At 43.9% G+C, this 72,089-nt stretch overlaps 1 protein-coding gene across 1 annotated transcript; it reads right to left on the reverse strand.

The window, feature by feature from the left end:
- Positions 1 to 755: 755 nt before the first annotated feature.
- On the reverse strand, positions 756 to 44,302 carry LOC140908790 (vesicular inhibitory amino acid transporter). Its single transcript, XM_073336665.1, has 2 exons — positions 43,994 to 44,302; positions 756 to 1,907 (listed from the first exon to the last, which is right to left on the reverse strand). Exons 1-2 carry the CDS (start codon positions 44,300 to 44,302, stop codon positions 756 to 758), a joined length of 1,461 nt encoding a protein of 486 aa, XP_073192766.1.
- Positions 44,303 to 72,089: the final 27,787 nt, after the last annotated feature.

Below are 72,089 nucleotides of genomic sequence, written 5' to 3' on the forward strand. Positions count from 1 at the left end.
ATTTTCTTCTTTCAAATAATTACTTTGAAAGTAATTATTTGAATAACTTAGCATAGCTTTAGTATAATAAGATATGTATTCATTAAAGTACCCTGACTAGATTGCTTCCTATCATGGTAACTTTTCACTAAAGTGAAATACATTGCGATGCTGATCTCTTTATTAAACTAATATCTTTTAAAATTAAAGACGATGGCAAGTTATACAGGATGTTAACTGTGTGTTTGTTTATTGAACTTGATTTACTTCATTTCAGCTTTTAATTTAGTCAGATAAAATAAAAAGATCAAAGAAATTTTCTGCCTAATACAGAAAGTGAACAGCATATTAACTTCTTCATTCTACTAGTAAGACGTCTTGTAATCAAACCAATAGGATAAATGCATTGCAGGAGAATGAATCTTAGAAACTGACTTCCAGGAAAACGGCACTGATTAGCTACAGTTCCTTTAAGAACATATATACGCACAAATAACTGTGAATTAAAAGTGGGAATGGTCTATTAAAAGTGCTTCTATTTTGCTTGGTATAGCACTGTTAATGTTGAACATGAGAGCAAATGAAACTTCCATTTCAATTCAATGACAAAATATTTTAATTGTAAACAAAATTGTTTTTCTTTCTTTACTCATTTTAAAAACAAGTAATAGTTCTTATATTAAAGCACATTTGTGCTGTGTCATATATTAATTTTGGAATTGCATTCACAGTGGTAATACTCAAGAGTATATCATCAGATTTTCAAGATGGCCTTTCTACCTTCCTCCAAATGCTTCAATCAGCCCTTTTATTGAGCAGACTATACCTGATAAGCTGCAAAGGAAACCCACAGTAAAAAGAGAAATGGCTGCACATTTCTCCAAGAACACTAACTTTCCCCATTTAAGTTTTAAGTGGAAAATAGAAGGAAGAAGAAAAGTCATAGCAGCACCTGTTACACTGCCTGTTAAACCCATCAGCAGAGCAAAATGTGGTATGAACATGGCCATCAGCAGAGTAAACAAGAGGGCCAAGCCTCTTAAAACTACAATAAACAGTGGGGTTCTGTAATCAGAACGATTGCTGCTAGATATGCAAGTATGCAGTATTTCTGTGACTGCAAAAAAGGGCAATGGGTAAGACAGAAGAGCCTTGGCTAAGAAGCACAAATTCACCAGGATTTTTAGGGATGATGGCAGGTTGTCAGTAATAACTTCCTTTGTCTCTTCGCCCCAAGTCAGGAATGCAGTAAGTGCAAAGGCTGTCTTGAAGAGACAAGCAAAAAAGTGAGTCCAGTTCAACATACAGCTAAATTCCTTTGGGTTTTTCATGTTCCCTTCAAGAGTAGGAAGAAATATTTGTGAAGTGTAACTGAAAATGATCACCCCCACTGAGACCAGGAAATCCTCAAACTCAATGGGGAGTCTAAATCTTGTCCAAGACCACTGATGTATTTGTGTCAGACAGTAACTCATCACTATGAAGATGATAATGAAATGGACTAAGGAGCAAAGCAGGCTGAGTTTGGAAACAATGCTGAGAGTTTTGATAAACACACAAGGCAGCAGTGTTACAAACACAATTACAGACCAAGTTTTCTCAGTCACTGGTAAATATGGAAAACTATGTGACAGCAAGTTCCCACTAACAACCAGATACAAAATGCACGTCATGATCAGTTCCATCACCTGGGTCACATTGACAACTATGCCACCTAGTTTGGGAAATCGCTTTTTACAGCAGGCATTAGCAATGTCTTCGTATGTGTCTCTCACTCTTATGAGCTGCCCGTCTTCATCTTCTTCGTACAAGCAAGCGATTAGAATTTTGCCAGTATAGCAGCAGAACATTGCAGCCAGGATAATAAGAAACAGCCCACTGTATCCACTGTGGAGAAGAGCATATGGCAATCCTAGAACAAAAATTCCCTAGAGAGAGAGACAGAGAGAGAAAAGATAGGACAAAAATCCTTGAGGCAAAATGTTTACTAGAAGCAACGTTTTCAAACCTGCATCTGTTGAGTATCATCTTTTCCATGGTGGGAGAATTGTTATAGTATTCTAAGTAAATAACAATTGCAAAAAAAAGAAGTGTTTATTTAGGATAAATGAAGTTATTGGCAAAAATACCTGCTCATCCAGACACACATGTACAGATAAGCTAAGAAAGAGAGAATGCAAGCAAATGGTAGAGACAAGTTCCTGTTTAATATTTAATGCTGATGTGATTAGAAGCATATTTTAAAAGGCTTATAGGCAGTTATTCAGTCAACATGCATATTAATGGAGCAGGTTCAATAATAAAATCAAAGAGCTGTAGCAGCTGCTGTATAAGTTTCACCCAAATATTAAAATAGTATCTTAGGCAAATCCAATAATGACACACGGTTTTGGTTTAAAGATTATACGGGGGTCATAGTTAACAGTCATCTGGAAATAAAATGACATTCGTGTTGGAATGGGTTACTTCTGCAGCAGTCTGAAACCTTATGGGTTCTTTGCTGTTGTATTCATTCCTGAATTGAGCACTCTTGTAGCTGAGAGTATAGAGAGTTTGGCCTTATTTATATGTCTAAAAATGTATGGTGGGTATACACATACTTTTCTCTGAACACTTTCTCAGAGGAATTGGATTATATTTGTTTTATCCACACTTCAGTTTCATGAAACACCGTGTTCATGGTCTTTTGCAAGTGTGTTTTTGTTGCTTTTGAATTCAGATCAATACAAAACTATCAAATTCTTGAACCCAATAGGCATGCATACAAAAGATTTAATTTAAGCTAAACAGCATCCCTGACATTTCCCTTGTTTCCCAGGTGACAAAGCTGAAGATATACAACGTACATCAGTGCTTTGTGTTCTTGGTGATAATTAAAATAAAATGGAAGGGAAGCAAAATAAAGCTAAATTCATTACATTATTTTATATTATGTCTTACAGCATTATAGGTGAATAAAATGTAGGTATTAACACATTTAGCCAGGCATGGTGACCCAAATTATGAGATCCTTGCTGAGAGTCATGTGACATCAATGGGGCTACATGCAAAGTCATCAGATTAAGTCTCTTGGCGTGCAAATGCTTAAACATATGCTTAATGTTACTCACATGTGTAGTCTCATTGTGTACAATTATAAACATGTAAGTGTTTATAATCAGGGTCTTCATTTGTGCTCAGCATGAGTAAAAGTGGCAGAATATATGCCTCATTATTTACATAGGGCCTCCTTCTGTCACTCTTACTCAGTTTGTGTGGTAGTTTACTCAGTGATTATGTTCAGAGTAAGATATTACTCAAAATGAGTAAGGGTAGTGTAATTGGGCCTTTGCACCCAGATTCTCAAAGATGTTTAGGTGCCAACTCCCTTTGGAATCAATGGGAGTTAACCATCTAAATATCTTTTGAAGATCAGGGCCGTAGTCCTTACTCAGGTCAAATCCTGTTGCTTTCAATAGGAATTTTAAAGACCTCAGGATTCGGTCCATCATGAGGTCATAGGTGGGCTGAGCACAACTTGTATGTTATTTGTAAGGGAAAAAGATAGAAAAGAGAAGGTAAGTACAGATCTAGATAAGAGGTTTGGTGGCAAAGAGAAACTAATGGTAAACTATTGAAAGTAATATATTGTGATCTCCTTTCTTGTCTCCCAGCCATAAACTAACATACATTATAAATCAATGACTGCAGGGGACAGCCAGCAAAGGAGAAAGATGGGCAGCCAACAAACTAAAACGACATCTTTACGCTAAGGGTATGTCTACACTACGAAATTAGGTCGAATTTATAGAAGTCGGTTTTTTAGAAATTGGTTTTATATATTCGAGTGTGTGTGTCCCCACAGAAAATGCTCTAAGTGCATTAAGTGCATTAACTCGGTGGAGCGCTTCCACAGTACCGAGGTAAGCGTCGACTTCCGGAGCGTTGCACTGTGGGTAGCTATCCCACAGTTCCCGCAGTCTCCGCTGCCCATTGGAATTCTGGGTTGAGATCCCAATGCCTGATGGGGCTAAAACATTGTCGCGGGTGGTTCTGGGTACATATCGTCAGGCCCCCGTTCCCTCCCTCCCCCCGTGAAAGCAAGGGCAGACAATCATTTCGCGCCTTTTTTCCTGAGTTACCTGTGCAGACGCCATACCACGGCAAGCATGGAGCCCGCTCAGGTAACCGTCACCCTATGTCTCCTGGGTGCTGGCAGACGCGGTACGGCATTGCTACACAGTAGCAGCAACCCCTTGCCTTGTGGCAGCAGACGGTACAGTACGACTGGTAGCCGTCATCGTCATGTCTGAGGTGCTCCTGGTCGCCTCTGTGAGGTCGATCAGGAGCGCCTGGGCAGACATGGGCGCAGGGACTAAATTTGGAGTGACTTGAGCAGGTCATTCTCTTTAGTCCTGCAGTCAGTCCTATTGAACCGTCTTATGGTGAGCGGGCAGGCGATACGGACTGCTAGCAGTCGTACTGTACCATCTTCTGCCGAGCAGCCATGAGATGTGGATGGCATGCAGTCCTTCTGCACCGTCTGCTGCCAGCCAAAGATGTAAAAGATAGATGGAGTGGATCAAAACAAGAAATAGACCAGATTTGTTTTATACTCATTTGCTTCCCCCCCTCCCCTGTCTAGGGGACTCATTCTTCTACATCACACTGCAGTCACTTACAGAGAAGGTGCAGCGAGGTAAATCTAGCCATGTATCAATCAGAGGCCAGGCTAACCTTCTTGTTCCAATAAGGACAATAACTTAGGTGCACCATTTCTTATTGGAACCCTCCGTGAAGTCCTGCCTGAAATACTCCTTGATGTAAAGCCACCCCCTTTGTTGATTTTAGCTCCCTGAAGCCAACCCTGTAAGCGCCCCTCCCAGCGTCAGAGCAATGGCAAACAATCGGGCATCTGAGAGTGCTGTCCAGAGCACTCACAATGGAGCACGCTGATGGGGCTAAAACATTGTCGCGGGTGGTTCTGGGTACGTGTCGTCAGGCCCCCGTTCCCTCCCTCCCTCCCTCCGTGAAAGCAAGGGCAGACAATCATTTCGCGCCTTTTTTCATGAGTTACCTGTGCAGACGCCATACCACGGCAAGCATGGAGCCCGCTCAGGTAACCGTCACCCTATGTCTCCTGGGTGCTGGCAGACGCGGTACGGCATTGCTACACAGTAGCAGCAACCCCTTGCCTTGTGGCAGCAGACGGTACAGTACGACTGGTAGCCGTCATTGTCATGTCTGAGGTGCTCCTGGTCGCCTCTGTGAGGTCGATCAGGAGCGCCTGGGCAGACATGGGCGCAGGGACTAAATTTGGAGTGACTTGAGCAGGTCATTCTCTTTAGTCCTGCAGTCAGTCCTATTGAACCGTCTTATGGTGAGCGGGCAGGCGATACGGACTGCTAGCAGTCATACTGTACCATCTTCTGCCGAGCAGCCATGAGATGTGGATGGCATGCAGTCCTTCTGCACCGTCTGCTGCCAGCCAAAGATGTAAAAGATAGATGGAGTGGTCAGAACAAGAAATAGACCAGATTTGTTTTGTACTCATTTGCCTCCTCCCCTGTCTAGATCACACTGCAGTCACTCACAGAGAAGGTGCAGCGAGGTAAATCTAGCCATGTATCAATCAGAGGCCAGGCTAACCTCCTTGTTCCAATAACAACGATAACTTAGGTGCACCATTTCTTATTGGAACCCTCCGTGCAGTCCTGCCTGAAATACTCCTTGATGTACAGGCACACCCTTTGTTGATTTTAGCTCCCTGAAGCCAACCCTGTAAGCCGTGTCATCAGTCGCCCCTCCCTCCGTCAGAGCAACGGCAGACAATCGTTCCGCACCTTTTTTCTGTGCGGACGCCATACTAAGGCAAGCATGGAGGCCTCTGAGCTCACTTTGGCAATTAGGAGCACATTAACCACCACACACATTATCCAGCAGTATATGCAGCACCAGAACATGGCAACGCGATACCGGGCGAGGAGGCGACGTCAGCGCGGTCCCGTGAGTGATCAGGACATGGACACAGATTTCTCTGAAAGCATGGGCCCTGACAATGCATGCATCATGGTGCTAATGGGTCAGGTTCATGCTGTGGAATGCCGATTCTGGGCTCAGGAAACAAGCACAGACTGGTGGGACCGCATAGTGTTGCAGGTCTGGGACGATTCCCAGTGGCTGCGAAACTTTCGCATGCGTAGGGGCACTTTCATGGAACTTTGTGACTTGCTTTCCCCTGCCCTGAAGCGCATGAATACCAAGATGAGAGCAGCCCTCACAGTTGAGAAGCGAGTGGCGATAGCCCTGTGGAAGCTTGCAACGCCAGACAGCTACCGGTCAGTTGGGAATCAATTTGGAGTGGGCAAATCTACTGTGGGGGCTGCTGTTATGCAAGTAGCTCACGCAATCAAAGATCTGCTGATATCAAAGGTAGTGACCCTGGGAAATGTGCAGGTCATAGTGGATGGCTTTGCTGCAATGGGATTCCCTAACTGTGGTGGGGCTATAGACGGAACCCATATCCCTATCTTGGCACTGGAGCACCAAGCCGCCGAGTACATAAACCGCAAGGGGTACTTTTCGATAGTGCTGCAAGCTCTGGTGGATCACAAGGGACGTTTCACCAACATCAACGTGGGATGGCCGGGAAAGGTGCATGATGCTCGCATCTTCAGGAACTCTGGTCTGTTTCAAAAGCTGCAGGAAGGGACTTTATTCCCAGACCAGAAAATAACTGTTGGGGATGTTGAAATGCCTATATGTATCCTTGGGGACCCAGCCTACCCCTTAATGCCATGGCTCATGAAGCCGTACACAGGCAGCCAGGACAGGAGTCAGGAGCTGTTCAACTACAGGCTGAGCAAGTGCAGAATGGTGGTAGAATGTGCATTTGGACGTTTAAAGGCGCGCTGGCGCAGTTTACTGACTCGCTTAGACCTCAGCAAAACCAATATTCCCACTGTTATTACTGCTTGCTGTGTGCTCCACAATATCTGTGAGAGTAAGGGGGAGACGTTTATGGCGGGGTGGGAGGTTGAGGCAAATCGCCTAGCTGCTGGTTACGCGCAGCCAGACACCAGGGCGGTTAGAAGAGCACAGGAGGGCGCGGTACGCATCAGAGAAGCTTTGAAAACCAGTTTCATGACTGGCCAGGCTACGGTGTGAAAGTTCTGTTTGTTTCTCCTTGATGAAACCCCCCGCCCCTTGGTTCACTCTACTTCCCTGTAAGCTAACCACCCTCCCCTCCTCCCTTTAATCATTGCTTGCAGAGGCAATAAAGTCATTGTTGCTTCACAGTCATGCATTCGTTATTCATTCATCACACAAATAGGGAGATGACTACCAAGGTATCCCAGGAGGGGTGGTGGAGGAGGGAAGGAAAATGCCACACAGCACTTTAAGCACAGCACTTTAAAAGTTTACAACTTTAAAATTTATTGAATGACAGCCTTCTTTTTTTTGGGCAATCCTCTGTGGTGGAGTGGCTGGTTGGCCAGAGGCCCCCCCACCGCGTTCTTGGGCGTCTGGGTGTGGAGGCTATGGAACTTGGGGAGGAGGGCGGTTGGTTACAGAGGGGCAGCAGTGGCAGTCTGTGCTCCAGCTGCCTTTGCTGCAGCTCAACCATACACTGGAGCATACTGGTTTGGTCCTGCAGCAGCCTCAGCATTGAATCCTGCCTCCTCTCATCACGCTGCTGCCACATTTGAGCTTCAGCCCTGTCTTCAGCCCGCCACTTACTCTCTTCAGCCCGCCACTTACTCTCTTCAGCCCGCCACCTCTCCTCCCGGTCATTTTGTGCTTTCCTGCACTCTGACATTATTTGCCTCCACGCATTCGTCTGTGCTCTGTCAGTGTGGGAGGACAGCATGAGCTCGGAGAACATTTCATCGCGAGTGCGTTTTTTTTTCTTTCTAAGCTTCACTAGCCTCTGGGAAGGAGAAGATCCTGTGATCATTGAAACACATGCAGCTGGTGGAGAAAAAAAAGGGACAGCGGTATTTAAAAAGACACATTTTATAAAACAGTCGCTACACTCTTTCAGGGTAAACCTTGCTGTTAACATTACATACATAGCACATGTGCTTTCATTACAAGGTCGCATTTTGCCTCCTCCCACCGCGTGACTACCCCCTCAACCTTCTCCCCTCCCTGTGGCTAACAGCGGGGAACATTTCTGTTTAGCCACAGGCAAACAGCCCAGCAGGAATGGGCTCCTCTGAGTGTCCCCTGAAGAAAAGCACTCTATTTCAACCAGGTGACCATGAATTATATCTCACTCTCCTGAGGATAACACAGAGAGATAAAGAACGGATTTTGGTTGAATGCCAGCAAACATACACTGCAATGCTTTGTTCTACAGTGATTCCCGAATACGTGTTACTGGCCTGGAGTGGTAAAGTGTCCTACCATGAAGGACGAAATAAGGCTGCCCTCCCCAGAAACCTTTTGCAAAGGCTTTAGGACTACATCTAGGAGAACCGCAAATGCCAGGGCAAAGTAATCCTTTCACATGCTTGCTTTTAAACCATGTATAGCATTTTAAAAGGTACACTCACCAGAGGTCCCTTCTCCGCCTGCTGGGTCCAGGAGGCAGCCTTGGGTGGGTTCAGGGGGTACTGGCTCCAGGTCTAGGGTGAGAAACAGTTCCTGGCTGTCGGGAAAACCGGTTTCTCCGCTTGCTTGCTGTGAGCTATCTACAACCTCCTCCTCCTCATCATCTTCTTCGTCCCCAAAACCTACTTCCGTATTGCCTCCATCTCCATTGAAGGAGTCAAACAACACGGCTGGGGTAGTGGTGGCTGAACCCCCTAAAATGGCATGCAGCTCATCATAGAAGCGGCATGTTTGGGGCTCTGACCCGGAGCGGCTGTTCGCCTCTCTGGTTTTCTGGTAGGCTTGCCTCAGCTCCTTCAGTTTCACGCGGCACTGCTTCGGGTCCCTGTTATGGCCTCTGTCCTTCATGCCCTGGGAGATTTTGACAAAGGTTTTGGCATTTCGAAAACTGGAACAGAGTTCTGATAGCACGGATTCCTCTCCCCAAACAGCGATCAGATCCCGTACCTCCCGTTCGGTCCATGCTGGAGCTCTTTTGCGATTCTGGGACTCCATCATGGTCACCTGTGCTGATGAGCTCTGCATGGTCACCTGCAGCTTGCCACGCTGGCCAAACAGGAAATGAGATTCAAAAGTTCACGGTTCTTTTCCTGTCTACCTGGCCAGTGCATCTGAGTTGAGAGTGCTGTCCAGAGCGGTCAGAATGGAGCACTCTGGGATAGCTCCCGGAGGCCAATACCATCGAATTGTGTCCACAGTACCCCAAATTCGAGCCGGCAACGTCGATTTAAGCGCTAATCCACTTGTCAGGGGTGGAGTAAGGAAATTGATTTTAAGAGCCCTTTAAGTCGAAATAAAGGGCTTCACTGTGTGGACGGGTGCAGGTTTAAATCGATTTAACGCTGCTAAATTCGACCTAAAGTCCTAGTGTAGACCAGGGCTAAGTTACTAGGCAAGTTAGATCACCCATCGTGTGCACCAGTGGTATCTATTTTACTTTACTTTACTTTACTTTACTGGAGGTATAGATATCTCTAAAATACAGTTGGATTAAGACTGCAGGATTACTCTTAAAACATGGGTACAATTAAGGATGTATTTAAGTGTGTATGCATTACATCTCTTATTATCGCTCAGACTGTTAATGACACTTTACTTTACTCGGGGTGGGGTAGAGTGTTTTTAAATTTTTGGGAGAGCCCTTTTATTGAGGTATTGTAATGTTTGATCACCTGTTCATCCCACTCTTCACAGTCACCAGGACTTTCCAAAGCCAGACAGTGACTGCAGTCAGTGTCTTAATTCAGTTCTATGCAGGTTCTTATACAGTCCCCATTACCATAGTACTTGAGCAACTTCTGGAAGTACATTAAGCAACACGATTAGAATCCCTTGTGCATATTTAACACACATTCTTTGGAAGTATCCAAAGCTTCCCCCATTTCTGGTCACTACTCATCTTTATGGAAAAGACTACAAATCTGCCTATCCACAGAATGCAAACGGTGCATGTGCAACGGCATCTTTTGAGAGCATGCACCTTTCTGGCCCATGCTTTTTATTGAGTGCTGCAGGTAAGGCACTTCCCCAAAGAACAATTTTCCTTTACTATAAAAACAATGTACAGGGATTGCTGCAATACCAGAATGGGTCTGATAGCATCTTAAAGAAACCATGTTTATATGAAAATCTGTGGAAGAATCTAGACATGAAGGCTTCTTTTGTATCAGCATGTGGACAGTACTGTTTACTCAGTTCATCAGTGTGTAGTAAGCTTATCTCTTTTCTTCTGCTTTCATAGTATTTTTTTAAATTATGTAATCCCAAAGTGCAGCTGGGAGTTTCAAGAGTATCTGCTGACCCAAAAAGATGACAATATAATTAAGCCACAGGTGGGTGTCAGAACAGGCCTTCCCCAGACAATAGCTCCTCCCCTGCTGAATTTAGTCCATTAACATTTATATAACTATCCTCATCCCAGAGTAAAGCAGAAGTCTTTCAGACAACATTATCACATCCCACAGCCACTGACAGGTCTCCCCATAGGTATCTGTTTTCTCTTATTTAACTGTTACTTTAATCAGACCATGGCATAACTAACTTTTAAGATCCCCTTGCTATTTACTTATATCCAATTATTTTTCTTTGGTTGCTAACTCAGGACACAGTTGTAACCAAGGCCACATTTTTCTGTCTTCTGAACTCAGGCCTAATTACTCTTTGGAAAAGCTGGCAGAACAGTTACACAGAAATAACCTCAGGATTTGGATAAACTGTCTGCTCCTTCTTAAAATAATCCACAAAGGGTTGCCAATTTCAGTGTACCTGGAAGCTACATTGGAGTTGACAAATGGAAGTTTAGACTGAACATTTCCACAGTAAGCCAAGTTTTCTCCCCTATTGATAGTGTCTGGAGTCCCTCTTTTGCTTTTTTTTTTTATTTTTTAAATGTATGATTATGGAGGATGATGCTAAGAGACTCAGGGACTTACTGTTTCTGCTTCCTTCAGCATCTTCTTGATAACGGAGAACAGCAAGCCTCTAGCCTCCTGGCCATAACTGGCTGTGTAGTCTTTTCAGTACAGATGATGATTAGTAGCCAGAAATGAGAGTTTGGGACACTTCCATAACGTATGTGTTAAAATAAAAAGTGACACTGCCTCCATTGTCTCTCCAGAATCTGTTTTATTACTGCCATTTCTTTTAAAAAACATTTTCACCAGGGTCCTTTGGCAGCACGTTGTCAGTTTTTTTATATACATCCAAAAGTTAATGATGAAAAGTGAGAGTCCAAATAAAGCAGGATCTCTTGCCAGACTTCAGAATCCTACTCATCCTCAATCTCCAGTTCCTAACTCACTACAAGTGATAATTTCTGCAAGGACACTTTCTACATGTCATCAAGTTTAAAAATAGGAGTTTCAAAGGAAAAGATACCTCTCTTAAGCACTTTTTCAATGACAATGTCACATAACTGCATAGATAAGGGCCAGATTCTCTGATTTGTTAAGGCTGTTTCATTGTGAAGCAACCTGAAAAAGCTTAACTAGTCCATGGAGGATTCCTCCCACATAAATAAAACCTCATGTGATGTAAGGGTGCTGTAACAGCTCCTATGCTACTTTACTTCCCAGACACCCATATAGGGGTTGAGTCTAATGGAAGGGAGTGGGGTTAGTGTATCTCGAAACCCTGGTGATGATTGTAATGGGGCCACAGGCAGACAGGCATAAAGTGGAATACACACTGGGGTCTAGATTGGTGATTAGACAGCCTTTGCAACAAGGACCAGCAAAAGTTGACAAAAGCTAGGGAGAATGGGACAAGCCACACCCAGAACTCAGCCCTCGGCTAGGGGCTATCAGCTCAGCCAGAGCATCCCCATCGGGAAGCAGACAGATCTCCTAGCCAACCCCAGAGGCATCAACCCAGCCACAGGTCCCTGCCAAGTCCAGGACAAGTAGTAGCCAGGGTCCGGGTTACCTGGATGCCAGTCCAAAGAGATGACAGAGTCAGGCAGAAGCATGGCAATCCTACATCTTATTCAATGCTTCAAACTTGTCAGGCCTTAGTTCTGCTCATTAGTTTTCCCTAGTCAGTTATGTAAATAAGGTGATACATATTCACCAAATATACATTTAAAGAAACTCTCCAGATTTCTGAACTTCCAGCCTTAACAGGGCTTTGTCATGTATGTCATACTGACTCCTTAATTTTACAAGCCATTTCAGCCTATAATGTATCACACCCCTGTAAAAACAAAGCAGTATCCCTCACAGGGAAAATAACCTGGCAGAAAGAGAATAGACCAAATCATGCTAGGAAGGGAATGAAGTGATAAAGGAACAAAAAGAATGATGTAAAAAATTTGTTCAACCTTAGGGCTAAATTAAATGAAAAAATAAAGAAGGAAGTGAAGTAAGTACAAATAAATGGATAAATTAGTTAGTAACAGGAGCCCAGAATATCATATGTATTGGCTTAATATCAGAACAGATGGAAAAAAGGCCAGAATGCTATAAAGGTGCTAGGTGCTCATAAACCTTCCAAGCCATTTGCAAATATTATGCAGAAGCAGCATAATAGGGTAATCCTAATATTTATGCAACCATATACTTGGGTGTCTATGTGAATCTGGGTTAGGCATCTCCTTGGAAGGGCATGGGGATGAACCTATGAACACAGGAAAAAAATATACTGTCATACAATGCTAGATTAAGTTGTTTTGGGAAATCACCTCACCTATGTTGTTTTTCCTGTATTTACAGAAACATACACTTCCACACTATTTATATGAAAATACAGATAAGCGCTTATTTGAACCAGAGCTAGATTTAGAAATACAGCAAATCCCTTAATCTTGTGCAATTAGAACAGAGCCATTTGCAGTAGTACCTGGGTTTGTTTTGTTTTCTTAGCCTCTTCAACAACCTATTTGGACATATCAGTGGCTTTCACATCCCCATGGTTGTTTTCTATTTTATTTTTATTTTTAAACAGTAACTTCAACAGTATCAGATAGCACAGCTTGAATTTAGCCTTCCTGTTCCTTAGTTTATTTTAAATAGGGATGAAGGCTGCCCTGCAACTCTGGGTCTCCAAAATGATGTCTGAGAAAAGAAACTCAGGGCCTTAGTAATTTTAAAGTTAGTTCTGTAAAGAAAAAAATAAGTATACATTTTCTACGCTGGTATTTCAAGAATTTAACTCTTGTCCAAGCTTGCATTATTTGTGACTCAGAAACCTGCATGAGTGAAAACTATGCCCACTGGAAATAATAGCAGAAAGAGAATGTTTATCTAGTCCTTACCTTTCTCAAGCTTCCAGAGATTCATTTTCCCCCAATAGCTTTTAAGGCCAGAGGGACCCATTATATCATTTAGTCTAGTGGTTTTCAACATTTTTTTCATTTGCAGACCCCTAAAAATGTCAAATGGAGGTGCAGACCCCTTTGTAAATCTTAGACCTAGTCTGTGAAACTCACAAGGGTCAGCAGACCACAAGTTGAAAACCACTGATCTAGTCTGATTCCTCTTGTAACAAAGGCTATAGAACCTAGTTACTCTTGTAGTGAGCCCAATAACTTGTATTGACTAAAATATACTTCCAGAAAGGCATCCATGCTTGATGGGAAGACAGCCAGAGATAGAGAATCCACCACTTTCTTAATAGTTTGTCCCAATAGTTAATCACTCTCACTATTAAAAATGTCTGCCTTATTTCCAACATGAATTCTTCTGGCTTTAACTTCTAGCCATTAGTTCTTCCTAAATTATGGAGCCCGCTAATGTCCTCTGTTTTCTCCCCATAAACATATTGATACACCATAATCAAGTCACCTCTCCATTTTCTTTCTGATAAGCTAAACAGACTGAGCTTTTTTACTCTTCTCTCCAGCCTTCATATCATGAGTGTGTCTCTTCTCTTCATCTTCTCCAATTTTTCAACATCCTTTTTGAAATGTGGACACCAGAACTATAGACAGTATTCTAGTATCAGTCTTACCAATGGCCATATATGGAAGTAAAATTACCTCTGTAGTCTTCTCTTTATACATCCATGCTTTGCATTAGCTCTTTTTGCCACAGCATCACAATGGGAGTTCGTATTGAGGTGTTTGTCCACTATGACACCTAAACCCTTTTTAAAATCACTGAATCACAGGATACAATCTCCCATTCTGTAGGTATGGCCTGCATTCTTGGTTCCTAGATCCATAACTTTGCATATGGCTGTATCAAAACACATTTTGTTTGAAAGGGCCCAGTATACCAAGAAATCCAGATCATTCTGTATTGCCCTGTCCTCATCATTATTACTATTCTGCTAATCTTTGTCAGCAGTCATTTTATATTTACTTCTAAGTCATTGGTAAAATATTGAATGGCATTGGGCCTGGTACTGATCCTTGCATAACCCCACTAGAAACACCCCATTCAATGATGAATCCCCATTGATGACTACTTTTAGAGATCTGTCAGTTAGCCAGTTCTTAATCCATTGATCATGTGCTTTATTGGTATTATACAGTGCTAATCTTTTAATCAGAATGTTGTGCATTACCAAGTCAAAAGCCTTACAAAAGTCAAAGTATATTACATCTACACAATTATCTTTATCAGCTCAACCTATCATTGCATCGAAAAATGAAAGCAGGTTTGTCTGATGAGCTGTTTTCCATGTATCTATGCTTTAATTCTTTATTGATTGAATACTATAGCAGCTTTTCCATTATTTTGCCTAGGATCATTCCATACCATTTACGCTTTTTGAATATGGGCAGGACATTAGCAGTCTTCCAGCCTTTTGAAATTTCCCAGTATGCCAAGATTTATTACATTTATTATTGTTTTTTATTTATTTATATTACCTTTGTGCTTAGGGTCCCTATCATGAACCAGGAATGTGCTAGGGGTTCTACAAACACAGGACAAAATAATGAACCCTTCCCTAAGGAAAATACAATCTTTACTCATCAGCTGGCCACAGGTTTCCTCAGCCAACTGCCCCTTCACTTTCTTGCTGAACAAGGATGGACTTTTAGTTATTTTCTTGTGTGGGGAATTGTGGCTTTCTAGCCATCTAATAAAGCCTTCTTAAACAACTCCCACTTTTAATTCACATTTTTCTGTCTACATTTTCCTTCCCAATCATTTTTGCTCATAATTTTCTTCAGCTTTGGGGAATTAGCCCTTTGGAAACATCAGAAATATACATTTGATTGGTTGAGACTGTCCTCTGTTTGCCCATAATGAATGTAATCAGAGCCAATGATCAATTCATTTTCATGTATCATAATGAATTACCTCCCACTGGGTGCTACACCCTTTGTGTTAGAAAATTACCAAATGTAATTTTTATAAACTCTAATGCTGTTCTACTACTGGTTACATGAGATCTCTGGAATATGTCCTTCAAACTGAAATCCCTCATAACAGCACAGGCTTCTTTAAACACTTTACAGAAAAGCTCTTAAGGAGCAACTCATCCTGTTCTCTGGTTTGATTCGGTGGTCTACAACAGTCCCCTCAGTATCCTTTCTCGGCTTAGTTACTGGGAATATTGATCCATAAGCATTATTCTGATTTATCAATAACTCTGAAACAGGTAATGGTATCTTTAATGTAGAGCACCATCCCTCCACATAAACACACCCACCAATTCTTTTACCCACACCATCCTTCCAAAACTGGCTGTAATCAGTGATTTTAAAATTCCAATCATGTGACTCAGTAATGCCAATTATATCAAATTTCTTCTCATCAGTGAGAATTTCCAATTGCTCTTGCTTGTTACCAGACTCCTAGCACTGGTATTTAAGCAGTTGAAAAACATGTCTTCACATTCTTTGCCACCTCAGTTCAATTTATCCATGACACACTTGTGACGTGCCCCACATAAGGCTTTTTGGAAATATGCTTATGAATGTATATATGACATAACTGGAATATGTTTTATGTTACATATGCCATGTAGCATATCTCTGTAAAGGTTATGATCTACTGAATCTATTCATCCTATTTATATGCATGTGTCATTATTGTATTTGAAGTTATGAATATTGGCTGTATACGTGTTTGATTTTAAATAACCTTAGTAAGGCATTTGGTCAGCTTCTTTAGAAAGGAATTTGCAAGTTAAGTGCCCAATCAAGAAGCACTTAATGCACAATGGATCTTGGAAGGCTCCAATCCACACAAGAAGTCTGCCTGAGGATGTTCAAGGTAGCATGTGGACAATGGCTGCTGCCTGTAAAAACTGAGTCATGCATGGACATGTGACTTGCCCATGTGACTCCAAAACGCCATCTTGGAGCTGGACTTTACATAGGAGAGAGGAGGGGGTATCCACACACAAAAGAAAGTCTATTTAAGCCCCTGGAAGACCCCTCCATTTTGTCTTCAGCTGGCTAAAGAGATAACCTCTTCACCCCCAAAGATACCTGAAAGAAACTGAAACAGAGGACAGTAACTACAGGGGGTGTGAGTGACTGCTGGACCCAGACTAGAAGGAGACTAGTCTGTAAAAGGAAGCTTACTGGAATTCCTCTGAGGGTGAGGTTTTTAATCTGTATTCAGTTTTCTCACTGTATTAGACATAGACTTGCGTGTTCGATTTTATTTTGTTTGGTAATTCACTTTGTTCTGTATGCTATTACTTGGAACCACTTAAATCCTTTCTGTATTTAATAAAATCACTTTTTACTTATTAATTAACCCAGAGTATGTATTAATACCTGGGAGGGGGGAGGGGAAAGCTGTGCATAGCTCTTTATCAATGTTATAGAGGGTGAACAATTTGAGTTTACCCTGTATGAGCTTTATACAGGGTAAAATGGATTTATTTGGGGTTTGGACCCCATTGGGAGTTGGGCAGCTGAGTGTTAAAGACAGGAACACTTCTTAAGCTACTTTCAGTTTAAGCCTGCAGCTGTTAGGGGATGTGGTTCAGACCTGGGTCTGTGTTTGCAGCAGGCTAGAGGGTCTGGCTCAAACCAGGCAGGGCACTGAAGTCCCAAGCTGGGAGGGCAGGGAAAGCAGGGGCAGAAGTAGTCTTGGCACATCAGTTGGCAGCCCCTAGGGGGTTACTGTGATCCAACCCATCACAACACTGAGTTTGAGTTTGAAAACACAAGGAGCAGTTTTCCACAAGCTCTAGCTTGTTCCTGGCTGGTATAATCTTATGGATGGATCCAGCTCCTTTTAATAATAATTGAAAGACTTCAGTGGGAGTTTAATTAGGCCCTTAATCCCCAGCAATATTCCTTTTTCCCCTGATATTCCTGCTCTCAGCCAGTGCAAGCCTGCTTCCAGCTTCAGGGAGGAAAGTGACACAGGTGTTTATTCTGTGATTAATGCCTGCACTTATGTCATGTACTGAGAGAACTTTGTTCAGAACTGTTGGTGTGTCAATCCTTCAGCTCATGTAAACAGGCACAGATTGTGATGAGGCAGATAGACTGCTTGGGATGGTATTGGAGGATATTGAGGGAAAGAAGTTGCTTGGTCTGCATTCATTGTAAAATGTGTATGTCCATTTGGTTGACAAAATAATCACTGAGTTCGCTCTTACTTCCATGAATAGCCAGGATTATTTGTGAGAGTCTCCACTAAGATTAAAAGGGGGAGTGGGGGAAAAGGAAATGTCTCAACAAGAAGTATTTGCTGCTGTTAAACACTGGTTTTAAATATTTGTTCCAAAATTGAAATAATATGCTTGTGGCTTAATGCTGAATGATTTCATGGAAAATGCTAGTGTTGCAAAAGTTCCTGGTTTTCTGTCAGAATATACTGAATCCCACAAAACATAACCTGCAAGCAAATTACTTGTTAAGGAGAAAGAAAAGGAGTACTTGTGGCACCTTAGAGACTAACCAATTTATTTGAGCATAAGCTTTTGTGAGCTACAGCTCACTTCATCGATGAAGTGAGCTGTAGCTCACGAAAGCTTATGATCAAATAAATTGGTTAGTCTCTAAGGTGCCACAAGTACTCCTTTTCTTTTTTGCGAATACAGCTAACACGGCTGCTACTCTGAAACTTGTTAAGGAGAATACATTGTTTCCCTTAGTCCCAGAGGAGAAGGCAGGCACAGTAGATACTGTAGCTAAAGGAATTTGAGAAATGGGATTATGCATTACATATGGAAGCAGGGAAAAGAGAATAAAGAGGAAGGTCAGTTACACCCATAACAGCCATCACTTTTGAAAGTGAGTTGTACCTAGCAAGCTGGAATCACTGTCCACTCATCTGATTCAAGTTCATCAGGTCATAAGATACTTATATAATAATTAATAGGAACAATATAACATTACAGTTATATGCCTTTCATCCAGAAGGTTCCCAAAATACTTCATAGACTGAACCAAATCCTCTCTAGCCACTGCTGTGAGGAGGAAGATGGATATTGCCAGGTATATCCCCCACTCTAGGTACCATGCTGGCCTGGACAGGAATCAGCATGGGCTATTGAGTGCAGCATAAATGTTAGCTGGCTGGACAGAGTGCATAGCTACAGTTCATGCTGCTCTATTTCCTAGCACAGCCCCCCCACCCCCAAAGGCACCCCTCAATAGAAACCTGTCCTGGCCAGCATGATCCCTAGAGCAGAGGATATACTGGCAGCATCCCTCTTCCTCCTCACAGCACCAGCTAGAGAGAGTTTGGTCCAGTCAGTAAAGTACTTTGGGAATCAATTGTATGAAAAACATATAGCTGTAAAGTTATTTTGTTCCCATTAATTATTATAAAAGTGTTTTGTAAATTGATAAGTCAGTATGCACTGCCATGGTTGCTACATCTCTTCTGGAATGCTAGGGAAAGATCCGGTTGTGCAATTTGAATAGGGAAGGGCAGAAGCTCTCTATTCCTTCTTCCTCTCCCTGCTCAGACCTCAAAGGGCAGGAGCTCACCCACCACTAAATACAGCCACCTCTGGACTAAAACACAGCAGCTGTTCTTACTCTACACAGTTTTAGGATAAGAAATTATGGAGTGAGAGCAGCTACTCTAAACTGAGTTTGCAAATGAGTTATAGGCCCAGTGTTGGGCCTCTTCCTTCAACAAGCAACAAAAATGTCATATTGGCATCAAAATTGCTGGGTTAGATCTGGGGCCAAAGTTGAATATTTTAACAAAATGGACATCCTAAAATAAAGAGGGGGAAAATAATCAGAAAACAGGAAAGAAATACAACTTAGTTTAATGGACTCCCTAGCTGAGATCTAACACTCAGTGCCAAATTAGAGGATTTTTTTTTAATTTTTTTAAAACTAATTTCAGGGGACAACAAATGATCAAACAGGAATGGGAGTGAGAGTTACAGGGCATAAGCAGGGATACTTGGTTGCTGAGCATCTACTTTATAAAAGTTATTACCTTTTGAATTCGGAATGTTATGTATTGTCAGCTCTGGCATATGGTACATCAAATGTCTGCTGAAGACTTAGGCTGTCTTCAAAAAATAAAAAAGTCTCAAGTCAAAGTACACTGAGAATGTAGGTCTTTCAGGCAGGAACTGTCTTTTCATCTTTGGTGTAGAGCACCAGGGGTAACATAGCCCTGATCCCTGGTTGGGGTCTGTAGGTAATACTATAATACAAATCCTACTACTTCTAAAACAATCACTGTGGAGGTGTGTCAATTAAAAAAGAGAATTAAGCACATAAGAATGGGCATACTCAGTCAGAGCAATGGTCCATCCAGCCCAGTATTCTGCCTTCTGACAGTGGCTAGTGCCAGATGTTTCAGAGGAACTGAACAGAACAGGTTTCAGAGTAGCAGCCGTGTTAGTCTGTATCCGCAAAAAGAACAGGAGTACTTGTGGCACCTTAGGGACTAACAAATTTATTAGAGCATAAGTTTTTGTGGGCTACAGCCCACTTCATCGGATGCATAGAATGGAACATATGGTAAGTGTGACGGGGCAAGGCCAGATGGCTATAGAAAAGTAGTGGGAGATAGATATATTAGCTCCAAGCTAAACAAATCCCTGGTACCAGGATAAGTGAAATGGCAGCTGTTCCAGGTCAATTAAGATACCTGGGGCCAATTAAGAACTTTCCAGAAGGCAGGGAGAAGGCTAGGTTGATGGGGACACCTGAAGCCAATCAGGGGCTGGCTGAAACTAGTTAAAAGCCTCCCAGCCAGTCAGGTGGGTGTGCATGTCAGGAGCTGTGGGAGGAAGTTGTGCTGTGGGAGAGGCTGAGTAGTACACACCATATCGGTCACAAGGAAGGAGGCTCTGAGGTAAGGGTGAAGTGGAGCTTGAGGAAGTGAGGGCTGCTGTGGAGGAAGTAGCTCAGGGAATTGTACATGTAATGTTTCTAAAAGGTCAGTTACCATAGCTGATACTATTAGGGTCCCTCGGCTGGATCCCGGAGTAGAGGGTGGGCCCGGGCTCCTCCCCCACACCTTTGCCCCCAGATTAATCACTGAGACTGGGAGACAACAGAGACTATACAAGGAAGGATAACTTCTCCTCACCTACCTTGCTGGTTTATGATGAAAATGGCTCAGTAGACTGTGACCCTTGTCTCTAGAGAGAGAAGGGTTACGTGCAGAGTCACAGTGAGCCTCTGAGGTTAGCGAAATCCGCTAGGAAACGTGGGACCCACAGAGGCAAGGACAGAGCTTTGTCACATAATATATATATATATATATATATATATATATATATATACACACATACAGATAAGTTGGAAGTTACCAAACTAATTACCCTCTCACAGTTTGTATGGTAACTTCCAACTTATCTGTATGTATCTATCTATATTTATATCTATATCTTATTATATGTTCCATTCATTTTTGTTGTCCTTCTCTATACTTTTTCCAATCCCAGTATATCTTTTTTGCGATGGGGTGACCAGAATTGCATGCAGTATTCCATGTGTGGGTGTACCATGGATTTATGTAGTGGCATTATGATATTTTCTGTCATATTATCTATCCTTTTCCTAATCATTCTAACTTTGTTACATTTTTTTGATTGACACTGAACATTGATCAGATGTATTCAGAGAACTATCCACTGTGATTCCAAGATCTCTTTCTTGAGTGATAACAGCTAATTTAGACCCCATCATTTTATGTGTAGAGTTGGTATTGTTTTCTAATGTGTATTACTTTGCATTAATCAACATTGAATTTCATCTGCCATTTTGTTGCCCAGTCATCCAGTTTTGTGAGATCCTTTTGTAACTCTTCATAGTCAGCTTTGGACTTAACTGTCTTGGGTAACTTTGTATCATCTACAATCTGTGCTACCTCACTGTTTACCCCTTTTTCCAGATAATTTATGAATATGTTGAACAGCACTAGTCCTGGTACAGATCCTTGGTGGACCCCACTATTTACCTCTCACCCTTGTCCCCATGGTTGTTGACCCCCTTCAAAGAATGCTAATAGATTGGTGAGGCATGATTTCTTTTAACAAAAGCTGTGTTGACTCTTCCCTAAGATATTGTGTTGATCTATGTGTTTGGTAATTCTGTTCTTTACTATAGTTTCAACCAATTTGCTTGGTACTGAAGTTAGGCTTACTGACCTGTAATTACAAGGATCGCTTCTGGAGCCTTTTAAAAAAAGGGATGTTAATGTAGCTATCCTCCAGTCATCTGGTGCAGAGGCTGATTTAAGTGAGAGATTACATACCACAGTTAGTAGTTCTTCAGTTTCATACTGGAGTTCCTTCAGATCTCTTGGGTGAACACTATCTGGTCCTGGTGACTTATTACTGTTTAATTAATCAATTTGTTCCAAAACCGCCTCTACTGACACCTCAGTGTGGGGCAGTTCCTCAGATTTTTCACCTAAAAAGAATGGTTCAAGTTTGGGAATCTCCCTCATATCCTCTGCAGTGAAGGCTCATGTAAAGAATTCATTTAGCTTCTCTGAAATGGCCTTGTGTTCCTTGAGAGCTCCTCTACCACCTTGATTGTCCAGTGGCCCCACTGATTGTTTAGCAGGCTTCCTGAATCTGATAGTATTTGTATCTTTGCTAGTTGCTCTTCAAATTCTTTTTTGCCCTGCCTAATTATACTTTTACACTTGACTTGCCAGAGTTTATGTTCCTTGCAATTCATCTCAGTAGGGGGGATTTGACTTGCAATTTTTAAAAGATGTCTTTTTTTGTCTTTAGCTGTCTTTTGTACTCTGTTTAGCCATGATAGTATTTTTGATCCCCTTGCTATTTTTTAAAAATCTGGGGTATACATACAGTTTGAGCCTCTATTCTGATGTTTTTAAAAATGTTCATGCAGCTTGCAGGCATTTCACTCTTGTGACTATTTCTTTTAATTTCCATAATTTAATAACTAGCCTCCTCTTTTTTGTGTAGTTCCACTTTTTGAACTTAAATGCTATGGTGGGGGGTTTCACTGGTATTTTTCCCCCTGTGATGGGGTGTTTACCCCACACAAGGCCTGAAGGGGTTAAGATGGCCAGGAGGGCCTAATAACCATCTAGGCTTCTCCTGGAGGATGAGACAGGGAGTAATGAGTGAGATCAGCTAGATAGGAACAGGAGGGCCTATATAAAGTTCAGTAGCTGAGAGTAGAAGGGGGCTGCAGAAAGAGAGGCTCTCAGTCACTGTCAGGGTGAGAAGGCAAAGTAGAAAGTAACCCAGGGACACAGCATTAAGGGATAGGATTGTACTGACCTTGACTGCTATTTGTAGGGTCCCTGAGCTGGAACCCAGTGGCATGGTTAAGGTTGCAATGAAAGAGAAGACTTAGATACATGCAATATTCCTGGAGGGCCAAGCCACAAAGCGGGAACAGTTGAGTCCTGAGAGAGTGAGACTGAGAGAGTGATGGGGTGCAACTGCAGGAAGGGGTGTTGACCTAGCAGAGGTAATCCCCAGGTGCAGCCAGAAGGAGGTGCTCCAGTAATGCGTGAAATGCCCAGTGACACCCCCCCTACAAGGATAGTAAATTTAATTACATTATGGCCACTATTATGAGCTGTTCAGCCATGTTCACTACTTGGACTAGATTCTGTGTGCCTGTGACGGGGTGTACCAACCCCACATTGGTCAGGCAGGGGTTACCCAATTACTTTGGGCTCAAGTGGCCACTCCCCCTTGCCCCTGCTGTGCATGCTCCCAGTGGAGGGAGCATATAAAAGGAAGCAGTTCATCTTGGCTCAGTCTGGTCTGGATGAGGAGAAGACGTATGCTCCAGGCTCCTACAGAAGAACCACCAGATGGCTGAGGCCAAGGATCCTGTCTATGCTGCAGAGAACCAGTTGACCGTAGGGACAGAAGGGGAGGCTGAGCTGCTGGTAGCTGAGGAGATGCCCGAGGTGGGCTTAAGGGTAAGAAGCAAGCCAAGGGATGTGTCAGGAGTCATGGAGACCTGAACCTTCCTTTGGGGTGATTGGTTTCATAGAGCCCTGGGTAAGAACCCAGTGGAGCAGGGTTGGCCTGGGTTCCCCTACCCTCCCTGCACTTGACATTGGGCACTGCTGTCTAGGACTCTTGGTACTAGAGGCTAATGCCTTGGACTATTGATACTGGGTATTACTGCCCTGAGAGAAAGGGTGGCCCATGTGGACACTTGCTCCTAGGCATTGCTGCCCTGAGAGAAAGGGGCAGTCCCTCCTGGCACCCCCTGGACAGTGCCACTTAGGACTAAATCAAGAATTGCCATCTCCCCTTGTGGGTTCCAGGACTAGCTGCTCCAAGAAGCAATTATTAATGGCATCTAGAAATTTTATCTCTGCCAGCCATTCTGAGGTAGCTGAAATCCCCCATTGCTATTGAGTTTTCTGTTTTTGTAGCCTCTCTAATCACAATCACCATCACCATCACCATCCTGGTCAGGTGGTCAGTAGTAGATTCCTGCTGCTATATTCTTATTATTCAAGAATGGAATTTCTATCCATAGAGATTCTAGGGTATTTTTGGATTCATTTAAGATTTTTACTATATTTGACTCTATGCTTTCTTTCACATATAGTGCCTCTCTCTGCCCCCACCACCAGTGTGACCTGCTATGTCATTCCTATATATTTAGTACCCTGATATCACTGTGTTCCATTGATTATCATCATTCCACCAAATTTCTGTAATGCCTATTATATCAATATCCTCATTTAATACAAGGCTTTCAAATTCACCCATTTTAGTATTTAAACTTCTTGCATTTGTACACTAGGGCTTATAAAAATCGTCAGTATTTATTTGTCTGCCTTCATGTGACGTAAAATTGAATGGGGCTCTTTTTTGTTTGATTGCTTCTCTTTGATACCTACTTGTACCATATCAACTTCTATCCTGTCCTCTTTACTGGGATATAGAGTATCCCCTTTAATAAGTCCTCCCCAAGGGATGCGTCTGAACTGTGTGATCCTCCACACTTGTCGACTTTCTTCCAGCCCTTAGTTTAAACCTTATGACCTTTTAAATTTTACATGCCAGCAGCCTGGTTCCATTTTGATTTAGGTAGTGCCCATCCTTCTTGTATAGCCTCCTCCTTTCCCAAAAGGTTCCCCAGTTCCTAATAAACCTCAATCCTCCCTCTGAACACCATTGTCTCATTCACCCATTGAAACCCCGCAATTCTGCCTGTGTTACTGGCCCTGCACATGGAACTGGAAGCATTTCAGACAACACTGCCATGAAGGTCTTGGACTTTAATCCCTCACCCAACAGCCTAGATTTGGCCTCCAGGACCTCTCTCGTACCTTTCCATATATCATTGGTACCTACATGTACCATGACCAGCAGCTCCTCCCCAGCACTGCATATAACTCTGTCTAGATGTCTTAAGAGGTCCACAAGCTTCGCACCTGGTAGGCAGTTCACCATGCAGTTTTCCCGGCCAACACAAATCCAACTAGCATTCTAATTTTTCATGCAAAGGTTTGCAAGTGGATGCAGATGAATCCTCCAAGTCTTGCTGGGAGATCTGCCCCTTTGTAGATGTCCGTGTGGCCAGCTCTCATGATTTTATTGCCAGTCTTGCAATGGTTAGGCTTTGTAGGGGTTCGCATTAGTGTCTAATGTCTGCTTTGAATCTTGTGAAGTTTCGCCTTTCTCCAGAATGGCTGTCATCTCTCATTATTGTCTTTGGGACTGAATCCTCAGCATGCTGGCTGCTATGTCTCTTTAATGTTTGTAGGTGGAGGTGAGACTGCCCGCAGCAAAGTTGGCTTCCCTCTCCCATTGTTTCCAAAGGGGCTGAAGCCAGGCTGGACTCAGGAAAGATGGTAGCCTGGTAGTCAGTATTATGAGATCCAGGCATGGGACAAGAGACTTTGAAAGTGCCAGGAAACAGACTGTGTGTGGGCGGGGTGAGGAGGGGGGCAGTAACTGGGAATGGAGAGGCACAAGACAGGAAATTATGAGGAGTCAAAGGAAAGTGGATGGAGCAGGAGTCAGAGTGAGGTGAGTGGAGGGGGTTATGGGTGGTAGTTGGGAAACTGATGGATGCAGGGGAATGTGAGGGTAAGAGGCAGACTGGGGGGAGCAGGGGAATGTGGCATAGCAGAAACAGAGAATGTGACGGGTAGGAAACTGAGGGAAATATGGGAAGTAAGTGAATATAGGGATAGATGGGAGACAGGAGGCTGTGTGGGGCCATGGAGAGAGAATACAAATGGTGCAACAGATTATCCTGCCTAGTTAGTGTGTGTGTGTGTGTGGGGGGCAGCTCCCCATAGCCCAGGGGATAGTAGAGGGGAGGTAAAATCCCCCCCCCCGAGCAGCAAAGAGGGATGCCTGCATTTTGTGCACATATTTTAGGTTGAATTTTAAATCTGAGATGATCACCAACAGATTGGGGCTGGGTGGCTGCCCATGGGGGTGGAAAAATCAGAAGGCAAGCAAAAACAAGAAGAATGGGAATGGAAAGCCCTAATGAAACACCCCATGAAAAGTAACTTTTCAGGCTTTAGACTCGGGATCCCAATTAGACTCTTAAGTCTCACAAGAAGAGCACTGAGCTGCAGGGTCATGAAGAGAGATTGAGGAGATGTCACGTGCAGTTGAGGAAATCATGCAGGTAAAAAGGATTATTTTAAAACAAATAGAGAGGGAATACCTGCTCAGTGCCAAAACCCAAATGTGGGGCAAAGACTGAAAATGAGAGGCATGCTGACTATTAGTAAAGAAAAGTTAAAAGGATGTTGGAGTCATCCTTCGTTTTATCCATATAAATTTTTTTCTCACTTCAGTTGAATTATTCATGGTTTCTGAGATCCATATATATAGATTACAGTAATCTAAGAGGGAGACAGCTGGTCCATGTGGAACACGGGCACATTTGGCTATCAAAATAGGGGATGTACTTCATATAAGGGACTGTTGAGTAGTATGGAAGGGTGGACCCAGTTTGAGCAAAACATGTTTCTGGAGGGGAAAACAGAATGATTAAAAAAAGTGTTTGTCACGAAGGGCAGCTCTCTTGTAAAAGAAAGGGCTGCAGCTCTTGTAGCAGTTGGCACCATACAGCAAACAAAATGCTAGCTGAGGGGGCTGACAAAAACATCCTTTTGTACTATCATTTGTTTCAACAGAGGAAATGGCCTGAAAGAAAATGAATGTACAGATAATGTGGATATGAGCTAATATTTGTTGTTTCATCCACTTGGATTCATATATTTATATTTTTGTGAAGTAAATATTAGATTCAGGGATGATTTTTAGTTGGTTGTTTGGTAAAAGCTATATTTTCCATATGGCAAAACTGGTGCTACTGGCCAAGCAGACAGGGATATGTTTCTGCCAAGTAAGAAACATTATCGTGAAAAAAAGGTTTGACTTTTTCCATTTAGCTTTAGGTGCATTTCATACAGCTTACTATTGCTGAGGCTAGGGTACAATTTGTCATCCTCAATAAAGTGTGTAATCAGTGTTTGGGGCTTTTTCTTATTTTCCTGAATAGCTCCATTTGCTCATTGAGGCAGAGCTTGTGCCTTTTCCAGTGAATCTGCTGCTGCTAGAGTCACACACCCATGGGTGAATTGTAGATTAACAATGTATGCATGGTGGGGAAGAAGTTTTGCCATTTGGAAATTCTTCTAATAATAGCACTAATACTAATTCTACTAATAATATATAATGTAGTCGTTTAGGTGCACATCACTTACAGCACTGAATTCTTCAACTCGAACTTCTGTAGTGGGAAAGATTGTTTGTTTGAATCAATCTTTATTTCTAGAGAAACACTAGGGGTCACCCTTCTTTATTTTAAGACTTTGTTCACTGCCCAGTTCCTACTGGCAATTTGTTAATTGTAGGGGAAAGTGTTACTATAGAGTAGGAAAAGATTCTTGGCTGCAAAAGTACTAGCCTTTCTGCTGTCTATCACTGCGTTCTGGCATCTACATTCTTTAGCTTTACTCTCTTAAGAGGAATGAATTGTGTGTCTAAAAGTTGTTCGTTAAAACAGATTAGTTCTCTGAGATTTCACATAGGATAAAGTTCAGAGAGTAAGAAGATTTATGGTTTCAATCAATTGTAGCTGTGTACCAATGTGGTTTTTGTCCTGCAGAAGTACATGTGTGCACACATACATATCTGAGCTGTTTTTATAGCATACCTGGAGGACTGCGTATGAGGAACAAGTAAATGTAATTTGTAATTTTGGCTTTCATCTGAAAGAAAACTAGATGGGCAACAACATTCTTAAAAGGAGGGGAGTTTCCTGAATATCACAACTGTAAAAGTAAGCAGGTAAAATAAATATCAAGTACAGAAATCCAAACTTGCCTGTTATAGTACTTTAAAAAGCCTGGAGCCAGCTGTGAATAAGAAGGAGAAAAAGTGCCAATTCATTTTTATGCAGCTTCCTACAAAGGTTACAAGGGACTGACTGATCAGCCAGAAATGTAGGTATTAAAGTGACTTTTGTTTTTCTGCAGAGGAAATGTGGATCAGCTTTTTCCTTGGTTTGAGGGAGTGAAGGATCTCTTTTCTGCACCAAAACCTAGTGTTTCTAATGTTGGGAAACCCTTTGGAATGAAGTGAGGGTCTCTTTAAGGTTTGGGGCTTTGATAGAGTGATCTATTCAATCCAAGCTTACTCTGTCTATCGGTCACGGCTTTCATTTGGATGCACATTTATCATCTGTGCAAAACCTTAGTCATGGCACGTGAGCACTAGTTTGTCCTGTTTATGATTTTTACAGTTTTAAATGGTGTAATGCCTATAGAAGAAGATGTCTATTACTGCAATATTCTTCACCCCATTTGATGAAATTCTATTTTAGACATTACTTACCTTAACTATTTTGGACTAAATCTGCCACCCTCTTCTCATGTTGACTATGTGGTCATATAAAGAAGGAATCCCCATCCTGGCAGCAAGGTAGTCTAAAGACTGTTCTATCAGTAGCATGCTCTTTACATAAGTTCCTTTCATTTCTCATCACAAGCAGCTCTGAACTGCAATGGGTCACAGTAGCAATGTGAATCTACCCTGTGTAGCAAAAAGGAAAAGAAACCACTGAGGATCAAATGGCAGGGCTGATTTGTCCCTGGGGCACATTTAAACAATAGTCTTTGCTCTGTGAAGAGCCTCTGTAAAAACAAACAGAAAAGGCCTTGAGACTGAGATTATTATTATTTATTTGTCATAAGTTGGTATAGCCTAGAAGCCCCAGTCATGGACCGGGATTCCATTGTGAGACCTGCTGTACAAACATCGAACATAAAGACAGTCACTGCCCAAATGATCTTATAACTGAAGTGTAAGACAAGAGACAACAGATGGATATTGACAGGCCAAAGGGGGAGTACAAGGAAACAATGAGACAATATTGGCAGCTGTTGTCAAGTTTGTTGTAAGCATCACAGCAAAGGAGCGTTTTGAAGAGGGATTTCAAGGAGGATAAGCTTCTTTGTGGATGTTTGCTGGGAGCTTCTCCCATGTGTGAGGGGCAGCACTGGAAAAAGTATAAAGGTGCTTTATTAAAAAATGGGCAATGAAGGCTGGCATTGTTTGCTGAGTCAAGATGGGAGTCAACATCTAGATAGTGTATGCAAGATGGTAGATAGCAGGGAGATAGGCTCTCAAGGGCCTTGAAAGTGAAGACAAGAAGCTTATGCTTGATCCAATGAAGAAAGGGGATCCAGTGGAGGGATGCAAAGAGAGTGTCATGTTCTAAGGTGGCAAGTATCAGGGGGTAGCTGTGTTAGTCTGTATCCACAAAAACAATGAGGAGTCCGGTGGCACCTTAAAGCCTAACAGATTTATTTGGGCATAAGCTTTTGTGGGTAAAAAGCCATGTCTTCAGAAGTATTAACAAAACTACAATCTTATTCAAGGTAAGGTTCTTACCGCACCACCTTCTAGCAAGATGACTGACCACCCCTCTGGTCAGGATCTCCCACAGAGTTCATAGTGCTTGGTTCCTTTGTCTCCTTAGGTGAAAAATAATTCCTGGTTCTTTGCCCCTCTCTTTTATAGTTCAGTGCACCTTTGAAAGGTATTCTTCTGAAGGTTACCTCTCAAAATAAAGTTCATTCAAGCTGTGAGGAAGGGGACATGGAATCTGGTGGTGAAGGAAGTTCCATGCTGGTTTCTTCTTCTGTGGGTGTTTGCTATAATGCAGATTGGTCTATTCCTGCTCTCTCTGATGCAAATGAATGGCTACTTGCCATGTGATTACCAATCAACTCTGATCACACCTGCCTGGAGGCATCTGTCCTTCGTCTGGAGAAACCTGTTTACTCACTCCCCAGACTTGTCTGGTAAACACATTTTACTTCCACATTTCCTTCATATTTGTAGGGTCCCTTGGGCATTTACTGTGCACGCTTGAAGCAAGAATATTAATGATCAGTGTGTTATTATTATTTCCAATGATGCCTCACATAACACATACCAGATACAGTTTATGACATTAATGAATTGGGGACACTAAACTGGTCAGGCCAGCTGAAAGTCACCACTAGAGACCAGTGAGCCCTTTATCCTCTTGTTTTGGGATGCTGTTAGGGTCACACATAGGCAAAGCAATGAGATTGGAAAATGATCCTTACAGCAGTATTTTGAATGGTTGTAAGCAGGGCAAGTTTGCATTTGTCAAGGCCAGAGAAAAGGATGTTGCAATAGTTGAGATGGGAGATGATGAAAGCTGGGACAACAGTCTTAGTTGTGTGAACGGATAGGAAAGACCATAACTTAGAGATGCTGTGAAGAAAGGATCAGCAAGATTTAGACAGCCTGGATATGAGGACCTAAAGAGAGGTCCTAATTAAAGACAATGCCAAAACTATGGGCCTAAGTGCCAGGGAGGATGGTGGTATCATCCACAGTGATCAGAAAAGGACATATGGGAGATGACTTGAGGGTGGGGGTGAGATTAGAAACTGTTTTATCTATGTTGATCTTAAATTGATGGCATGAGGAGATATCAGTGAGATTGGCCAGAAAGAGACAAAGCTGAACAGGGAAATTAATTTGAACTCTACCGCACTAAGAAAAGGAAGTGTTGCCAACACTTGCAATGCTATTGTGAATGTCATAATTTCAGACTTAATTTTGGCAGTGCTTATGATCTCAAGAATGTTGAGTGAGCCACTTGCAAAAGCCAGCTTGCTTTTCAGGAGTACTGAGTAGCAGAAGCTTCAGGTGAAGTTGATGGGAACTGTGGATATTCAGTACCTCTAAACTCAGATTCTTAATTTTAAAGATAATGTGGGGGATATGGATCAGTATTCATGTTGCACTTCCTGTCCGTACCCAGCCCAGGCAAGGAAAGCTAATGATCCAACCAGCGGACTAAATTTGGTGATGAATCCTGGGCATGTGCCACCTGAGGCACATTGCACATACACTAAGAAGAAAGAATGTTATTAAGATGGTATTTCTGCTGGAAACACCAACAGGCCCCTCGTCATGACACTGCTTCCAGTTACTGCTATCAAAAAGATATAACATTAGATAGTTTTACTCACATAAAAATATATTAAAAATAAAGGCTCCGTCTTAAATCAACAATAATCAAGATATTCAAATTTAAGACTGAGCCTGCATTTTAAATTCAATGTATTTGTATTCAATACTTCTCAGACCTCTGATAACTGACTTAAACTAAAAAGAAAAGGAGTACTTGTGGCACCTTAGAGACTAACCCATTTATTTGAACATGAGCTTTCGTGAGCTACAGCTCACTTCATCGGATGCATACCGTGGAAACTGCAGCAGACTTTATATACACACAGAGAATATGAAACAATACCTCCTCCCACCCCACTGTCCTGCTGGTAATAGCTTATCTAAAGTGATCATCAAGTTGGGCCATTTCCAGCACAAATCCAGGTTTTCTCACCCTCCACCCCCCCACACACAAATTCACTCTCCTGCTGGTAATAGCCCATCCAAAGTGACAACTCTCTACACAATGTGCATGATAATCAAGTTGGGCCATTTCCTGCACAAATCCAGGTACTCTCACCCCCTCACCCCCCTCCAAAAAACACACACACAAACTCACTATCCTGCTGGTAATAGCTCATCCAAAGTGACCACTCTCCCTACAATGTGCATGATAATCAAGGTGGGCCATTTCCAGCACAAATCCAGGCTCTCACCTCCCCTCCCTTTTTTTTTCTTCCCAGGGACACACACACACACACACAAACTCACTCTCCTGCTGGCAATAGCTCATCCAAACTGACCACTCTCCAAGTTTAAATCCAAGTTAAACCAGAACGTCTGGGAAGGGATAGGAAAAAACAAGGGGAAATAGGCTACCTTGCATAATGACTTAGCCACTCCCAGTCTCTATTTAAGCCTAAATTAATAGTATCCAATTTGCAAATGAATTCCAATTCAGCAGTTTCTCGCTGGAGTCTGGATTTGAAGTTTTTTTGTTGTAAGATAGCGACCTTCATGTCTGTGATTGCGTGACCAGAGAGATTGAAGTGTTCTCCGACTGGTTTATGAATGTTATAATTCTTGACATCTGATTTGTGTCCATTTATTCTTTTACGTAGAGACTGTCCAGTTTGACCAATGTAAATGGCAGAGGGGCATTGCTGGCACATGATGGCATATATCACATTGGTGGATGTGCAGGTGAACGAGCCTCTGATAGTGTGGCTGATGTGATTAGGCCCTGTGATGGTGTCCCCTGAATAGATATGTGGGCACAATTGGCAACGGGCTTTGTTGCAAGGATAAGTTCCTGGGTTAGTGGTTCTGTTGTGTGGTATGTGGTTGTTGGTGAGTATTTGCTTCAGGTTGCAGGGCTGTCTGTAGGCAAGGACTGGCCTGTCTCCCAAGATTTGTGAGAGTGTTGGGTCATCCTTTAGGATAGGTTGTAGATCCTTAATAATGCGTTGGAGGGATTTTAGTTGGGGGCTGAAGGTGACGGCTAGTGGCGTTCTGTTATTTTCTTTGTTAGGCCTGTTCTGTAGTAGGTAACTTCTGGGAACTCTTCTGGCTCTATCAATCTGTTTCTTTACTTCCGCAGGTGGGTATTGTAGTTGTAAGAAAGCTTGACAGAGATCTTGTAGGTGTTTGTCTCTGTCTGAGGGGTTGGAGCAAATGCGGTTGTATCGCAGAGCTTGGCTGTAGACAATGGATCGTGTGGTGCGGTCAGGGTGAAAGCTGGAGGCATGTAGGTAGGAATAGCGTTCAGTAGGTTTCCGGTATAGGGTGGTGTTTATGTGACCATTGTTTATTAGCACTGTAGTGTCCAGGAAGTGGATCTCTTGTGTGGACTGGACCAGGCTGAGGTTGATGGTGGGATGGAAGTTGTTGAAATCATGGTGGAATTCCTCAAGGGCTTCTTTTCCATGGGTCCAGATGATGAAAATGTCATCAATATAGCGCAAGTAGAGTAGGGGCTTTAGGGGACGAGAGCTGAGGAAGCAAGGATCAGCCATAAATCAGCCATAAAAATGTTGGCATACTGTGGGGCCATGCGGGTACCCATAGCAGTGCCGCTGATCTGAAGGTATACATTGTCCCCAAATGTAAAATAGTTATGGGTAAGGACAAAGTCACAAAGTTCAGCCACCAGGTTAGCCGTGACGTTATCGGGGATAGTGTTCTTGACGGCTTGTAGTCCATCTTTGTGTGGAATGTTGGTGTAGAGGGCTTCTACATCCATAGTGGCCAGGATGGTGTTATCAGGAAGATCACCGATGGATTGAAGTTTCCTCAGGAAGTCAGTGGTGTCTCGAAGGTAGCTGGGAGTGCTGGTAGCGTAGGGCCTGAGGAGGGAGTCTACATAGCCAGACAATCCTGCTGTCACGGTGCCAATGCCTGAGATGATGGGGCGCCCAGGATTTCCAGGTTTATGGATCTTGGGTAGTAGATAGAATATCCCAGGTCGGGGTTCCAGGGGTGTGTCTGTGTGGATTTGATCTTGTGCTTTTTCAGGAAGTTTCTTGAGCAAATGCTGTAGTTGCTTTTGGTAACTCTCAGTGGGATCATAGGGTAATGGCTTGTAGAAACTCGTGTTGGAGAGCTGCCGAGCAGCCTCTTGTTCATATTCCGACCTATTCATGATGACAACAGCACCTCCTTTGTCAGCCTTTTTGATTATGATGTCAGAGTTGTTTCTGAGGCTGTGGATGGCATTGCGTTCCGCATGGCTGAGGTTATGGGGCAAGTGATGCTGCTTTTCCACAATTTCAGCCCGTGCACGTCGGCGGAAGCACTCTATGTAGAAGTCCAGTCTGCTGTGCGGGGGTGAGAGAACCTGGATTTGTGCAGGAAATGGCCCAACTTGATTATCATGCACATTGTGTAGAGAGTTGTCACTTTGGATGGGCTATTACCAGCAGGAGAGTGAATTTGTGTGTGGGGGGTGGAGGGTGAGAAAACCTGGATTTGTGCTGGAAATGGCCCAACTTGATGATCACTTTAGATAAGCTATTACCAGCAAGACAGTGGGGTGGGAGGAGGTATTGTTTCATATTCTCTGTGTGTATATAAAGTCTGCTGCAGTTTCCATGGTATGCATCTGATGAAGTGAGCTGTAGCTCACGAAAGCTCATGCTCAAATAAATTGGTTAGTCTCTAAGGTGCCACAAGTACTCCTTTTCTTTTTGCGAATACAGACTAACACGGCTGTTACTCTGAAACCTGACTTAAACTACATAGCCAAAACAATTTGAGTTACCCATGGAATGGTTAGGTTTAAGCCAAACCCTGGACATAATTGGAGTTTCTGTGTGGGGAGGGATTATGTAACTTTCCTATTTGCATATTAGAATATAGTGGAGTTGGCCTATGGTACAGGGTAGCACAATCCTGAGGACTGCATTGTGGCTTTTATGGGTGATTCTAGTGGCTGGAAATAGCCATAGCATTGGAATACCCTGGCAAAACTCCTTCCCCTAACAATACTCATGCCCCTCGAACTGGTGGCATCTGTAGAGTGGCATAGAGCTATCTAAACCCACCTCAGTTACCAGGAACTGCCTCTATGTTGGGGGAATTATTTGTGGAATACTTACAGCTTACTTTATGATGCCTTTATGTTGGCAAAACTGATAGGAGCTGCAGAGCACTGATGTGTCACATCCTAAAGGTTCTGTACTTCTAACAGTTACACCAGCTAATACAATTGCTTTCTTTCTCTGCCTCAATCATCCAGATCCCTGATGTGATGGGCAGCTGAAAAACAGTCACACAGTCTTCCACACAGGGTATGTGTAGGCAGCAATGCAGTGCACAGCCCTGCAGGTCTGAGCCTAGGCTCAAGCCAAACCCGCCTTGCATCCACACTGCAAATTTGCTAATCTAGGGCTCAGACCCAAGGTCCCAGGATCCTGCAGGGTTCGAGGATATGAACTCGTTTTAAACTGGGACCTCGGTTATTGGTTTCCTGTGTGTGTGGCCCCGGCTTGACTCTGGTCCCAGAATTCCGCCAGATGTATCCCAGAGTTCCGGGTGGCAGAGAAGCAGTGCAGCAGGCATCCATCACCATGGCTAGAAGTGCCATTACTGTCTGGCCAAGTGCCCTCCCTCTGCCTGCTCCTGTTCCACTAGTGGCTTCGGCTCTACTTTGCTGATGCATGGAGCTTGCCCAGAGCAAGAAGCAAAGTTGCCAGGTGGGAGGCTGCATGCACTCGCCACCCTCGCAGTGCATGCAGCCCGGACACCCCTGCACAGGCAGCCCCAAGGAGAGTAAGTGGGGCCTGGGAGCAAGGGACAGGGAGGGGCAGTGGCAGAGTTCCCAGCTCAGCACGTCCAGGGGTCTCTGGGTGGTTCTTACTACTGCCTGGCTCCGGCTTCTGGCCTGGCCAGGGACAGGCCTTGGGGGGAAGAAGAAAGAAGGGCGTAGGGTCTCATGGTGAGGGGGGCTAAGGCCCATCTCAGCCCCTCCCAACGGGAAGAGGCTGGCGCTGCCCCTGAGCCTCGGACAGGTGTGGAGCAGCGCCAGAGGGAAATTGGGACAAATGTTGTCCCAGAGTCATTCAGCCCAGGACCAGGACTTGAAATGTTCCACCCTATTAGGGATGGTTGGTCACCCTTGGGGAGTGGGAGGGAGCTAGGCATTTTGGGATATATTTACTTTGACTTAGATCTGCACACTGCAGTGTGGATGCCAGAGCCCTAGGTTTGAGCATGGGTCAGAAAATTCTTAACTGATGATTAAAATGAAATGTAGACACTCATGCTCAGGGTTTTCTGGCACAGATGAGCTGACTTGAGTCCCACTAACTCTCGGCTTACATTCCTGTGTAGACATAGCCATAGCCAATGTTTGTTGATTGGCTGCTTCTGGATCAGACTCTAGGAAAGCTGGTTGTTTCTATCAGCAGCAGGCCTCTACATTTGAATTCTCAAAACTAGCCCATGGTGGGAAATGCTGTTGTATCTTTGTTGCCCAGGCTTCTATAAATTCTTTCAGAGTATGACTTACTCTAACTTCAGTGTGCAGCCCAAAACACTGAAGTGGCTTAACTTACTGCTCTGGTCAGAAATACTGGAGTGGGCCCTTGTTCTTGAACTTTGAATATAGAAAATGAATAATTTGGGCCAAGCTCTAAGGTGGCATTCTAAGTGGTATAAATTAAACCCAGGTGTGTAAGCTACTTGAATTTAAGGGTGAAAATCCATGTTGGGATTCTGTGGTGCAATTAAGGACCTGGGGACAGATTTAAAAGGCAGCTAAAAATGCAGATGGGCACCCAGTGGGCTTTAGGGGTGCCAACTTTCTTAATTGCAGAAAACTGAACACCCTTGCCCCGCCCCCTCCCGGAGGCCTCGCCCCTTCCCCATTTCTTCCCTGCTCTCCACTGACTCCATCCGCCCTCTCTCCGTCACTTGCTCCTCCCCACCCTCACTCACTTGCTCATTTTCACCGGGCTGGGGCAGGGGGTAGAGGTGTGGGAGGGGGTGAGGGCTCTGGTTGGAGGTGGGCCTGGGGTGGGGCTGGGGATGAGGGGTTTGGAGTGTGGGAGGGGGCTCTGGGCTGAGGCAAGGGGTTGGGGTGTGGGAGGGGGTACAGGTTCTGGGTTGGAGGTGCAGGCTCCTGGGTGGGGCCAGAAATGAGGTGTTCAGGGTGGGGAGGGGGCTCAGGACTGGTGCAGGGGATTAGGGCATGGGGGGTGAGGGCTCCGGATTGAGGGTGCGGGCTCTGGGGTGGGGCTAGGAATGAGGGTTTTGGGATGCAGGAGGGGGCTCAGGAATGGGTCAGGGGGTTGGAGTGCAGGAGGGGGTGAGTGGCGCAGGCTCTGGGTGGTGCTTACTGGGCGTAGTTCCTGGCCAATGGGAGTTGCAGAGCCGGCGCTTGGGGTGGGGGCAGTGCATAGAGCCCCCTATGCCTACGAGCAGGAGGGACATGATGGCTGCTTCCCAGGAGCCGCGCAGCGCTGGGTAGGGAGCCTGCCAGCCCCGCGCCAATTGGACTTTTAACACCCCGGTCACTGGTACTGACTGGAGCTGCCAGGGTTACTTTTTGACTAGCTGTTCCAGTTGAAAACTGGACACCTGGCAACCCTAGTGAGCCTGCATGTCTGTGCAAACCTGATCCCTGGTCCTTGGAGGTGCAGGTCCCTTACATATTCCATTTGTGGAGTTCAGTGTCTCTAAGGATTTATCCTTATCGCTAGTGTGATGAAGGCAGCTGAAACCATGGAAGAAAGAGAAATATCAACGATCATATCTACTCAGGTGAACACCATAAAGGGTCACAGATAAAAATTTATCATCATAGACCCCTATATGGAAACTATATTCTCATCAATGAAAACATTAAATATTAAAATTGGATACCTGGATTCCTTTTGTGATGTATAAAATATAGTATGCCAGATATGTTGTAACTGTATGAATCATATATAGCAGCAGTTCTCAAACTTTTGTACTGGTGACCCCTTTCAGACAAAAAGCACCTGAGTGCAACCCCCCATATAAATTAAAAACACCTTTTTATATTTAACACTATTATAAATGCTGGAGGCAAAGTGAGGTTTGGGGTGGAGGCTGACAGCTTATGACCCCCCATATAATAACCTCACAACCCTCTGAGGGGTCATGCCCCCCAATTTGAGAACCCCTGATTTATAGCCACAAGTTCAAATGCGTACATAAACCAGATATAAAAATATAAAATTGATACTCTGACTATGGTATCATTATTCACAAATGTAATAAAATCTAATAATGGAACTATTGGAATGTATTGGTATATGAGACAAGTATATAATATAATCAATACATTTTACAAAACATATAGAATAAAGTCCTCAGCTGCTGTCAATCAGCATAGATCCATTGAAGTCAATGAAGTTATGCTAATTTTGAAAGTAGTAAGGCTCTGGCTATGAATATATGATTAATATATTTTCAGTAATTTAATATTTATACATTACACTATTGTGACACACAGGCACCCCAATAGTCACCACTCTCATGTAATTAGGATATGTTTTGTACGAAGTATGCCTTGTGAGATATCATTCTAAAAGTCTTTTTCTGCTAGACAGTAATAACTTGTTAGATTGTATGTGCTATCATCGTATGTGAAGTTATTAAGTTTGGCTATGTATGTGTTACTGATACATGTTGTGAGGTTGAAAATACCCACAAGCAGCCTTTCAGGTACAACAGTAAAAAGACCAAACAATGTTAATGGCTTACTGAGGAAATGCACACAAGCCAAGGATTATGCCAGGAACTGTATACAACAGAAACCTCTCAGAGATAGCACTACACAATGGGAACTGTTTGACCCAGGTCACAGCAAAAGAGCTTTCCAGCAACTGGGAAGAAAATATAAAAGGAGGAAAAGGGCAGCATAAGGGGACCTCATTCTCCCTACAACAACACACCTGGAAACACCTGAGGAATAAAGACTGAACAGGGGGAAGTGATGGTCCCAGGCCAAAGGGACCTGTGTATGGAAAACCTGGGAAACCCAAGCTGCAAAGCCAAGGTGGCTTCTGCCTTAAGAATCTGCCAGACTGTTTATCACTCAGGGTGAGATTTGCTAATTCACATCCTACCTATCTAGTAAGTTACGCTCAGTTTGCGGTTTTGTTTATTTACTAGGTAATCTGCTTTGATCTGTTTGCTATTACTTATAATCACTTAATCTATCTGTTTGTAGTTAATAAATTTATTTTGTTTTAATCCAAACCACTGTGCGTTTGATTAAGATGTCTAGGGAAAATCTCAGCTTGGTTACCACTAGTGTGCGTGGTCCTCTTCACATTGAGGGAGAGGCAGACTGGGTTTAAACCCATATACTGGCCAGATTTGACCAGGGCAGGATGGTACTGCTCTGGGTTCCTAGGCTAAATTCCCTCTAAGCTGCATGACTGCGCAGCTGCCTATAAAGCACCATGCAGGTGTTCAGGGCTCTGGAGGGAAGAGGTGCCTCTCCGCAAGCCCTGAACCTGCCATAGCTCCCCTCCCCCAGCCCCAAACCTGTCGCAGCCCCAAACCTTCCATGGCTTGGGGACAGGTGCCCTTCCCCTGCAGCCCAGGTGCTGCTGTGAGGAGAGAGATCTGGGGGGAGTCCTCTCTTCCCACCATAGCCCAGGGAGCCCCACTGTACCCCAAGCCCCTCAGCCCCACCCCAGAGCCCACACCTCCAGATGGTGCCCGAACCCCCCCCCCCTAACCCCAACCCTCTGCCCCAGCCCTGAGTCCCTCATCCCCAGCCCCACCCCAGAGCCAGCACCCCCTGCTGGAGACCTCACCCCCCGGAACCCCAACCCTCTGCCCCAGCCCTGAGCCCCCTCCCACACTCCAAACCCCTCAGCCCCACCTCACCACATGAATTTTGTTATGTCCACCAATACGGAGGTGAAGTGTCACACATCACCTCCGTATTGGTGCACATAACAAAATTCATTCTGTGCATGGGTGGGAAAAATTAGAGGAAACATTGGTCCTAGGCTGGGAGGCAGGTGGTTAGAGAGCCTGCATGTGACTTCAGCTGGGTGTGTCCCTACCTGTGTGAATGCTGGTGAAAGTGCAGGCTTGGAGGGCTTTGCAACTTGTACGGCAACACCGTGTGAGAGGGAGCCCAGGCTGGTGGGTCAGATGGCTCAGTGATACCCCAGTTCTAGGTGGCCCCCGAGGGGGAACCCCTCCCAACTATATTTTAAATGTAAAAGGTAGTGAGGTTCATACTATTGAAAGCACTTTGAAACTGTTTGGTAGGACAGATGAGTTTTCTGCAGCCCTGAGCTTTGTGTTTGCTGCTGAGAGTTCTGGGGAAGTCCATCTCAGTCGGGTTATAAGTTAAAGTAGTGATGGAATACTTTATTTTAGGTTTCAGAGTAACAGCCGTGTTAGTCTGTATTCGCAAAAAGAAAAGGAGTACTTGTGGCACCTTAGAGACTAACTAATTTATTAGAGCATAAGCTTTCGTGAGCTACAGCTCACTTCCTCAGATGCATATCGTGGAAACTGCAGCAGGCTTTATATATACACAGAGAATATGAAACAATACCTCCTCCCACCCCACTGTCCTGCTGGTAATAGCTTATCTAAAGTGATCATCAGGTGGGCCATTTCCAGCACAAATCCAGGTTTTCTCACCCTCCACCCCCCCACACAAATTCACTCTCCTGCTGGTGATAGCCCATCCAAAGTGACAACTCTTTACACAATGTGCATGACAATCAAGTTGGGCTATTTCCTGCACAAATCCAGGTTTTCTCACATCCCCCCCACCCCCATACACACACAAACTCACTCTCCTGCTGGTAATAGCTCATCCAAACTGACCACTCTTCAAGTTTAAATCCAAGTTAAACCAGAACATCTGGGGGGGGGGGGGGGGTAGGAAAAAACAAGAGGAAACAGGCTACCTTGCATAATGACTTAGCCACTCCCAGTCTCTATTTAAGCCTAAATTAATAGTATCCAATTTGCAAATGAATTCCAATAAAATTGCAATAATTCCATAAACCAGTCGGAGAACACTTCAATCTCTCTGGTCACGCAATCACAGACATGAAGGTCGCTATCTTAAAACAAAAAAACTTCAAATCCAGACTCCAGCGAGAAACTGCTGAATTGGAATTCATTTGCAAATTGGATACTATTAATTTAGGCTTAAATAGAGACTGGGAGTGGCTAAGTCATTATGCAAGGTAGCCTGTTTCCTCTTGTTTTTTCCTACCCCCCCCCCCCAGATGTTCTGGTTTAACTTGGATTTAAACTTGAAGAGTGGTCAGTTTGGATGAGCTATTACCAGCAGGAGAGTGAGTTTGTGTGTGTATGGGGGGGGGATGTGAGAAAACCTGGATTTGTGCAGGAAATAGCCCAACTTGATTGTCATGCACATTGTGTAAAGAGTTGTCACTTTGGATGGGCTATCACCAGCAGGAGAGTGAATTTGTGTGGGGGGGTGGAGGGTGAGAAAACCTGGATTTGTGCTGGAAATGGCCCACCTGATGATCACTTTAGATAAGCTATTACCAGCAGGACAGTGGGGTGGGAGGAGGTATTGTTTCATATTCTCTGTGTATATATAAAGCCTGCTGCAGTTTCCACGATATGCATCTGAGGAAGTGAGCTGTAGCTCACGAAAGCTTATGCTCTAATAAATTAGTTAGTCTCTAAGGTGCCACAAGTACTCCTTTTCTTTTTACTTTATTTTACATCTTCCTAATAGCTGTTTTCTGGCCACTTGCACTTCAGGACACAGTAGGCTTAGTGGGATTTTTATTTTGACATTCTTTTTCTTTGGCTGGCCATGTCATCTCATCTGACTACACTCCTCTTCCATGCGGTTGATATGTAAAGACTCCTTTGGCACTACGATATTGTTAGAATCTAGACTACTGTGAAAACCAGTGTAACATTTTGCCCCTTTATTGCTAACTAGAAGGGTAACTTGAACCAATCTGCCAGAGTATACTTTTCTTCATCCCTTTATCTTGTAATTTTGGGTTATGTCTCTTCTTAAAGGTAGTTTTAACTGCACACAGGTTTTCATTTGCATGTTCAGTGGAAGAATATGAAACATGTTTCCTTGGAAACTTTAAATGTCTGAAACAACCATTTACATAAACAATGCTGTCATCAAAATTTCACATTCTTCAGTTGAAGGAAAAAAACTTAAACATTTCCAATGCAAATAAGTACTACTTAATAAGCAGACAATCTAAAAAAGGCCTCTTTACTGAATGTCATAATGACCAAAAAGTTACCTACTCTTAAAATATTTCCAGATTATAAGATAATTTCATTTGTGGATTAATTGTGTGCACTGAAATAACTGTTTAGAGTGTTTTCAAATTCAACTTAAACATTTATCTCTAATTGCCATGCAAAACACTGTTGCCCTTTCCTCTGGGTAAGGCAAAAACAACTGTCATTCCCATTTTAACAGAGCTTGTTTCCACCTGTCAAGAGCATTCTGGTTGCTTTAATCATTCTGTTCATAACTCCTGATTTTTCTCTTCAGGTTTGCATAGAAATTCCCTCAAATTCTTATATGTTCAGTGACCTGTGTCAACTCAAGATTTTTTTTTTCTGCCTTAGATACCTATTTTATAGAATTTCCCGAACCAAACATAAAGGTTTTTTTTCCCCATACTTCAGAGAAGTTCAAGAACAGAAAACACAAAATGTATTGCACACCTGCTCTGCTGCACTTACCCACATACAATATATCCATTAGAAAAGTCCAACTGTATTAGTAAATAAATCATAATTTCCCACTTTGCAACCTTCATGCTCCCCCATAAACAAAACACAGCAAAACCGTTGCTTGCCCCCTGTTGCTGTTGTGTTCTGTTTTAAAATACTGGACCAAGCAAGACTAAGTAGCAGGGTTCAAAGCTGTAGACACTAAGGGTATGTGTACACTGCAACAAAACACCCACAGCTCACCTGGGTCAGCTGACTCGGACTTGTGGAGCTTGGGCCATGGGGTTATAAAATTGCAATATAGATGTTCAGACTTCTGCTGGAACCCGGATCTGGGACTTTCCTGCCTCATGGGGTCTCAGAGCTGGGCACCAGCCCAAGCCTCAATGTCTACACTGCAATTTTATCGCCTTGCAGCCCAAACCGCCCTCCTACCCCAGCCCACCATCCGCCAGCCTGAATGAGTTGACCTGGGCCAGCCACAGGTAATTTTACTGCAGTGTAGACAGACTGCGAATGAAGCCCTTCTTCCTGAACTGATTAGCTACTTTGTCCTTTTTAAAAAATCTTTTAATTGTCTGCCATGTGTAAGTAGTATTGCTACTGTATTGCTAAATACCTAGTTCTATATTGGAATCTATAATAATAAGTAATAATAAGTAATATAATATTGTATTTAAATAGATCCAGGAGTCATAAACAACTTTGAGCGACTGGTATTATTACCTATATTTTTCAGATGGCGAAACAATGGCAAAGAGAGGTTAAGTGACTTGCCAAAGGTCACACAACAAGGCATTGATAAAACTGGGTCTAGAAACAAAGTCCCTTGCTCTCCAAAGTGAAATGATTTCATTAAAGTCAATGGCAAAACTCCCATTGACTGTTCTGGGGCCAGGATTTCACCCCCAGCCCATTGTGCTGATAGACCATGCTGAGAGGCTGCAGAACTGACTTGTCACTAAAATGTATTTCCATTGTTGTATTATGTTTGTATGTCTATGTTCATAGTTAAACACATTTAGAGTATGATACGTAACTGACTTAAATTTTATTGTATTTTTATTCATTTTACATTAGATATAGCTTGGAAACTTTGAGACATAGACAATGTTTAGGGTTTTTTTCCCCCCAACAAGATTGGGGGGTTAGAAGAAGATGAACAAGCAAATGTCCATTAAAGTTATCAAAGTCTCAAACAACAGTGGAAGAACTTTTTTTTCATATTTAGGGTGTCATGAAAATTTCCAAGTGAGCTACTGATTAGTATATAAACAATGCTAAATGTGAAGTATGTCTTTAGACATTTGTTTCTTCTTACTGTGTGATGTCTCAAATGAAAAGGAGGGGGAGGGAAAAATCAGTTTTAAAAACAATGTTAAGCTAAATTTATGTATATGAAAAAAAACACTTTTTCCATCAAGAAAATTATGGAACCAAGTTTAAATTTGATGTCTAATAAAAAGTGTTATTTTATTATTACTCTCTTTGGTCCAAATTCATAGTCATCAGTTAAATTAGACCTGGCATGAAACTGGTCTTAAATACGTTGTCTCTGGTTTTGTGAGATGTTTACATATTGTATTTCAGATTTATCTCCACCTTCTTTAACTTGGTGATTTTCTCAGAATACAAATATACACATGGAAAGGCAATTCCAAACCTAAAGAGGCAGTTAGCATCTCTTTATTTTCACTTTGTTTAATTATTTTCAGAATCTTTCTCTCTTTTGAGAATGTCCCTACCTCTCCCGGGACTCCCTTCTGACTTTTGTTCCCTGTTTTTAAAGTGTAAGTTTCATGTAAAAACGTTGAAATATGTCAGTAATAAATTAATCCACCATCTGAGATGAAATCAAAAACCTTCCGAGTAAAATGTGAAATGATATAGTTAAAACAAAACAGAGTAAGTGTTTAAAATGATGATTAATGTAAATAGGTAAGCATTTTACCTGTATGGCATTGGTAACATTCCATCCAGCTTCCCAAGTGGTGATCAGTTTGATCTGGGCACCTTGCATGTGAGCCTTGGATTGATATCCTGGATCCTGGTGGGAGACATTAAACTCAAGGGTCTTGGTAGCATCTTGTTCCTCTTTTTCCTCGCTGTGGGTCCGGTTAAGCTCATCCCTTCTGGCAAAATTCACATTTTCTTCTTCAGCATCTAGGCAACCATCCCATTTCACCAGCCTGAAAAATAGGGACTGTGTACCCCTAAAGCGATGGGGAAGAGATGAAAGAGTCTGCTTCAGGTAAGCCATCCTGAATACCAGCTATTAAAATAAAATCTTTTCCTGGCTGTCCTTATTTTTTGCAGTAGTTGTGTGTTGTTAGTCCCTTTGTTAATTAGCATTGACACTGTAGCTATGATTTATGAGGTCTGTTGGCCTTCAGTCTTTTATTTGTGTCAGTTTCAAATGGCAAACTAAAGGAACATCCCCAGGGTCTTCAAGGTGCTGCTCAGAGTCAATGAGGTTTAGTAGCCTGCAAGCTGAAATTTACAATTCAAATCCTTTTACTTATGGTAAGTACATAGATCAGTCACTCGTGAAGAAGCTACAAGTGGTTGCAAGAATCTGTTCCTGGAAATTATGCAAACATGTTTTTCAATACAAGTAAATATTCCTCAAAAAAAAAATTACTGCATTAAAAAGCAGCATTGACTGACTGATATAAACCAAATGAATGTAATATATATATAGAAGTTAATAGAGCAGGCTATTGTTGGGTTAAATTAAGGTTTATTACATTGTCCATGAGCTAAGTAGTCCCATCATATTTAGACCAAATTATATCATTCATGTGTAGAGTTATAACATTACAACAACTTTAAAAAGAATAATTTATTCAAAATTAACTAGAGAATGGGGGCAAATATAAATATAAATAACTATCTACTTCTCCAGATGTGAGAATTTCCTGCTCTTATTTATTGTCTACAGAGGTCAGTAGAACTTTAAAAATGTTTTAAAAACATAAGCTCAAAGTTTAAAACTTCTAGCATATTTATAACCATTTCTATTTCATAGTATTTTTCTGAGGAGAGAGAGGAGCATTTTTTAATGCTGTTTAGCTCTGTCTGTTCATTCCAGGGCTATAAATAAAGATACATTAGTCTTTACACACCATAAGACCATAGAAACAGTATCTATTTTGTTTTCCTTATTTTCATGGAGAGGCACCTGGGATTTGTGCAAGGAAGGAAAAGAGAGGGAGTGTAGTTTCAGGATTCACTAGTTTTTAGTGTCATCTCTGCCCCTTTTCTGCATAGAAAAGCAATCTTCTCCTGAGAGTCTGGTGTTAAGGGAATCTGCCAGTATCCCTTTGTTAAATCCAGAGTGGTGATATATTGGGCTTCTCCCAGCCAGTCTGAATTCATCCACCCAAGGCAGGGGGTAGATATCATTTCTGAAACTGTTCACCTTTCTGAAGTCTATACAGAAATGTAGTGAGTTATCTGACTTTGGAACCAGCAGAGCAGGACTTCTCCAGTCACTTTGGGATATCCCGAGTTCTGACATGACCTTGAGCTCTTTCTTGATAACCCTCCTCAGTTTTGGGGGGATTGGTTGGAGCTCTTCTGTATTACTTTACTGGGTTCCATATTAATGTGATTGTGGCCCATGGATATGTTCTCATGATGGGCTGAGAATATCTTTGTAAAAGTGATTGGAGTGCCTGTTTTGTTTGCTTCTGGTTTAGGTTCTCTCTGAGGGGCACTGAGCTTTCTTTCAGGCAATCTCTAATTTGGGATCCCAGTTCCTCAGCATATGGCATGATGAAGTGGCTTTCCCTGGCTTCAGCAAATTTACATGGTCAATTTGTGATTCATTCCCCCCATTTGTCTAATTAAATAGTTTGCAGTTCCATCTCATTTACCACCTCATAAGGGTCTTGCCACTTGACCATAAGCTTTGATTCAGAGATTGTTGCTTGACTGGAAGACACATAGTCTTGCCCCTTTATTATAATGTAATTGTTGTTGTGCCTGTGCTCCTTCCTCTAGCATAGCATTCCATAGCTTCCAGTCTCTCATGTAACTTTAAGACATATTGTACAAGGTTTTTGGTTCTTGGAGCCTGGCTTTCCCATGTCTCTCACACCATGTCTAGTATGCCTCTTGGTGGTTGCCCATATAGCACTTGCAGTGGTGAAAACCCTTTCAAGGCTTGTGATACTTCCTTAATGGAGAAAGTAGGGCCAGGAGTAGTTGATCCCAATATTAAGAGTCTTGGATAATGAATTTCTTGAGCATTCTCTTTACCATCTGATTAAGTCTTTCCACTGGACATCTGTCTATGGATGGTACACAGATGAGCAGGGCCCTACCAAATTAACGGACATGAAAAATGCGTCATGGACCATGAAATCTGGTCTCCCGCCGTGAAATCTGATCTTGTGTGTGCTTTCACCCTATACTATACAGATTTCACAAGGGAAACCAACGTTTCTCAGATTGGAGGTCCTGACCCAAAAGGAAGTTGCAGAGGGTCACAAGGCTATTTTAGAGGGGGGTGGTAATATTGCCACCCTTACTTCTGCACTGCCTTCAGCGCTCAGCAGCCAGAGAGCAGTGGCTATTGGCTGGGTGCCCAGCTCTGAAGGCAGTGCCCTGCCAGCAGCAACACAGAAGTAAGGGCACTAGTACCACACTCCTCCATACAATAACCTTGCGACACCCCCCCCGCCCCCCCACAACTCCTTTTTGGGTCAGGACCCCTACAATTACACCACCATGAAATTTCAGATTTAAATAGCTGAAATCATGAAATTTATGATTTTAAAAATCCTATGACTGTGAAAATGAACAAAGTGGACTGTGAAATTGATAGGGCCCTACAGATGTGTATAATGCTTTGACTTTTAGTAGGCCACAGAACTCTCTTATCAGATTGTAAAACCTGTTCCCTGGTCCATCATGATCTCTTTGGGAGTCTCTACCCAGGCAAAGGCCTTCAGCAGCTCATTAGCAATAGTCTTGTCATTCATTGTCTGGAATGGTATGACTTCCGGCTACTGGGTGACCAAGTCCATGATAACAAGAATATGCTGGTGTCCAGAGGCACTCTTCTCTAGGAGACTGTGGTGGGGCGGTCGTCCCACCCCCTGAGAACAGGGCTGCAATAGGCCTTTTGAGGCTGCGCAGGCCAGCAGCCAATCAGAGAAAGCCTGGGGATAGCCAATCAGGGCCAGGCTAGGTCCTATATAAAGGCTGCCTAGCAGTTGAGAAGGCAGTCTCTCCCTGACTAGCAAGACAGAGCAGTGCTGGGCAGGCTCGGGGGAGCAGGAGAGAGCTCCAACCCCGTTACCTGCCAGGCTGCTGATCCTGCTACAAAGGGCCTAGAAGGTGCACAGGGCCAAAGAGGAAGTGGCCCAGGGAAGAATAGACGGATGAGAGGGTAATGAAGGAGGTCAGAAAGAGGCTGCTGCTAGAGGGTCCCTGGGTCGGGACCCAGAGTAGCAGGCAGGCCTGGCTTACACTACATCTGGCCATGGAAGACAGGGGCCAATACAGACGGCAACTTGCCCCTGAGCTAAGGGGCTAGGCTTTGGGTTGTGGTTGGCCACTGAGGCAGGTGCGAGTCCCAAAGACTGATGTTAACTGTGCCCCCTCCCCCCACGCTCCCCCCGGAAGGGGCTGAGTCTGGAGTAGTGGGCACTGCCGGAGGACAGTGTCCTGAAGTGGATGCTGCCGAGCGGGGAGCAACGTGGGTCCCAGGGCAGCAGAATGGACAACGGGCAAGACACCACGTGCTGAGGACACTCTGCAGTAGACAGAGCTAATTCCCGGAACAACCAGTGGGAGATGCCAGCGGTCTTGACCCGGTCACATGGGCATATAAGAATGATTATTATTGATTCAAAGAGGATCTCCATCAAGGGAAAGGGTACTAGTAGAGTCCTTTGGTGACCACTAGTTAGCATTTAGGGCATGACACACACAAATTCTCAACTTCTTTAAGGACCCCGGGCAAAAGTATTGGGTCAGGATCCTAGACTGTGTCTTATCCAGGGCCGGCCCACAACATTTTGGCACCTGAGGCAGGGAGCTCAAATGGTACCCACCCATTCCTCCTCGCTTGGGCCAAAACTTTGAAAGGTCTCAATTCTGCCTTCTTCCTGTTCTACTCCTCTCATAGTACTGCTCTGCTACCTACCCCAATAAAGGAGAACTAACAACTTAAAATGCCTTGCTCAAAAATTAAGTAACACTTAACTTTCAAACACCTGAACAGCAAATGTAATTTTTCTTGTCTGCATAGTAAACACTGGCATTTTTATCTGTTTGAATAATCAAAGAGGTGCTTTCTGTGTCTTCTTGGTTGCAAAGATTTGAACTGCTTCCTGCTGAAGGTCCACACTCTGGACCAGCTCATGCTCTATTGCAGGGACATTTTCACTAGGTTCTGTTGTTACACAATGCACCATTAAAGCCATTTGTTCCGTAAGGCTGATGTCAGGTGTGCAGTCAAGAATAACAGAATAATATCTTGCTGACTTCAGATCCACCACAATTTTCTGTTTGACTTTTGTTGCCAGTAACTGTATGATCTCATTCTGAATTGTTTTTCCAAGGTAGTGGTGTGTGTACATTTCTTGGGTGGTGATTCTTCTTAGATGCTCCTGGAGTACAGCATCAGACTCAGCCATCAGCTCCACAATTTTAAGGAAGTTTCCATAGTTTGGCACATACAGCTGATCTGAAGTTCCACACAGTGCTAGGTTTTGGGTAGCAAGCATTCTCACAATGGCAATGAGCCTTTTCAGAACATTTTGCCCGTAAAAAGACTCTGATGCAATCTTCTCTTGATGCTGATCATCTATGGTAGCCTTTAACCTTAGTCTCATCTCAAGCTCTTTTCAGCTATGGAATGCTCTCTGGTGATTTGCTGCCTTCTCAAAGCATGCCGGATTTCTAGCCAGATTTTTCTAGCCCTTTGTTCCTGTAGAACCCAATGTGGCTGGAACATTAGATTGGAAGAGTTTGTAACAAAAACAGTATCCAGCATTCTGGGTTTTTGAGTACATAAGCCATGGCCTCTCCAGTTTGTCACCATTGGGGATTTCACGCCATAATGTGTTGGATGGAAACTTCTATTTTCATTGTCTTTGTGGAACATGAAGTTTTTCACTTGCTGTGGCCCATGCAGTACAAGGAAGTCCCTCAGGCTACTGCTCAAGTGGGTCCACAGTCCTGGATCATCTAGACTTAAGGAACTAAACTCAGCAGCAGCTGTTTCTTGCACCTCCACCACTCTCTTCCCTGATCTACACTTTTTTTTAGGAATGTGCATGGTTACATCCATTTGAGATGGAGATACAGATACTGCAGTAGCTGCCAGGTCACCTGCACTCTGCCTAACTGGAAGATCAGGCATCTCCTCACTGGGGCTGGAAGGCTCGCCGTGAACATTTGTGTCTATGTATCTCAGGACAGCTCCTTCCTCCTTGGATAGAAAAGCTTCCTTTGCTTTTGCTTTTTCTGAATGCTGCCCCAGAAGGGCGTTTTCTTCTTTCACTCATGACTGCTGTTTTGTGTCAGCTATAGTGGCTCTCAACACTCAGTTGAAGGGGACAAATAAGCAGGCTGGTAGCAGGGCCTGAGCAAGGGAAGATATCAGCATCTTAAGGGCCTAACTGGCTCCTACTACTTCAGTTGACTGCCTGTTCTCCTCAAGTGGGTTCAGGGAAGCAGCGGGAAACAGGAAGCTCCCTGAGAAGCTGGTGTTAATCAGTCCAGGCTCCTGGGGGTGCTAGAGAGGTACATAAGAGGCTCCTCCTCCTCTCTCTCCCTGCAGCTCCTGCTGTTTCTGTTATTCCCTCTCACCTTTTCTCCTGCCTGTTGTCTCTTGTGCCCTCCTTCCTCCAGCACAGCACTCCACCATCTCTGCATCTAGAGCAGAGAGAATACATACGCACCAGCAGCAGACACAATTTTCTACAGTCTGGGTCCTAGTGGCACCCCCCGCCCCCCCCACAGTCTGGCAGTCTGCCTCAGTTCGCCTCATGATAAGGCCAGCCCTGGTCTTATTGTTCCCATAGTGTCCTGCACATAGGATTACGTGCGCTGAATGTCGAGCTCAAGATGATATAACCAGGGCACAAGTAATTGCATCCATATCTCATGCCTCTGCTTGTCCTGGTCTAGATGTAGTGTTCTGCATTTTCAGTTTTTGATTGTAAAAAAAAAAAAAATTCTGGGAATTTGTCAGTGTTCATTTTCCAAACATTAAAACCAGGATGAAATCAGGCAAAAACAAGACTTAAAAAAATCGGGGTGGAGGTGAGGGGGAGAGATGGGGACTTTCATAATATACACATTTTACTACAGTATAACTGAAACCTTTTTTTATGTACAAAAGTATTTTTTGTCTCTCTGAGCTAGTAGTTTTTCCAGAAATCCTGGTTTGTACACTCTTACTCTGAGGAGAATTATGCATCCTCACTATTGAGCCTCTTGCTGTCTTGGAGGTAGTCCAACTTTGAAAATAAGTGCTCTGTATCAATAGATCCAGGGGGTACACCCAAAGCTCACCTTGCCAATTTGCTGGAGTTGGGAAGTGTGTTTTGACGACTGGTCCAAAAACCCAGCACATCTAGTTTCATATTATCAGGGTTAGGCATGTTCAGATTTGAGATTTCATCTATATTGGCAAATGGTTGAAACATTCTGGAATAACAGTCATAGTGTGCTGAAAATACCTTGAGGAAGGGGTGCAACACCTGGATGACATTCCAAAGAGAATCTTTGGCCCCAAACATTTTGGGGGTCAGTTTATGAGCTACAGTCATCTCCCATTTCTTGGGAGCATTGTATTGAAGGTTTTGAATGCTTTTTTGGTTTTCTCGTGTTCTCTGGTCATAAGGATTTCCAGAAACAGCTGGGTTTTCTCACCGTATGTTTCTCCTGAAGCTTTTGTGCTCATTTCAGCTGAGATTTTGGTTGTTGGGATCCGGAAAACATCTGAATTGGCAAACATGTTGGGAGTAGTCAGAGAAAACTCCAATATTTTGTGTGTGTCACACAGTGATTCCAAGTTTTCAACAATGAACGTTACCTTGGTGCGTAGAATCTGGTGGTCATTTTGGTTATTTGCCAGTCTCTTCAGAGTTTCTGCTTTAGAACCAACAAACTCAGGATGCTCTAGGAGATGCATTAGCGCAGTCCATGCATTATTTACAAGATAGGCAGGGAAGTACAAGCTCATTCACCTATGTGGTACACCAGGGGTAGATAATCGGCAGTTGGCTTTGCATTCATCTCACACTGTGTAAAACAAAGCCTTAAACTTGTTTGCATGCTTGAAAATGGCTCCAAATCCAATGATGCAAGATTTCACGTCTTTCATTTCTTCTGTACCAGTAGCTACTGACAGTAAAACACTAATTAGGTGAGCAGGGCAGGTAGTACATAGCAATTCCAGTTTCTGATTGAGTTTAATCTCCTGTGCAAACTTAGCCATGTAGGAAGCAGAATCTGTGTTTAGTTGTAGCCACATTTTCCCAAGCTAGTTGGTACATAGCAAACATGTCAGTTATTGCTGCATTGACAAAATGTTTACCAGCAGAGGGGATGAATGTCACATCAGCACAAAACAATGCAGGTTTATTCACTTTGAAATCAAAAACAAAAGGCCAAGAATTGGACAGTCCAAAGCATCAGGAGACTCATCAAAAATCAGACTAGACACCACATTTCCATCAGCCTAGATACTAAAATATCATTTTATTTCAGATACTTACGAGTGAGGTTGTCTGCATTTGGAAGGGTTTTTGCTGCTGCACAGTATTATCTTTCAAAGTCACCAATAGGCCCCTCTACAATTAACAGTGATTGTCTGGCAAAACAAAGAGCATGCACAAATTCATTGACACAATCATGCTGTGTCTTCTCTTTCATTAAAGTCACGGTGAAAGCCATGGTGACTGTTTGTCCCAAAATTCACTTTCTTTAAGCTTCTTGTGTCTCTTGCTTTCAACACGCTCCTTTATTCTGTCAGCACGAGCACTGACCTCAATGCTGTAGTCCTTGCAGCGCAATGCATCATCCTCATTCCAGCTTTACTTTTCTTGACACTTACTAAGCACTGATTTTCTTGTTGGTATTCAGGCATAGATTTGCATTTTCACCCCATCTTTATCTTTTTACCTTATCTTTATCTGCAGAGGATTGATTTAAATTCAGCACCACACTAAATGAACTCAAAGAAATAGATGGGCAACATCTCCTTGTGAGTCAATCATAGTGCGATATTAATGTTAGATTTTTCTAATCTCCACAATATGTGTGTTCTGTGTTTTACACTGTAGAACTGCTTCAGTCTCAGAGCTCCAGGACACAATAATCACATAAAGCATTGGGGTTTTTTTTTTTAAAAGTAGCCCCCCAAAATATTGAGTGGATTGATAAATTGGTATAAATCAGTAAATACCAAACTCCTTTAATAAAAAACCTTGTAAATTTTTTGGTGAAAACTGAAAATGCAAAACACTATCTACATGATATAACAAGTCGGTCTTAATGACAAAAATGAGGGTATGGTCATGCCCTCAGGAGGTCCACCTCCGCATTGTCTATCACTGCTACTTTGTTCAATGGCCCAGCTCAAAGTATCATCATTTCTTTGCTCCATGCAGAAATCCAAGAAGCCCGTTCGCCTCTTTGGGTCCAGTTGCAGAGGGGCTGTCTCATTTTGGCCTATGGAATGCTGTTCTGTTGCATCTTCTGGATTGACTATAGAGTCTGTGGTCTTCATTATGCCTATGAAAGGGATCGTCTGTATCACCTCTCTCTGGGACTTCTTCCTTCTAGGCCATGAGATAAGTAGGTTAGGGTCCTTAATGGGGAACAAAACTCCTAATGTTTCTTCTGGAGTGTCTTCTTTAGGCTCCTGCACTAAGGGAAGCTTCTGTAAAAGTTCAAGGAAAAATGTCCAGTCTCAATAAACATCACTGGGTAGGGGATATCCAGAGGCACACACATCGTCCTCTGATTCCCATGAATGGCCAATTTTACTGTCATCTGTAGAACATCTCCATGGATGCATTTAATGGTGATTTTTCCCTTTTCAAGCTTCCCTCCTGTTTCCACTTTCTGCTCTTGGAAAAATGTCTGGTTATATCCTGAGTCAACATGGGCCAGTGGTTCTTGGCCATTCACTTCTACTGGAATTGAGAGTTTCCCTGGGCTTTTCCCCCAAGCCCTATTCCGTCCTGTCCACACCTGCCTGAAATTACACTCCATTGTATGGGCAGTCATGAAACCTGTGTCCCTGTTGTCCACAGGAGTAACAGGCTACTGAATCTGTCCCTTGTCTTCTATGGTCTTGTCCTCTTTCTGAGTTTCACTTGGCCCTTGTTCCTTTGTTGTGGGGCATTTAAATTATGGGCCTGCTGTCCTAGAGAAATCTTACATCCTGCCAGATGACCAGGCAGGTGTCTGGGTTTTCTTGTAGTTTACCCAATATGGGCCACCTCCATCCTGGAATACTCAGTCCATTTCCTTCTCCAGTGTATATGAATTCTGCAGCAGAAGGCCCTTGGCTGGCTTGAATTGCCGTATAGTTCTCCATAAGCTGGGCGATGTCTGCTAGGATTACCAGGGGGTGTCTGCAAACCAGTCTCAGTCTGAAGACAGAATAATCTGTACCAACAGTTCCGTAACTGAGTTGTACTCTCTGGGATCCCATTTGAGACTCTGGCTTAAATCAACACCAGCAGAAGTCCTCTAGCCTTTGTACGATTGCCCATGACCATGGTACAGCAAGTAGCGCTTGTGTTGGAAATGGTGGCTATAGGTTTGTTCCTCTAGACCTAGCTAGTCCCATATGGCTACCTTCACCTATTAACAGTCCTGGGCTGCTGCATCTTCAAGTACCTAGTATATTATTTGGGTTTCCCCAGTGATGGAGCAAGCCAGATTGCCCACAGAGCTGGGGGCCATTGAGAGGCCATTGTCAGTCTTGCTAAAGGTACCAAGAATGAATGGTTCCCTGAAGTGTAGGGGACACATTCCACTTAGTGGTGGGACCCTGAGAAGTTGCAGCTGGTACAATGGATGGTAGACCTGGTAACAACTGTTGCTGGTGCAATGCCATCTGTTTGAACAGTTGTTGATGCTTCTGTTGTTGCTGTGCTCAAGTCGGACAGCCATTGCAGGAACTGATTCACCTCCAGAGCTTCCCTTTTCTGCTGAGACAATTAAACTCAGCCCCATTTCTGGCACCACATTGCCCCTGGAGCACTTGACAATCTCTCTAGAAGTCCCAGTTTTCTCGTAACTGGTTTCCCTGTATTCATCTCAAATTAGCCCTGACCATCAACTTAACCTGACATGAGTCAGTCAGCCTGTGATGGGGTGGACTAGGTCCGGAGGGCCCCTTCTGGTGGCAGCACGGCCCTACCTCACTCAGCCCCAGAAAGAGAAGAGAAGTCCTCCAAGCAGCCAATCAGGGTCCATAAGGACCATATAAAAGGAAGCAGCAGAGGCCAAGCTGTAAGTTACTGCCTGGAGCTTGAAGAGGGAGAATTAGGTGCCTGGAAGAGCAACAGGACCATGGATAGCTCACTGCAGGCAGGACTGAGCTTGGGGCAGGCTGCCAAAGACTGGGTACCTAGCTAGCTGGAAGAGCAGCAGGACTATAGACAGGTCAGTGTGGGCAGACTTAGCCCAGGACCTAGCCAGATTGGTGAGGGTACTGTGATTGGCCCTATTGGTCTGGTTGAAGACTGAGCAGGGAGGGCTGCCAAAGGACATGAACTGAAGGTACTGAGATGGCCCCTGTTGGGCTGTTAAAGAAGGCAGTGCCACTGGGGAGGAAGCCTTGGTACCATGGCCCAATACCAGGGCCATGTGAAAGAACTAGAGACTGTATGCCCTGAAAGGGGTGTGTGTGACTCAGCCAGAGGACTGAGTCATCAAAGACCTGGTGTATAACCATCAGCGAGGGGGATGCTTGTGAGAGGTAGGTGCTATCCTGTTGTAAGAACTGTATGAAAACCTGGCTCACACTGATCAGAAAGAGGGTACCTGTAAGAGGTGGATTCTGATGTTGTTACACAGCCCTTAAACTCCAGGGCTTGCAGTCTTCCTTTGTCTCCTAGACAGCTTCTTAGAAGCAGTCTGGCATAGGAGCTGTTGCCTTCTGCTATCCTTCTGGCCTTTCTACCTCCCCAATGCTCTTTCAATCTGTTCTTTCCTTTATAGCTGGGCTTGTTTTCCTTATTGGTCCCAGCTGTGAGTGCATGCCTCCACGATTGGCACTACTGGCAGCTGTGCTGGGGTGTGCCCAGCCTGGTTGCCTGTAAATAGGGAAGACTCTCTCCTCTCCGCTCCCTTCTGTCTGTGCTCAGTATGGGGTTTGTAAACCCAATATAGTGTCCTATATCTTCCCTGCCTGAAGGATTTACAGCAGCAGATCTGGATTTTAACAGCTCCACTGTATGTATGGGGTCAGATTAAGGTCTTGTTTAAGTGAGTGCAACTGCTGATTTCACTAAGGAGTTTACCTACCTATACTAGCTCTGAATTTAACTTCATGAGGTCACATTTTGCCCTTATTTGCACCAATGTAACCAAACTGGTCTACCAGTTAGCTGTAAAATCTGTCCTGGACACAGATTGTATTATCTCCCTGGCAGATGGTTTTTGACCTGGGAGTTCCTCAGGATCTGCCAGCTTTCCCAATTCCTAGCTTAAATACACCCCTCCCTCCAAAAAAAAACTTGATCCATTTTCTATGCCAGTCATGTGTTTCCATTTACGTTAATGTGGAGCCCATCTCTTCTGAATAGGCTCTTCCTTCTCCAAAAAGCATTCCTCGGGCTCATAAATTGAAACCGCTCATGTTTACACCATCTTATCATTTCACTGAAACTCTGAAGAACCTCCGCACACCATTTGGTTGGCCTAGTGAATGAAACTGGAAGCATTTTTTAAAAAGGTACCATAGAGGAATTGGACCAAAGTCTTTTCCTTGGCAACCTAGATTTAACTTCCAGGACTTCTCTCCTACACTTCCCTATGTCAGTGGTCTCTCTCTCTCCCCCTCTCCATACACACAGCTCCATTGGCTCTTTTCCACCATTTATTGAAAATTAATCTAGAGCTATGTCTACATTATACCATCTTTCAGTGGTATAGAGCATGTCTGCGGGTAGCCTCTCAGCATGAGTTTAAGTAGCAATGTAGATGGTGAGGCATAGCTTAAGCCAGTAGAGTACAGACAAGCCTGAAGGGTCTGGGTATGTTTCCAAGTAAATACCCTACACAGATCTCTAATCATCCAAGATGTGCCTCCCCGTTTACACTGATACTTTTATCCATGTAGTGGCCTGCTGCCTCACAGCTGCTGCAGCTGTTCCCCAGAAATAGTCCAGCAGCAGAGAAATGCTCTGGTTGCAAGGAGGCAATGGAGAGAGGCTCTGGCAGCTTCCCACTGCTGGAGCCTTCCCCCACCACAGGAAAAGACTCTGGCAGCAGGGAAAAGGCTCTGGCAGGGGGACGCTGCTGAAGCCTTTCATGCTGCCTCTCCATGCCAGAGCCTGTCACTGGCATGTGAAAACTACACACTGGTGTGGACACAGCCAGCTTTTTTTACTGCACTGTGTAGCTACGTACCATAGGCATAGCCAAAAGGGGTGTATAGTGTAGACCTAGTCTAGATGTCTGGTGAAATTCACCAGTTTTGCACCTGATTTGGCAAACAGTTCTCGTCACAATATATTCATCTGTTGATATTTCTAATGACTAAGTCAATATTGCCATAGCCTGTCTGCACCTCTCAAACATTTCAGCATTTCCTGGAGTAATCTCTGGGGTGCAGGGAAAAATAGAAATCAAAAGGTTGGTCATCTGTCAACTAAAGGAGTTTGTTCCTCTGTTCACCTTGGATCATGAGACCACCTTCCTCAAATGAAGGCTCCAGGCTGCCACTTTTGAAGTGAGTTACTCTACAGTGTCCCTCTATGCTTCTTATGTTCAACAACTCTCTCTTAAGATCTGAGAAGTGAAGATAAGCATTATCTTCCTCACTGGGTTGAATTTATTAATGTTTGTAGAGTGCTTTGGGATACTTAAATGGAAGATATGATGTACCATTTAATGAATTCTTTTTAGCTAAGCATTGTTGATGTAGATGTTTACATTTCTGGGCAGAAAACATTTGGTTGATTCAATGACTAAGCCTTATGTGGAAGGTATAATCTGGTGAGACATGTGATTAGCATTTTAAAAGCCTTTTTTTATTTGATTAAATATGGATAAGAACTACTTTACCACCCTTCACTGAGAATCTGAATTACATCAAATGCAGCACTCCTATTCATTTTACATTTGATATATTACATGGAAAAATTGTAGATTTATGTGCTTTCTTTAAAAAAAAGTCATAAAGATAGCAATCAATCTACAACAGCAGGCAAAGTGCTGTTTTGGTCACCACCTCCTCCCCCTTTGCAATATGTTCAATATTTAGTACTGTTATTTTAATTGGGGAAAGGGCAAATGGGATCAGGAATGGTCAGATGCTTCTGAACACAGAGCTACTGTATTTGCCTATCTGTGGTTAGGCCAGGTGACTAGGGCCTGACTCAATCCACTGAAGTCAATGAAAAGAGTCCCATTAACATCACTGGGTTTTGGATTAGGCACCTTGATTACTTGCTAGCCAGTAACATACTACTAGGTCTGGTAAGGCAGAATACTTTAATGAGTATTTAAAAATGTTTTCACTTTTTCATGAAAACATTTAAAACCTATTTTAATAGAGACATTCTGGTGGGTTTATGCACATTATGTGAAACTTTTCCAAAGGCTCCTGCCCACTGGCTACCAAATAGATTGAAGGACAGAATAAAAGGATACATGCTTAAACTTTTAATAATGTAGTTATTTCAGAGTTTCTGAGATTTTTGGACTAATCTCTTAATGAACTAACTTCATTAATCTGTCAGTGAAGAGCACATCCCAGTATAGCACAGGACAATATAGCCCAGCATAGTTCAGTGATTTTATTTTTATTATTATTACAGAACTGCCCAGAGGCCCCATCTGAAATGAGGACTCTGTTAGGTGCCTTAAAATCAAATAGTAGTAGACCATTCCTGCCCTAAAGAGTTTACAATCTAAATAGACAAGACAAAGGCTTGTCCTTAGTCTCTGACTACTGGACATGGGTTTTCCATTTTATACATCATTCACAACTTTGGTTTCAAAATCAGTGGCCGAAATTTGCTCCCAGTTACACCAGTGCAACTCCACTGGCTGTTTCATTGACCCAAATAATGGGTGGTGGAAGGAAGACCAAACCCTCTTCTGTTTTGAAAGTCCTGTGTCTGTAATCTTGGGCAAATTTCATATTTATTGTGCTACATTTACATAAAAGCTTATACTCTTAAACAAAGAAATAGTAAATTCATATAATTCCTGAACTGGGGCCAATCACTCCTAGAGATGGCCCCAGCCTAACCCCCTTTTGAGAGGAGGTAGGTAATCAGCATGTGCAATTCATTGCTGCAAGAGGTCACAGACAAATATTTTGGCTGTAAAACTGGACAATTTTATAACCATTGACATCTGGAGCTACAAAAACAAAGATTATGTGACTAATTAAACCTCATACTTTGTCTTGGCACAAGTTTCTTGATCTATGGGAGCCAGAAAATACAGCTGTTATCATCCTCTTTGGCTACAACTAATCCACCTCCGCCCTTGTCTATTTTGCCACCTACACTCTTCCCAAGATTTTAAATCTGAGCTAGTTACAAGTCAGGTTGCCTTCCTCGAATGGCCTGCTAGCCCCTTTATTCACAAGCTAGCCAGCTGAGTTGTCTTCTCCCCATTTAAATCCTGGCCTTGTTTCTTCTTTCTCTGTTCCATTTGCTCAATTGTCCTTATTCTATCTCCATGTGTATTCTTACACTTTTTTTTCTAACCCTTTCCACAGCTCCCTTTTCTCTCCTCCTCTTTCTCCTCTTCTCCAGTTTCCTCCACCTTTTCTCCTGGTCCTCCACCACAGAAGCTCCTCCTCTTATCCCCATTTACAGTGGAGCCACTGAGACACCTCCTGATCCTTTCTCAGCTCTTGGTGAACAGAGTACCTTCCCAGAAAGAGCTGAGCTCAATTGAATCATCCAACCTGGTCTCTGTTAGAGAAGCATAGGTAAAGTCTCTTCCACAGGACTGTGCTTTATCCTCTTTTAGGGTATGTCTACACTACGAAATTAGGTCAAATTTATAGAAGTTGATTTTGTAGAAAGTGTTTTTATACAGTTGATTGTGTGTGTCCCCACACAAATGCTCTAAGTGCATGTAGTCGGCGGAGTGCTTCCACAGTACCGAGGCAACCGTTGAGTTCCGGAGCGTTGCACTGTGGGTGCCTATCCCACAGTTCCCGCAGTCTCCGCCACCCATTTGAATTCTGGGTAGAAATCCCAGTGCCTGATGGGGCTAAAACATTGTCGGGGGTGGTTCTGGGTACATATCGTCAGGCCCCCGTTCCCTCCCTCCCTCTGTGAAAGCAAGGGCAGACAATCATTTTGCGCCTTTTTTCTTGAGTTACCTGTGCAGATGCCATACCACGGCAAGCATGGAGCCCGCTCAGCTCACCGTCACCGTATGTCTCCTGGGTGCTGGCATTGCTACACAGCAGCAGTTTATTGCCTTTTGGCAGCAGACAGTGCAGTATGACTGGTAGCCATCATTGACGTAGTCCTGGGTGCTCTTTTAACTGGGCGTCTGGTCAAACATGGGAGTGACTCAGCCAGGTAATTTCCCTAGTTTCGTCTCGTGGCAATTGAGTCCTACCGGCAGTGCATTGTCTTTTAACCTGCAGCTAGCAGAAGATGATGGCTAGTCGTCATACTGCACTGTCTTCTGCCGAGCACCCAGGTGTTGACGATGGCTAGAGGTCGTACTGCACAGTCTGCTGCCAGCAAGATGTATAAAGATAGATGAAGTGGCTCAAAACAAGAAATAGACCAGATTTGTTTTGTATTCATTTTCTCCTCCCTCCCTCTATGAAATCAACGGCCTGCTAAACCCAGTTTTGAGTTCTATCCTTGAGGTTTTGAGTTCTATCCTTGAGGGGGCCATTCAGTTTCTTGCAAAGCCACCCCCTTTGTTGATTTTAATTCCCTGTAAGCCATGTCATCAGTTGCCCCTCCCTCCATCAGGGCAACGGCAGACAATCGTTCCACGCCTTTTTTCTGTGCAGACGCCATACCACAGCAAGCATGGAGCCCGCTCAGATCACTTTGGCAATTAGGAGCACATTAAACACCACACGCATTATCCAGCAGTATATGCAGCACTAGAACCTGGCAAAGCGATACCGAGCGAGTAGGCGATGTCAGCGCGGTCACGTGAGTGATGAGGACATGGACACAGACTTCTCTCAAAGCAGGGGCCCTGGCAATGTGGGCACCATGGTGCTAATGGGGCAGGTTCACGTGGTGGAACGCCGATTCTGGGCTCGGGAAACAAGCATAGACTGGTGGGACCGCATAGTGTTGCAGGTCTGGGACGATTCCCAGAGGTTGCAAAACTTTTACATGTGTAAGGGCATTTTCATGGAACTTGCTTTCCCCTGCCCTGAAGTGCATGAATACCAAGATGAGAGCAGCCCTCACAGTTGAGAAGCGAGTGGCAATAGCCCTGTGGAAGCTTGCAATGCCAGACAGCTACCGGTCAGTCGGGAATCAATTTGGAGTGGGCAAATCTACCGTGGGGGCTGCTGTGATGCAAGTAGCCAAAGCAATAAAAGATCTGCTGATATCAAGGGTAGTGACCCTGGGAAATGTGCAGGTCATAGTGGATGGCTTTGCTGCAATGGGATTCCCTAACTGTGGTGGGGCCATAGACGGAACCCATATCCCTATCTTGGCACCGGAGCACCAAGTCGGCGAGTACATAAACCGCAAGGGGTACTTTTCAATAGTGCTGCAAGCTCTGGTGGATCACAAGGGACGTTTTACCAACATCAACGTGGGATGGCCGGGAAAGGTACATGACACTCGCATCTTCAGGAACTCTGGTCTGTTTCAAAAGCTGCAGGAAGGGATTTTATTCCCAGACCAGAAAATAACCATTGGGGATGTTGAAATGCCTATAGTTATCCTTGGGGACCCAGCCTACCCCTTAATGCCATGGCAGGCAGCCTAGACAGTAGTCAGGAGCTGTTCAACTAGAGGCTGAGCAAGTGCAGAATGGTGGCGCAGTTTACTGACTCAGTTAGACCCCAGCGAAACCAATATTCCCACTGTTATTACTGCTTGCTGTGCGCTCCACAATATCTGAGAGTAAGAGGGAGACATTTATGGTGGGGTGGGATGTTGAGGCAAATTGCCTGGCTGCTGGTTATGAGCAGCCAGACACCAGGGCGGTTAGAAGAGCACAGGAGGACGCGGTGTGCATCAGAGAAGCTTTGAAAACCAGTTTTATGACTGGCCAGGCTACGGTGTGAAAGTTCTGTTTGTTTCTCCATGATGAAACCCACTGCTCCTTGGTTCACTCTACTTCCCTGTAAGCTAACCACCCTCCCCTCCTCCTTTCGATCACCACTTGCAGAGGCAATAAAGTCATTGTTGCTTCACATTCATGCATTCTTTATTCATTCATCAAACAAATAGGGGGATAACTACCAAGGTAGCCCAGGAGAGGTGGTGGAGGAGAGGAAGCACCAGGAGGGGTGGTGGAGGAGGGAAGGACAAGGCCACACAGCACTTTAAAAGTTTACAACTTTAAAACTTATTGAATGCAAGCCTTCTGTTGCTTGGGCAATCCTCTGGGGTGGGGTGGCTGGAGGCCTCCTCCACTGCGTTCTTGGGCATCTGGGTGTGGAGGCTATGGAACTTGGGGAGGAGGGCGGTTGGTTACACAGGGGCTGTAGCGGCAGTCTGTGCTCATGCTGCCTTTTCTGCAGCTCAACCATACGCTGGAGCATATTGGTTTGATCCTCCAGCAGCCTCAGCATTGAACCCTGCCTCCTCTCAACACGCTGCCGCCACCTTTCAGCTTCAGCCCTGTCTTCAGCCCGCCACTTACTCTCTTCAGCCTGCCACCTCTCCTCCCGGTTATTTTGTGCTTTCCTGCACTCTGACATTGTCTGCCTCCACGCATTCATCTGTGCTCTCTCAGTGTGGGAGGACAGCATGAGCTCAGAACATTTAATCACGAGTGCATTTATTTTGCCTTCTAATCTTCGCTAGCCTCTGGGAAGGAGACGATCCTGTGATCCTTGAAACACATGCAGCTGGTGGAGAGAAAAAAAGGGACAGTGGTATTTAAAAAGACACATTTTCTAGAACAATGGGTACACTCTTTCACGGTAAACCTTGCTGTTAACATTACATACATAGCACATGTGCTTTTGTTACAAGGTTGCATTTTGCCTCCCCCCAGCGCGTGGCTAGCCCCTTCCTCTTCCCCCCTCCCTGTGGCTAACATTTCTGTTCAGCCACAGGCAAACAGCCCAGCAGGAACGGGCACCTCTGAGCGTCCCATGAAGAAAAGCACCCTATTTCAACCAGGTGACCATGAATGATATCACTCTCCTGAGGATAACACAGAGAGATAAAGAACAGATGTTGTTTGAACGTCAGCAAACATACGCTGCAATGCTTTGTTCTACAATGATTCCTGAGTACGTGCTACTGGTCTGGAGTGGTAAAGTGTCCTACCACGGTGGATGGAATAAGGCTGCCCTCCCCAGAAACCTTTTGCAAAGGCTTTGCGAGTATATCCAGGAGAGCCACGAATGCCAGGGCAAATTAATCATTAAACATGTTTGCTTTTAAACCATGTATATTATTTTAAAAGATACTCACCAGAGGTCCCTTCTCCACCTGGCAGGTCCGGGAGGCAGCCTTGGGTGGGTTTGGGGGGTACTGACTCCAGGTCCAGGGTGAGAAACAGTTCCTGGCTGTCGGGAAAACCGGTTTCTCTGCTTGCTTGCTGTGAGCTATCTACAACCTCCTCCTCATCATCTTCTTCTTCGTCCCCAAAACCTGCTTCCGTGTTGCCTCCATCTCCATTGAAGGAGTCAAACAACACGGCTGGGGTAGTGGTGGCTGAACCCCTTAAAATGGCATGCAGCTCATCATAGAAGCGGCATGTTTGGGGCTCTGACCCGGAGCGGCTGTTCGCCTCTCTGGTTTTCTGGTAGGCTTGCCTCAGCTCCTTAAGTTTCACGCTGCACTGCTTCGGGTCCCTGTTATGGCCTCTGTCCTTCATGCCCTGGGAGATTTTGACAAATGTTTTGGCATTTCAAAAACTGGAACAGAGTTCTGATAGCACGGATTCCTCTCCCCATACAGCGATCAGATCCTGTACCTTCCGTTCAGTCCATGCTGGAGCTCTTTTGTGATTCTGGGACTCCATCGTGGTCACCTCTGCTGATGAGCTTTGCATGGTCACTTGCAGCTTGCCATGCTGGCCAAATAGGAAATTGACATTCAAAAGTTTGCGGGCCTTTTCCTGTCTACCTGGCCAGTGCATCTGAGTTGAGAGTCCTGTCCAGAGCGGTCACAATGGAGCACTGTGGGATAGCTCCCGGAGGCCAATACTGTCTAATTGCGTCCACAGAACCCCAAATTCAACCCAGCAAGGCCGATTTCAGTGCTAATCCCCTTGTCGGGGGTGGAGTAAGGAAATTGATTTTAAGAGCCCTTTAAGTCGAAAAAAAGGGCTTCGTCGTGTGGACGGGTGCAGGGTTAAATCGATTTAACACTGCTAAATTCGACCTCAACTCCTAGTGTAGACCAGGGCTTACTCCCAGCTGCCTTAATCATGGGGTGGCTGGACAAAATCTCAACCCCCAGTGAAACTGTCTGACAGCGTTCATTTTGGCACAGTCAGTTGGCTTTAGTGTTTTTTGGGTCATTCACTCTGCTGGGGAGATCCCCATTAAACACAATGAGATGTCTAAGTCTTCCTTAAGTCACATCTTCAGTATATGGCAGGAAGAGGAGAGGAGCACAGAACCATGGATTTCAACTTGGGAGGGGTGAGGTTGGATGGCTGAGGAGGAAGTAGGTGGCCACTGCTAAACTGGGGAGAAGACCCTCCCCTCTGTATGTGCTTTGGAGACCCAGAGGGCGCAAGGGTCAAAATCTGGCCCATACTGAATAGTGCACTGTTTAATAATGTACTATGAAGTCATGTTTATCAGGCGCTAAGGTGCAGCACTTACCAGCTTTATCAGTACTCGCATCAGACTGAATATTCTAGAAACATCTCCTTCACATTGAGTATCTTCATAGGCTTAGCAAAACCAGTACCATAGTAACTACAACATGAGTAAAATAACCCCTCCTACAAATAGTGCCAATTAAATCGATTAAAATACACTAATAGTTTGGTATTAAAACAGGTTACATGGCCTCCCCGGGTGAGTCTGGCTACCTGTGTGTCTAAGTCTTGTACCCTGTAATGTTCATTTGCTTTTTTTTTTTGAGTGCTTGAGTTCTTTTATTAACACCAGTGTTACAAATTCTACTATTGTCTTTCATTTCAAATGAAATAAATACATGTAGCACTTCTGCTCACCCCCATCATGTGTTCTAGAAGCTGTTATTGAAGGACTGGTGCAGCATGAGTCCTGGAAGGACTCACCACAAGCCGAGGCAGATGTTTCTCATCAGGTGGGTGGATACAGCTACTTCCAGAAGGGCTCTGTGCCAGACTGCTGCGGCTGCTTTTCTTGGAGGGTGAGGCAGGCAGGCAGCTGCCTCTGAGACTCCATAAGTTGGGCTAGTGCTAAATTGCAGAAACAGGGGAAGCGTGTGGATAATACTGGGAGAGCTAGTGCTGCTGCATGCCAAGGTTGGGTTTAAACTATGGCATTGATTAGTGGGCTGTTCCAGCAGAAGCCACTGCCATCATATGCTGATGCTGCAGTGGAATGATGTCTAACCTCACCATGTCTGACACAATTCTAGGAGTCATTAGATAATAATGGGAGATGCTTCATAGATATACCTATATTAGCATGTTTAAATGATTTTAATTAAGACCTCACAAATGGGCTCTAGGGATGCTCCAACATTGGCACCCTGTTGTGGTGATGGGGTGGAGGGGAGGTGCTGATGCTTATAGAGGAAGGAACAGATACTCAAAAATAAACTCAGTTCAACCACGAGCTTTGTTTGTTCCCTCTTCTTGTGACAAGACTTATGGAACATCTTGTGCAGTTTCTACTCTTGGGGGAATTCTGTGCCAAAAAATTTCTGTGCAAAATATTTTAAAATTCTGCATATCTTATGTGCTAAAACACAATATAATCATACCAGTTTCAATTATTTTGGTAATTTATTTCAAAATACCTTTCAGCAAGTATGTCTGTAACAGTACAGATAAGATTCAGGCAATGTTTTTTGACAAATAGATTCCTTACTAGGCATATTAATACAGAATTCTCAGTAATTCATGTAAACAGTAATACAGAAACACATTTCCTGCACACCTCAGAAGCAGTGCAGAGCCTTTGAGGGAGGGGTAACAGAGGAGCTGAGGGAGGGGGAAGTAATTGCAGGTTAGGAGCCTGGGAGTGAACCTGGAGGGTTGTTGGGTGTGGATGGGAGAAGTATGGAATAATGTGTGGTGTGTGGGTTTTGTTTTGTGTGGGGGGGGTGGGGTGGGGAGAGGGATTGTTGGGGAGCCTCCCTCAAGGAATCCATTTTGAAGCAGTTGGAGGAGAGGAAGGTGATCAGGAACAGTCAACATGGATTCACCAAGGGCAAGTTATGCCTGACCAACCTGATTGCCTTCTATGATGAGATACCTGGCTCTGTGGCTATGGGGAGAGCCGTGGACATGATATACCTTGACTTTAACAAAGCTTTTGATACAGTCTCCCACAGTATTCTTGCCAGCAAGTTAAAGAAGTATGGATTGGATGAATGGACTATAAGGTGGATAGAAAGCTGGCTAGATTGTTGGGCTCAACGGGTAGCGATCAACAGCTCGATGTCTAGTTGGCAGCCAGTATCAAGCGGAGTGCCCCAGGAGTCAGTCATGGGGCCGGTTTTGTTCAACATCTTTATCAATGATCTGGATGATGGGATGAATTGCACCTTCATCAAGTCCCCGGATGACGCTAAGCTGGGGGGAGAGGTAGATATGCTGGAGGGTAGGGATAGGGTCCAAAGTGACCTAGACAAATTGGAGGATTCGGCCAAAAGAAATCTGATGAGGTTCAACAAGGACAAGTTACAGATATTAGGAAACAAACCGTCACCTAAAAGCAATAAGTCAGACCTCCCTGGCCTTGTGAGTCCTAAATTTGGCAGAGTCCTAGGGACAGACAGCTCTTCTGCCTACAGAAGAGGCTCTTCTGACAAATGCCTCTTTTTCTGGTATTCTGCATTTGTCAATGGAATAATTAACGGTGATGGGGTAGTCTGCGCCTTAAGGCGCTCCTTACTGGTAAGTTCTCCCTGTCATGTGACATAGCCCTTTAAGAGTCTGTGGTGGTCTGATAGACAACACCTGAGCAGATATGGGAAAAGTGGAAAGGGGTCCTAGGCAGAATTAGCAATTAGAAGGAATCACCCAGCCAATAAGAGATGTACTGGGAAAAGGGGCCAGTATAAATGCTGCCTCCTTCATGCCAGTGCAGCTATCTGTAAAGTGCTACAGGGAGTGAGAAGGTTTCTGCAGGGCCCTCTGTTATCAGAGATAAGATAGTAACAGGGGAAAGTCTGCGTCCTGAACCCTCCTAACCTGAGGGTGGAAGCACTGACTGGGAAAAGGGCCAGCTGAAGGAAAAGTTACCTGAGGCTCTATAGCTGAGCCTCCAGCTCTGAGTAAAGCTTGGAGACTCCTATGTTAAGAAGAGGGAGAAAGGGATTGTCTGAAGTACAGCCCAGCCCTGGGAGAAGGTCTGGGGCCTGCAGAATAGGGGAAGAAACTGCCTGGGAGCTTTTCATGGACCCAAAGTGGATGTGAACTTATCCTTGCAGAACGAGTGACTAAACCAGTCTCCATGAAGAGGGCTTTAACTTATCTCGTCTGAAAAGACCCACAGGGTATGGAGTGCAATGGGCCTGCAGGGCCATGACATGCCACAATGGAGCATGCTGGAGAGGGACATCCTACAACTCCTCTCAGAGAAGCAGCCTCTATCAATAAAGTCTCTGTTCCGTAGTGAGTTGGTCAGGCCAGGCAATTGCAACTTCTAGCCACGTGCTTAGACGGGGATTCCAGCCCCCTCCGCAGACAGGTTTCTATGTCAAGTCATTGCTTCCTATTGGCAGCAAAAGAAGAATTGTTCAGAGTTGATAGCTCTTTCACATTAACTCTTTAGAAATTGTCCCACAAGTCTGAGCACACAATGTCCAGAATAGAATGTCTTTGTCTGGATTTGACTGGCTTGCAACACCACTTGGATGTCTTAATCTTAACCACAGATTCATAGATTCCAGGGCTGGAAGGGAGCTGATCATCTACTCTAACCCCCTGTATAAGATTGTCTATACTGGAGGTTACAATGCAAAATAAAGGTTACAGAAGCTTATACTGGAGGTCAGATTAGATTATTTTGCTCATCCCTTCTAGCCTATATTTCATGAATGATTACAGGGAAGGTTACAATAAAAATGGCATTCACAAAAAATTCATGTCTTATTTGACACAGACATACCTCCCCAAACTGTCAATTACCTGTGAATATTCATTCACTATTAGCGCTATTGGTTAATTGTGATTAAGATTAATCACATGGTATTTTTTTGTCCTCTAATACAACACTTACGGCCAAAATATTCACACCTGCAAAGTGAAAATGTAAGTTCTGTGATCACTCAGATATGTGACTAAAATTTATTTTCTGCAGCCAGTGAGCAAGTGAAACTTGATTGCATGAATGATTGTGAAAAGCAAACACAAAACAGCCATAAAACATGAAAGGTAATGTAATTACAAATTTGATTTTATATTTAGGGAACGGTTGTTGCAGCATTTGATAAGCTCCATTTTTATGCTTTCAGGAGTGCTGCCTATAACTTGCTTCCAATGTGATTATTTGTCTACCAGCTCTTAAAGCAGTTCTTCTAAAAATACAAGCAGAATAATTCTGGAAGACTGTAAATATACATGGCACTTCAGAAGTACATAAAAGATGAGGTCCCTGCCCTTAGGTGCTTAAAGTCTAATTCAGTCAGACAACAATTAAGGGGATAATTTAATACAAGATGGTAGGGATGGATGTCAGTGAACAGTTTAGTCCTGGAAGGCTTCTTGAAAGAAGTGGATTTTAAGCCAGGATTTGAATAGAATGGCTCTTGTCAGATGAGAAGTGGGAAGCTGTTCAAAGCCTAAGGGACAGTGTGAAAGGAGAAGTGAAACTGAGAGTGGGAGAGACAAAGAAAATAGTAAGGAAAGAGGATTGGAAGAAGCATACATATGGAGAGGGTGAGTAGGAAGAAATGACAGCAGAGGCATTACAAGCAGAGGAGAAATTACACAGAGTCCAGGCTGAGAACAGGATGTACAAACAGGAAACCAATGAGATAATTATAAACCTGACAGCAATTGTTAATATTCCACACACAACGCTGTAATAAGGAGTATAATAAAAGTCTCCATATTAAACACATTACTGAATATTATTTTCAACGACTGAGTCCTACAGTCTCTTGTATGCTAATATTAGCTCTGTCTCTACTATTGCATCAGAAGGAAGCAGAATCTATTCTGGGAATTGTCATAGAAGGGATGACTTTTCTAGAGGAGGGATGATTTCACTGTGGCTCAATGAGTGTATTGGGTGTCTGTCCCTATTCTCCTTTCCCCCTCCCGCAGGAGAGAGAGCTTTCTAGCTCTATGTTGAAAGTTAAGGCTGAAAAGTCAAGCACACCAAGGGTAAGGAAATGCACAGGCTATATGGGGCTTGACGAATGAATCAGGGTTCTGTAGTGAATGAATCTGGGGATTGCAGGATGAAAAAGGATGGTCTCACGGTTAAGGTACCTGAATACTTACCTGGAGAGTTGGATTCTATCCCTGCCTCTGCCACAGAGTTCCTGTGTGATGCTGGATAAAACAGTTTTCACAAACGGCCAGTATGGGTCTATCCAGGCTGCAACTGGGACCATGCTTCTAGCTAGACATGCACTAGCTCCATTTGAGCTAGTGCACTAAAAATAGTACAGCTGGGGTAGGATGGGCAGCATCCTGGGCTAACCACCTGGCTACGAAACTGCTGAGTCCCCTTGGGTGCATTCTCTGAGGCTAGCCTGAACTGCTGCCCATGCTACGCTGGGAAGCTCACTCCCAGCTGCAATGTAGACATACCCTTTGTGTTCTTCGTTTTCTGGGAACCCCATTTAAGAAGCCAGGGTTTGACCTGCAGAAGTGCCAAGCACTTGCAGGTGCAAATGCAGTCAATGAACTGTGCTTTGAATATATAAAATGCTAAGAGCTCTGAAAAAAAAATCATACTATCGGCATCTCAAATTGGGCATCCAAAATTAGTTGATACTTTTGACACTCTTGACTTTAATCTGTGCCTCAGTTGTAAAACAGGGATAATAATGCCACCTCACCTGATAGGCATGTTGTGATAATAAATTCAGTAAGGTTTGTAAAGAACTCATACCTCTATGAGAGCACCACAGGAAAGCCCCTAAGGAAATTAATAACTCTATATTCAGTGAAGTGTGTAGTAAGTTATCTATGAGGCCACACACTGAACAATGAGGATAAAAAGAAAATACTGAATAGCTGCCCATTTACTGAGCCCTGTCCATCTTGTACAGTCAGTGATGCAGGGGTTCTGTGCGAAAAAGTGTGTGGTCATGTAATTAAAGATCGCATCATAATGCATACCCAGATGTGGGACAAATTCAGGTTGCACAAGTATTCTTAATTCTGGACCTTCCTAACTTTTGAGCACCTGACTTTCCAAATGTAACTTCAATGTAGGGTTTTTTTAATATTATACACACATTTGAGGGGAAGGGGTAAATGGTTCCAGCTTGCAATATAGCAAAGATCTGTTATGTCACTCTTGCAAAATTTTACTTCTCCCCTCTCAGGGTGAGTAATTATTTTAATGGGTTGGTAAAATACCATTCATTTGTTCAGTAACACCAGTCGTAATGGTAAAGGGCAGGCAAGACACTTTTGTACCTGGAGCTGGTTAACTTTAATTACTGTTTTGCAAGGATGAATTAAATGCGTGCAGATATGTAGGTACTATCATGTAGGTAGCGGGAGAGAGAGCAAGTCTGAAATATTGCACTTTAGCTCAAAGTACACAGACTAATATACTGCTCATTGCCAGTCTGAGAAATTGTAGTGAGGGTAACAGTATCATAGGTCCACTGTCTCTTCACCTACCTCCTCTTTTTCCTCCATGAAATGAACTCTGAAAAGAACAAGACAGTGTTTGCTAATTCATAGTGTCCAATTACAGCCCAGGCAATCTGCCACCAGCGCAGAGGGATAAGAATGTAATGGGGGTATAAAATCAGGCAAAAAAAGTGAAGATGGTGACTATGATTCAAATATTGAGCCTGTTATGAAAATGATTCTGTAATTACTGACAGTGGGCATGAGCAACCCTTTTTTGCTCCTTATAAAGATTTGGCATATACAACCTGAAATGCATCTTAGATTGCCGTGTGTACATGTGATCTGCAGCATCCATCACATACTAGATTCTTTGCTTTGACTTAGTTGGAATGGGACCATCATGAGAGGGAGATGGCCCCAGCAGGCATGCTGCTTTCTGGGGGCATCTGGATTGGTACATTCTCCAGCAGCTTTGCTTCTTCCAACAAGTTCTGTCCTCCCAGTTCTGGGAGCATCTAAGCTTCCCTACTCAACAAATCAAACTCTCCATCTGCATTGCAAGCTTCTCTTCACTTGTAGTGTCCAAAAGAAATACGCAAGTGGGTTCAGAGAAGGTTTTACACCAATAGTATTGTTATGTCTGTGTGCTTCATTTGGTGCAGTTTGTCAGTGAACCATGATGACCTTTGCAGTCAGGAAAGGCAGCGTGTGCCAAGGTGTTGACGGTTGTACTCATTAGGTGTGTGACGGGGCTTGACTCGCTGCTGTGGCACCACCTGCTGGCTGTCCTGGGAACTAGCTTAGTCTGCACCCTCATTTGGTGATATCTTACCGCCGTCACTTCTGCTCCAGGAAGTGAATTGTTCCAACAAACACCATATCCTCTTCAGGACACAGGCCTCCAGCTGTGTCATCCTCCGTTCTCCCCTTTCCAGGGGAACCACAGTCCACTGTCCAGCCACTTCCTCAGTGGCAAGTGGCGGGGGAGACCTGGGCTCACCCATTACTCCAGGTCCCAGCCCAGGGACCCTGTAGATGGTAGCCACATGCTGCGTTCCATCAAACCCCACAGTCTACTTCCCTGGGCCACTTCCCAGCAGCTCCAGCACCTTCTCCATCCTTGTCTCAAGGCCCCAGGTGTCAGCCATGAGCTCCCTCTCGCTCCCCTAATCCTTCCCAGCACTGCTCTGTCCAAGGTGCTAGCTGCCCTCTGCCTACAAGCCCACCAGTCCTCCCCTCTTCCCCAAGCTCCAGGGAGTGACTGACCTGCTTTGCTCTGCGGCTCTTCTTATATGGGCCAGCCCAGCCCTGATTGGCTGTTCCTCATAGCCCTCTCCAATTGGCTGCCTGTTGTGCAGCCTCCCGAGGAGTCTATTAACCCTTTATGGGCTAGTGTGGGGCAGATGCCCCATCACAGGGTGATTTCTAATGTTCTACCAGCTCATTGGTATCTTGGCTTTGCAGTTAGGAAGTTTACCTATCTAAGGCACTGGTTCCCAAACTTGTTCCACTGCTTGTGCAGGGAAAGCCCCGGGCGGGCCAGGCCGGTTTGTTTACCTGCCGCGTCCGCAGGTTCGGCCGATCGCGGATCCCAGTGGCCGCGGTTCGCTGCTCCAGGCCAATGGGAGCTGCTGGAAATGGCGCGGGCTGAGGGACATACTGGCCGTTGCTTCCAGCAGCTCCCATCGGCCTGGAGCAGCAAACCGTGGCCACTGGGAGCCGCGATCAGACGAACCTGTGGACACGGCAGGTAC

The sequence above is a fragment of the Lepidochelys kempii genome, chromosome 3 (genome assembly GCF_965140285.1).
Source record: "Lepidochelys kempii isolate rLepKem1 chromosome 3, rLepKem1.hap1, whole genome shotgun sequence".
In the NCBI taxonomy this organism is placed as follows: Eukaryota; Metazoa; Chordata; order Testudines; family Cheloniidae; genus Lepidochelys; species Lepidochelys kempii.

Excerpts from the sequence above, each read along its gene's own strand:
- LOC140908790 (XM_073336665.1), bottom strand. The coding sequence starts at position 44,302 with ATGGCTTACCTGAAGCAGACTCTTTCATCTCTTCCCCATCGCTTTAGG. Across the intron at positions 1,908-43,993 it reads ATGTTACCAATGCCATACAG|GGAATTTTTGTTCTAGGATT; the intron begins GTAAAATGCTTA and ends CTCTCTCTCTAG.